This window comes from Battus philenor, unplaced genomic scaffold (assembly GCF_028537555.1).
Source record: "Battus philenor isolate CCGP_79_NKW_IND1 unplaced genomic scaffold, ilBatPhil1.0.hap1 SCAF_9, whole genome shotgun sequence".
Taxonomy (NCBI): domain Eukaryota; kingdom Metazoa; phylum Arthropoda; class Insecta; order Lepidoptera; family Papilionidae; genus Battus; species Battus philenor.
Window position 1 is genome coordinate 598,587 of NW_027181759.1, and position 72,089 is coordinate 670,675.

The following is a 72,089-nucleotide window of genomic DNA, read 5'->3' on the forward strand; positions in this document are numbered from 1 at the left end:
TGTAAACTTACACAAGATATCATAGACCTTCCGTTTCATAGTTTTAAATCTAAAATTAAAAGTATATTAATGAATTTTTTCAATAGATTAAAAAGTTTTAGTGATCGAAATATGTGGAACATGGTTTGTTGATATTATAAAGTAAAGATCCAAAATTGTCAAATTTCATTTAAAACAGCAACTATTGAGTTGCTAGCCATCTCTTTACAACAGATCAGCGTTTCTAGCCGGCGGTAACTAACTGCTTATAATGTTAAAATAATCGAAGATTCAAAAGCGCATGTAAATCCCTACTTGAATAAAGATATATTGAATTTTGAATTTCTTTTTTAAAGTTTACTTTTACATATAGTCTAATATACTCTGTATACTAAAAAAAAAACCTTAAATTTTATATCTAATATATAAAATTCTCGTGTCACGGTGTGCGTGGTTGAATTCCTCCGAAACGGCTCGACCGATTTTTGTGAATCTTAGCGAGATATCGGCCAGAGTGGAGAATCGGATAACATCTATTTTTCATTCCCCTAAATGTTAAGGGTGGTTCACCCCTAATTTTTTTTATTTTTTAAACAAAAATTTTAGCTATTTTTTATGATAAAGCGTACGAAAATACATAAAACTCTAAATGTTCATCCCTCTACGATCAACCCTAATTTTTAATTTGTTTTGTAATGTTTCCTAAAAATAACATACATGGCAAAACAACGTTTGCGGGATCAGCTAATATATATATATATATATATATATATATATATATATATATATATATATATATATATATATACAGTTTTCATTGGTATTTTATTGGTATATTAACGTAATTACTTCTCATTGATCCATTATGATTTATCTATGACACATATTGCATCTCAATTCGCCTGTTACATTGATACATATGCCTTTGAGATCAACAGCAGGCAGTTTGAATGATTGATAACGAACCTCTTTAGTTTCTCATATCAGTTTGTTTTGAATATAAAATGTATGTTTTAACTCTTGTATTATATTTTAATTGTCAATATAACTGACTATATCATCATCGTCAGAAGAACCAAGGACACGTGCAACCTATGATCGTTGGGGCCGAAAGGTTCTCGAGTGGTGACCACGTGCCGGGTTGGCACCTCACCAGGTGTGACGACGACGTAATTAACGTCGCATCTTGGTGATGTGTGGGGTAGGCCAATGCCATGCAGTGGGCTTCCATCAGCTGACATCATCATTATTGTAGCCATAGTATGTCTACATCTAGACATAGACCTAGGCATGGATTTTAAAAGCGGTTGTAATACACAAGTGTATATAGTCAAACTTAAATCGCAAGCTAAATAAGCAGATGCTCGAAGGACAATTCTGCACGTTGTACCGACACGAAGTAGGTTTCTTTTTCAACTCATTTTAAGGACCTTTCGTTTAACCCTTACTAAGAGTGGACCAGGTCTTTGTTTACATTATAATTTTTCGAATAATTTTAATTGATTTGCTTACTCATCTGTCGCCCTTCTCAATGTCTTTCCTTCTTTCTGTACATTGCCTTATTTGCTTCGCCTTCTCTCCACAGTTCTACAATTCTTTCGTTTATTATTTTTATCATTTAACAACTTATTTATTGTTAAATCTTGTTAATTTTCTTACTGTCTATATGGCACTTAATTTACATTTCTAATATCACAATCATTTTGTTTATTATTTTCATTATTTTTGTATTTTTTTCCATTTAATTATTGCTTTTTATTGTTCCTCCTATTACCTTATTGTAGAACTCCTGAAAGGCCTGGCGACACTCTTCTTTACTCACCCAACAGGCGATGTTCTCCTCTCCTATTATAGCTGTACACTATTGAAAGAATTAAAAATAACACAAGTTTAAGTAACAATTTCTCTAATGTTTGCTCGTAAATAAAGAGTTCCGCTGCACCCAGCCGATCGTTAGTCCGGCTCGGCCCGTCTACCGATAATTGTCTAATTAATAAAAAAAAACCATCAGTCATGTTAAAGGTTCATCTCACATGAAGGCATGTTTGCAACCCTCGTAGCTTTAAGTTGAAATATCTGGGCATCTTAATCTGATTCTAGTGTTTATCAGTTTGGATTCTTCTGACTTCTTTTCAGCCGATGGACGCCCACTGTAAGGCATAGACTTCACCCAAAGATCGCTATGATGGCTGGTTCAGCACTGCCTGCGTCCAGCAACTACCCTCAACCCCACGCAGCGCCTATAGTGTCTCGTGGTTGTCACTCGAGAACCGTTTTGGCCCCAACGGCCACTTACGTGCCCCGCCTAGTGTCACTTCAGACGTGCAGAAGAACCAAGATCACCGACGTGCTCTTCGAGCTACGATCTTGGTTCTTCTGCGGATGTCCTCATTTCCGATTCGATCTCGCATCGAAACTCTAAGCATGACCATCACCATTCCTCTCTAGTTGGAGCCCTCTTATTTACTCTACAACCTCTTACTTATCGTCGTAAGTGACTACGTCTCGGATCCATATGGTCTAATAAGTAAATAAGTAGAATTTAAGTAGAAGAATTTTAGAAATGTAAAAAGAAATGAGGAATGAATGAAAGGCGATACAGAGCGAAAGGGAAAGACAGTAGAATTGTGGAATGAAAAAAATGACCGAAAGATAGTGTGACGTGCGAAAGAAGAGAACGAAAATAAAAAAAAAAATTGTGAAAAATTAAACAAATTTGCACAAAAAGTTCCTGTCCCACGACAGATAGGGGGTACGAGAGGCTTCCAATAGCGGGAGCCATAAAAAATAAGTAAATAAGTATAAAGATAAGTATGAAGTATAAGTAAAAAGTAAATAAGTAATAACATGAACCAATGAATAAATAAATAATTACTGTGTAGGTCGTCCATTAAAACTACCACGCACTACATCAAAATATACATGTAGTCCAACAAAAAATGGATCCATTTGTGGCAACCCTGAACTTAAGTTTGAATGCCAAGAAAAAAATTTATGAATTTATTTATATTTTATCTATACTAAGAAAAAATATCATAGCATTAGAATATAAAAGGTTTTAATGTAAACACGTTGACAGCGCCGTGTATTCATGCGGTGGGCGTAATAAGGTATATGACCTTTGCGTCTGGATGTAGCTTAAAAAAAGACTGTTTAATGTATTTCACTTCAAATGATATTAGACAATTACAATAATATTTATGTTTATATAGCAAAACCTTTCAAACATACCAAAAGTTAATATGATTATTTAGTATTCCTTTTTAAATTTTAAAAGATAAGCTGCGATGTAAAAATCATTAGTCAAATAATAGCGTATTCGCTTCTCTTCTTCTTACTTATATTATAATCATATTTTCAGATGCAGGTTGCCCACAGCTGGATATGGGCCTTCTCCACGTTCATAGATTTCCAAGAAGACCAGCTGATATGTCAATCCTAGTCATGTATAATGTAGTTATATCATATGTCTTCCATCGCCATCGTCGTCGTTTCAACCCACAGACAAACACTACAAGACATAGGCCTTCCCAAAAGATATATATGGGGGATATACCACAATCGCCTCATTTCACAGGCGGGTTGGCGATCGCAGTGTGATATTATGGTATGCAGAGGAAGCTGCTGCCTCTCTGGAAACTTGTTTGTGAGCAGATAATCCTATATACAATAATTAATGTACTAAGTGTGAATTACATAAGATTGGTGTTTGGGATTCGATCTCGCGACTTATGATTGCAAATCTTAGTCCTAACCGCTGAGATACCATTGGGGTTCAATATTGATACTAGATACACGAAATTTTCTGTACCAAAACAAATGTTTCCTAACCTTAATCATTTTTAAACTTAGTACTTCTGTATGCTGAATAAAGGCCTAATTGATAATTTTTCAGAATTGATTAGAAGGACGCTTGACAACGATCTTAACAACTTGTCTGTTCAAGTTACGAGAGCAAGCCTCTCTTCTCTAGAACTTTGAAGCCACAGTCGCAATATATACTATCTATCTAGCCTGCCTAGTATCACATTAACTTACCATTCCGCCTGATTTGTCTGTTACATTAGTTTATCTATGAATCTACTAGTCATATAATATGTATAAGGAAACTTTTATTCCTTGGCTACGAAATCAAACTTACGTTTTAAAAGATTTTTGTATCGAAACATGTACATCTCTTAGTACAAACGAAACAACACTCAACAAACTACTAATATCTGTAAAATTTACAATAGATGTTTTACATGTACATTTTCACACGAATCGTTCGACTTTATTTAGAAAATTATTTAAATAGGCAACAATGTAGTTTTGCAATTATTTATTTTAAATATCTATGGGATTAAGACCCGGCAATTTTTTAGTAAGCAAATGATTTATTCAACATTCATCTTTCTTTTTTGTCAGATTAACCCAGAGTTGCAATGTTTATAAAATGTAAATAATTACCACAGAACAGTTTTATGCTCTATTTTTTATTTAATGATGATATTACCACACATGTAATAAAATAAATTACGTACAACTGTACAAAACCAAAAAAACACTCTGTTGTAAGAAATATACACATTTTTTTTAAAAGTAAGGACACCCTAATATTTTATATGTATGTTTAGTGACGATATCGAAGCAAGTGCGGCTATCGGCAGATATTCTTAGCACGTACTCGCGAAGTTTATTGCCTTTCAGATAGTTTGTCAAAGGAGGCAAAGTTGGAAATACTAGTTTAAAATCTCTCCAATAAGATGTACTCGTCATACGACTTGAATTTCTTATTTGGCAGTCTTTATTCGTTGAATTTAGAAACGGGGATATTTATACATACCTAATTCAAATGTTCTTGACGTCACAGCGCTTGTTTCATATTAACATTGCACGAAAGAGACGGCGCTCTACAATATTTCTCGCCTTTTGATTGGCCGATAATTTTATGTCGTTTTATTGGTTAATTATTCTTTTCATAGTTCTTTGAATTTATATAGATATGCTCTATATTTGCTCGGCGTTCCTCACCGCTGTCGTCTTGACGCTAGGCTACAGATTGCAATTGCAAGCGAGAGTCAATGTCAGCACTCGTCGCTTCTGGCCGCCGAGTAGTCGTAATCATTTCTTTTAATGGAATCAGGCGTTACCTCGCGGAAGTCCATCCTAAGTAAGAAAAGGACCAATATTTAGCCGCTTCCGCACATGCAGTGGTAGTCGTGCAACAAAGTGCACCGCCCGCTGATAAATGCGTATGCGGCAAACAATGCGAATCACACAACCGCCACCGCCAAATTACTCAACACGTGTTTCACCCCTCCACGAGACATCTTCAGGAGTTATGTTACACCGATTAGTGCCAAACACAGAGACAGGCTACTTTGTTGCACGACTACCACTGCATGTGCGGAAGTGGCTAAATATTGGTCCCTTTCTTACTTAGTCATAATCACTACACTCCAGTAAAACACTGTAAACCTGCACAGGTATAGTCCCTCTTCGAGCAAACGTCGTTGTAACTGAAGTACGATCATATAGCGGAAAATTTTGGCTCACGGACCTCCTGTTTCCGCGAGCTCAGTTTTGATGAAACTGCTCAAAGCCAAAATAGCTAGCAGCAAAAACTGCAAACGGAAACAATGCAATATACACACTCCTACTTTGGACTTCAAACTGCGACTATCTCATCATTGCATTGTATAAATAAGAATACATAGATAGGAATTATGTATAGAAATTAACCAATACCATATAAGCATAGATTAATTAAATACATGTCAATGGCTTAAAAAATAATTAGTGTAATATAAATAAAAATAATAAATATCATAGATATATTAGACAGTAAGTAAATGTAACTATAAGAAACTTGAATGTAACAGAGCCGACAAAGAGTGATTTTAGTCAGTAAAAATCTGACACAGCCTGGGCCCTCCATTTCCTGGTATTGCAGGATTTCTCATCCCCGTCTAGAGTAGAGTCTATGGTAGAGAAAAACTTGTAAATAAAACTTTAAAAAAAAAAAAACTATCTCCAAGTCCTACCAGCCGCAGAATACAAATTAGTTCAAAGATTATTATCGAAAAGTAATTTAAACCTGACAGAGAAATCCACAATAAAAACTTGCATTATTATAGTTAATTAAATATAACAGATAATTGGTTTACCTAGCTTTATTGTTTCGCTTATGTTTAAGCTAGAAGAGACTTATGTTTGAGCTTATCCGTATTTTGAAAATTTTTAATAAAGTTTGTAACACTTTGTGAAAATAATAAACACTGTATTACATTACACATCCTATTAACTTCAAGTTGATTCTAACAGCTATTAGTTTGATAAATAACTCAGAACTTAGAAGAATATCCGAAAGATACTGAGTGAAATATATTTCCATAACATAATAGGACCCGAAAATGATATTTATACTTATATATACATAGCTTTCTATGAAATTATTTACAGTGTACTAACTCTAAGCACACATATGAAAGCTTCCTGTATATAATCTGTTATATTGTAAAAGCACACACATTGCACATAGATTTTTTTAAAGTCGAGTCTGTACAAATATATAAATATAAACTATCAGCAGTACCCGGCGATAAAATTTGCACATCGATCTTTGGAAAGAGACAATCGTCTAATTTCGGCTCCGTAGACCACTATCTCTGTCCAACACTACCTATGGGAAACAGTATAGATAAGTAGGTACCTAATAAAATGCACATAAAATAACTAATCAATTAATAATGAGAAAAATAGACTAAGAAAAGTGTAGTAATGAATTAAGAAAGCACAACTCAAAGAAAATTGTGATAAAAAAATAGAATATATAAATAATAAAATAAAGAATAAAAAAAATGTACCAAGCCACCTAAAAGTAATTAGATGATGGAAGGAAGGCGATGAAAGCGAGAAGGAATTTAAGAACAAAATGAAAGATATTATGATGGAAATAAGGTAAGAATAAAAGAAATTGAGAAGTATCACAGTGAGTGAAGAATTAAGATGAAAAATCTGAAAAACTTATTTGTAAACAAAGATCCTGATCCCAACTAATTAGGGGTATGAGAGGCCTCCAATAGCGGGGGCTATAAAAAAACAACCTATGTGACGTTTTGTCAGTCGTTATATTTCGTACGAAAACCCTACACACCTATAACTAATCATCCTGTAGATTAAATCCACCTATTAAATTCAAAGCACATAATATCTATATTAATAAATTGGATTAGAATAATAGTTTGTATTTATTTAACCGCTGTGTCAATGTATGTATTGATATAGTGGTTTTAACATCAGCATTGGTTAGTTTTTATCTATAATAAAATAAGCTATGTATTTCATATTTAAAACAACAAATTAAATTATCCTTTAGAAATACGATACATTATTATTTTGTTCAGTTTGCGACAGGCGAATAACATTTGGCAATACAAAGTCTATTAGAACAGCTAATACAGTATATACGAGTATATAAAAAATGAGTAGAAAAGTTTTGATCGCATATACGTCTCAAATATCTACAATAAAAAAGCAAACACATTAAATAAATAGATAAATAGATAAAAAATGACAAAATAGAACCAAAATGATACATAAAATTGTGATAGAAAATAATTATAGGATATAAGTAATAAAAATGTAAATTGAAAATGTAAAAAGAAAAAGAATGATAGATGGACAGAGCAAAAGGGAAAGAAAGCAGAAATGTAGCTATAGATAATAGACCGAAAGAGAAAGTAAAGTATGAAAGAAGAGAGAGAAAATAAAAAATTATGTGAAAAAACTAAATTGCCAATAAAGTCCCTGTCCCACCAAAGATAGGGGTACGAGAGGCCCCCAATAGCGGGGGCGTTTTTAAAAGAAAAAAATATCTACAATGTAAAAATGTTTCACAATAAATATTTACGGCTTTAATAAAAAACATTTTATTCGCATTATCGAATGGTAGAGACGGTAAAATATTTTCGAGTTAAAACATCGCTAAGCCGCCAAAATTCTGCGCCGCTCGCGATAAAGTCCGCAGGCCGTTGTAACTGGTCGGGTAATCTAGTGAATTACCTGCCTTAGAGCAGGCTCATTTCATTTGACCGCTTTAAGAGCTTAAGCTCGTACGAATACCACTTTATTTGGGACCAGGCAAATGGTGACCTCCTCCCTATTGACCCCACGTTTCCTCCCAGTGTCATGGTACCAACTGATTACTTACTATTATAAAATAAAATACAAAATAATACATTAAAACAAGAACAAACTGATAGGGGTGTACCATCATAATTTATTGATACAAAAAATACTTCATTAAAAATATTAAAAAACCGATATGAAACAAATATAAATACAATTCTAAATCATTTCCTAATAATAATTTCTCAAACTACAAATTAAAGATACAGAAATAAGCAGAGGTGAGGTAATGTCCGAACACAAATCTGATTATACATAGAAGAATTATACGCATTTTCAGATGAAAGTGATTTACCAGCCGACCTCGAAAGGAAAATTATAATAAGAGTGACCAAGATGATGTATTTACATATGTGCAAAGAGTATTTACAATTTACACAAGTCTAGACCACATCACTGTCTTCCGAATTCAAATCAAAGTTCGAATTTCAAATTCCAACGCCTAAGAATGATTTTACATAAAAGTATAGTAGCGGAGGTGGCCAGCAATACAGATGTGAACATTACAAGCTTAATAAAAGCTTTTACCGCAAAAGCCTTTCGATTTTACAATCCGTTACGGCTAAATATAAGACATGCTAAGTCACTACCTATTTACAAGAAAATGATAAAGTAATATCTACTAGACCATTGATTTTGTCCATAAATTCAGTTTTTTTTTCTTTATTCTTTCTGGATCAAGTGCGATGCAAGTTAGATGTTTTTATTTATAAATATATATTATACTTTATTTATTATAAACATATCGGAAAAGTGTACGTATATCTACACATAAATGTGCTGCTGTGATCTAATATTAAATTGTAATAATTGTAGTTGTAATTTAAAACTCTCGGCCATAAGAAAGGCAAGTATTTTTTTTAGGTTGATAGGACTGTTTTTAATATTTGCCAGGCCTTAGTTTATCAAAAAATTTAACTATCTCGAAGTTACACGAGTTTTCCAGCTCAAAATAGCCCAATTTTTTATCACAAAATCATCAAAACTGAAAACCTTTCGCAACCACCGTATTCGATTTGACTGCGTACTACTCCTGGCTGTTCAGCAAATTAAAAAAGCTAGTTCAAGGACGCTGTTTTGACACAATTTAGGAGATTAAAACCGAATCAAAGAAAATCTTGAAGGCTATTTCGATGTTTTGAAGACTGTAAAAAGCGTTGTCAAAAGTTGGTTTCATCTGACGAGGATTACTTTGAAGACGCTGAAATTGATTTGAAATAATAAATAAAGAATTTACATTTTATGAACAAATTCACCTTATTTTTTATCACAGTATTATATGTAATACACTGTTCTTTCTATACTTTATACTTAACTTATATAGCTTACTATAAGAGAAGGCATTTCAAAGCTAACTCTATCATATTTATATAGCGTACCTTCAGATAGGGTAACTTACCGTACGAATACTTATATCTAGTTTATTCTGTTGTGGAATATAACTTTATATGCCTTTATAAACTAAACATAAATACATCACATTGCCGAATGCTTCCAAATTCGAATAATTCAGTCATTCGTGCGTGTTCCAATTTCAATTCAAACACGCAAGAATGATTTAAAACAAAAAGTATTGTATCCGTACTGGCCAGAAATAAAAAGCGTTTTCATTATGCTTTAATTATATATTAATTATATGTTTTCGAACGCGGTCTTCGGTAACAGTTCGAAATACAAGAATTTTAAAAAAAGTATACCATATTTACTTTCCCACGTGAAAAGTTATCCGCAAAACTGTAGCATTAATGTCTTTTAAACCGTAAATTTTAAGTTACTCTACGTGGGGAAACTTTATAACTTATACTAACTACGTCGATTTAACTTAACTCGTTTGTGGCGCTTATAGTGCTGTGCTCTCTGTGGAAATTAAATGCGAAATGAGAAAAAACAGGAAAATCGTATTTCGCGATGTGTTGATATTAAAAAATTTAACTTGAATATATTCATATATTCATTGCTATTCATTTCCCTAGAACGTTAGTTGACAAATGAAGGCTTTCAATTACTCTATAAAGTATAATACTTTTAGTTACCCATATATATACATGTATATATATGTACTTATATCTATACATGTGCGTATGTGCACATGCATTAACATATATGTATGTATATATGTAAATATATATATGTATATATATATATATATATATATATATATATATATAAATATATATAACGAGAGAGAGAGGGAGAGTAATGAGTAATGACTTCTAAGAATTGCGCTCGTAGGTCGCGGGTTCGGATAAATATCTTTGAGGGAGGCATATGCCTTGCAGTAGGCTTTTATGGGCTGAAACTACGACTCCAATGTGTACTATAGCGATAATATTTAGAAAGGAATCCAGTTATTTCAGTTTTGAATTATTACGGCCGCTTGTTAATGCTCGCAACTGTAATTAAAGGTAATTTTTGGTGAAAAAATATATAAATATCTAAAAAAAAATAGCTCTATGAGGGAAATATAAATAGTAGTATTCGATTAAAAGATCCGGACGGTAAGTTAAAAGTAAAACTATACATAATATTATTTCTAAATAGAGTATAAGAATAATAAAGTTGTGATAGAATAAAACCTACTAAACCTTTGTTAAAAAAAAAAACTGTATAATAGCACAGTAAGGAAGCTATGTAAGGGAAAATCGTGGTATTGATAGACGCCACTTCAATGAGCAGGCCCTCGCAAAGATGGAGATCTTTGGAAGGGCCTGGCCACCATGAGGATGAAGACAGGTCTTTTGAGGATTCAGGATTTCCCCCGACCTTGACAATTCCGTCGTTCCAACTAGTGGGGAGTTTACCGACGCCGCGACTACCAGGTGGTTGTCACCACTCGAGAACCTTTCGGTCCAAATGGCCATTGATGGGTCCCACCCACCGACACTTCGGGCGAGTAATTCTTTAAGCTGCAATTCTTCAGCGAAGTTATTTATTTCTGATCCCATCTTGCAGTTACATAAAAGGTGGGTATATATATATATATATATATATATATATGACTCAGCTACATAGGAAGCTAAGTACGATAGTCACTAAAATAGCTAATTTAAAAAAAGCTTAATAAAAGAGCTACAAACACATATACAACAGTAATATATAAAGCAGCTATCTTGAGTATTTTGTGTGCTGCAATATTGCTATATAAGGTAGTAATATAAATCAGCTACATGAGGTAGTAATATAAATCAGCTACATCGGATACAAAGTTTGATTGTAGCCTAATAGTAGCAAAGGGAGGTCATGCACGTTATTGGGATTTGCAAATAGTGACAATACTCTGATACCAATTAAAAGCAACTACATAACTACACAGAATGATTGGTTTTAGATGTAAAGGTTTAAAATGGGTGAATTTGTAGATAATTTTCTGTTAATAAATATATAGTAAGTCCTTTACAAAAATCACTACTTTCAGTGAAAATAAAAAACGTAATGATAAAATGGTAAGAAAATAATTTTCCAAAATTTGTACAGCTACATAATAATATAAATTATTGTTTGATATAGATTCTTGTAGATACTACGGCAAGGAATCATAGGGATGTTGCATTTGTATAGAAAAATTAATTAATTCAACATATTTCAACGTGATCACTTTATAAGGGATATTTGAAAATAGATGTAAAAGTTTTATATATTTTTGCAGACTAATAAACATTAACCCAGATTTAACAACAATAAATAAACAACCTATATAACAGCAATGTAGAATTAATGTCTACGCCGTAGTCTAGCGTAGAGCTTTAATTTTTCGTAGACATGTGCTACGAGAAAAAGCTTATTTAGAAATATTTACGGTCTGTCAAATATGATTTTCTTTAAAATCCGCATACAGCACGTTCCGTGCGACAATAGGCTATTGCAGCTGAAAAATCATTCCACAAAGTATGCTCTCGCGCGTTGCGACCTTTTCAGAAATCTTCATAAATATTTGACCATTTGCTTCGCTCTGTTTAACGTATACGGAATGTTAAATGAATATATCATGAATTCGTCGACTTTAACATTTTCACGAGTGAAATGTTTCGTTGGAATAATGTTTGCGCGCTTGATTAATAAACATTGCGGATTTTAATTTTTTTAAAGATTATTTAGTGTAAGGAAATTTCAGGCTTTTTTGTCTGTGGATAAAAGCTCGCTGCAAGGCAAAAGTTTCCTCCATATATCTATGGGAGAATATACCATTATCAGACAAATAAACATCCTGACACAAAAAATTAAAAAATGTAATTTTGTTATAAGTACTGCACATATCATGTATATGCATGTAAAAAAATGTGGTTATTTAATTATTAAAAACAGATTCAACAATTTCATTTATTTCTATACATATTATAGAAAACTCTGTAATGGTCAAATGAAGGCTTTTTGATTTTATTCTATTTATATATTTATTTTAGACACAACGCGTAAGAGTTATTTGTATTGCGAAGGATTAGTGCAAGATGCATATCTGTTATATAAACGAGAAGATCTGCAAGAACCAGAGTCACGACATAGCTCGAAGAAGTGCTTGTCTGAAATAGCAGTGGGCATGGAACCTACGGTTGGGGTTAATAAACTCTAGAGTGGCAACCTCGAGCCATTAGAAACGGCGTAAGAAGACCACGCCACTAGGTAGACTGATGATATAGGTCGCGGCAAATTATTGGATACGGACATCGCTAGACCTGTCATGCCTTGCTATGCCTTCTAGCGCCTGACAAGTTTATGAATCAAAATAAACATGGTCTAATATTGCGATTTGTTATCTTTTTACCACTAAGACAGTTTTGTGCTAGTAAAGTATATCAACAATTAATAATTTTCGCATATTAAAATCGTAAACATTTCAAAAGTAAGAAATTTAATTTGTCATGAAATTAAAAAATAAATTGCTCGTCTACAGTACACTCCTGCGGCTCTCGGCCGTCGAGTCGAGTGCAGATTTTCCGTCGAATGCAGGAGTAATATCCGCGACGCGATTTAATTATGTTCCAACGCCTTTCAAAATGGCTGCAATGATGTACCGTGGAAATCACGTACATTTAATTGTATGCAATCGTATATTTTTATTTATTAAGATTCGAATTGAACGTACTTCTACAGGCTTGTGTATAATTTGACCGCAGTAGTATAAGTATATGCCAGATACCATAAATAAAACTAGATAAAGTAATATAAAGCATAGACTTGTAGGAGTGGTCGTGGTACGGTAGCTTCTTGTTCTTCGGTAGCTTCTTGTGCTTCGGTAGTTCGTCGGTTGTATCTTGTTCGTCGATTGCTTCTTGTTCGTCGGTCGCTTCTTGATCTTCAGTTGCTTCTTCCTCTGTTGACCGCACCTCCGCTAGCCCTTATAATGAGCGCGGAGACTCTCAACAGCGCGATGCAGATTTTCGTTGCGTCTACTGTGGCGCCATCTGTCATGTATCTGTTTCACTGCCGCCGCCGCCATGCGATTGACGGTCACGTGGGTAAGAGCTTGGTGTTTGAGTGGCGCGCGATAAGCACGCCACAGACTGAACTGCATTCTTGATGTGTCAACCAGGTCATCTGTCCATCTTGTGATCGTGGTCTTCTCTCTTTTTCTAAAACCTCTACTTCTCCTTCCTCTTTTTCCACATTAAAGTCCTGGAGTGGAAAACAAAGACCGCTATATCTTCATTCTTCATCATCGTGGTTCCAGCTGTCATATGAACACTATGCGACCTGTTCACTATCTCTTTACGACTCAGGGAGAGTCTTCATGTTGCTGTACTTTTCTAAGGAACCCCCCTATTGGCCGCTCCGTTTTGTCCGTCATTCTCTTTATTCTGTTTGCTTACCATATCTTACTTTTCTTAAGTATTTTCTTATATCCGCTGTACCGGTTAAGATAGCAATAAATTAAAATTATAATAATTATTACACTAATTTCAAGGACAATAATAAAATATTCTCTTGCGGTCAACCAACGGGTCTTGGACTTCGTTATACAGGATGAATTAAACCTGTAAAATCTTTAAAGTTGTGGACGTATATCGCATTTGTGAGCAAGTCTTTAAAGCTTTTGCAAATATTAAAAAGTTATTTAACTTTATTAAAAGATTTGTTGTTATGAAGTTTCTTCCTGCGTCTTCTTTACAACCATAACACCTTGTATAGCATAGTCAACAATAAAATAGATTAGAAAAATTGTAATAAGTAGACGATCAAATAGAGTTCTTTGAAAAGTTCCAATGTTAAACAAAAGAATTTTATCTTTATCTTTTTCAACCTATTTCGTTCGAATCAACCTGTATAAAGTGAACTCTGAAATATAACACATTTTTTATATATTTAAATGTGATAGGCTAACAGCTTCTGGTACTAAGTCTGTAGGGGTACATAGTAAACGATAATTAATTTTAATATCTGGAAGGCATTTTCTTACTGTATTATTATTGTATTATTTCTGAAAACATTGATTTTTGGATAGGTAGTAACATAGAACTAAGATCACCGGCCTAGCTGGAAGAATTGCTCATCTGAAATGGCAGCGGGTGGTGATCGTGCAATCGTTTGTGGCTAGGACTGAAAGGTTCTCGTGCGGTGACCACAAGTCGGTAGACGCGGCCTGGGGAGGTTACCCATTATGGTGGTCAACGACATAGTTTAGGTTGTGGGAAGTCGCTTGATGCTGGCAGCCCAGGACTGGTCATAGTGGCGATCTTTTGGAGGAGGCCTTTGCCTCGCAGTGAGCGTCCATCGGCTGAAAAGAGAGAGAAAGAGAGAGAAAGAGAAAGAGTAATACAGATTATTTGATAATTACTTACTTACTCCGGTGGCTCAGTGACTCAAAGTGGGTATTGGCCTCTGAAGCGAGGGACTTCCACTTTCTCTATCTTGCGCCATCGTCTGCCATTAATTAATTTAAATTAGTTGCCATTTGATAATTAATGAGTATTTATTCCACTAAAACTTTTACACTTATATCCAATCATCCTGTATAATAAGATAAATGTTCAGTTACTAAAAGCCACGTAAAGTAAAATATAAACAAGTTGGCAATATCTAAAATTGCAAAACTAAATTTTGTACCACGTTGGCATTTTTGAAACAGCACAGCCAAAGTGCCTTATGTAGCACTTTTGAGTCTGTCCAACCACAATTACCATTAAATACACACGGATAAATCTGTTTGGTTCTGCCATACAATGGTAACGATTGATAAAAAAATGTTTAATGTACATTGAAGCTTGTGCTGCTAGTCCTTTTTAACTCGATCGAGCTAAACCGCAATGTATATTGAACTAGGAAATACCTTCATATTTTAAAGAAACTATTGTTCTGATCAAATAGCTATCCTGTAAGGACTTTACCTTGTCCTCTTGAAAGTCATGAGTATTGGAAAATTACCTTCACATATATTGTATTGGCTTTTCGATATAATTGAATTTTGTTAAAAATTTTAGTATTGAAAATTATTCTCCAAAGTAATTTAAGTATCTAAATATATATTTTATGCAGTTTTTTTTTTCTAAAAAAAAACCTTCAATGTATTGCTTTGATGCAATGAAACTAGAATGGTAGATGTTGGCTTGTATAATGTTACATAGTCCCAAAATCGAAGACTTCACACGTTCAGAGATACAACAAACAGATAGCTAGGCAAAAAGGAAAAAAAAATGTGTGTTGCATGTAAAAATGCATGTAAAAATTTATATGCATGTAGTAAAAAGCTGTGGTTTTAAAATTACAAACAGACATTCTGTAGCATGGGTCAAATAAATGATTTATTAAGTAAGAAAAGGACCAATATTTAGCCACTTCCGCACATGCCAATGGGTTTACCAAAAAAACACAAGGACAATGTTCCGGTTCTTTCGCTTGTTTCATACAATGGCTGCCCAGCATATCAGTTAGCAAAAAAGTTAAAAAGTATAATAAAATCCAAATCGGCATTTTCTCTAAAATATAGTTTACAAAACTTTACCAATAAACTCGTTTTTCCTATCTCTGTATGTAACTACGTCTTTTTACTAATGTCCCTTATCAAGAGAGCTTATCATTATTTTATCTGAGCTTATCATTTATCAGATCTATTAGAGAAAGCACTGCATCCCGAGGAGGTGAACGAAATAGTAAGTTTAACCAAAATTTGCAAAAAAAAAACGTATGCGGAAGTGGCTAATTATTGGTCCTTTTCTTACTTAGGATGGACTTCCGCAAAATAACGCCTGATTCCATTAAATAAACGATTTATTGTTTTAATATTATATATTTATTTATTTTAGGCACAAATGGTAGGATCTGCAGAAGAATCAGGCACAGCGACTTGCAGTATATATCTATTGGCTAAGGATGATGATGATATTTACAGTAAAAATATAGAAGAAAAAAGAAATAAATTATCCATAAAATTCTTTCATTCTTCCATATTCAATAAATTAAATCAAATGTGTATATAATCTCAGGACTTTCCTCAGGATTGTCATTCTTTGACCTATATCCTCTGTCGTCAAATGTATTTCTTAGTAAACTCAAAGCCTGGAACTACACTTGGAGATTCTTAATTAGTTTGTTTATCTGTCACATACAATTTGGCTGACAACTAGATAAGATAAGGCGTATTATAGGTCAGTTGCCGACGGTATATTTATCTCTGTGCACATAAAACAGAATTTGCGCCAATGTTTTGCTCCTATTGGATTTTTATTATCTTTTAGTTGCTGCGTAGTTTGACTTTATGGTTTTCTAACTAGACTGTTATTATGCCTGTAGTCGGGTTATAATTCCTTTAGAAATATATTGCGATATTAAACGATAGTAAGTCAATAGCATGCATGTAGCAAGTTATTTTTATTTATTTTTTCCAACGTTTCGAGTGCTATCTATCCAATGTTCACATCAATTTTGTTGTTATAGCCAAGTACTCTCTAGAAATGACAGAAAATATTATATAGGGTAGGCCAAAAATTTTTGCAAATAGCAACACTTGATTTCTCCAAAACCGTGAGAGTAAGGGGCCAACGGCGAGACGGAGCACATCTCGACGATGTAATTTTTAAAAAATAAATTTTAATAAATGATAATTACGGTAAATAAATCATAAACAAAATAACATTTGTACTTTTATTTCTACACATGTTTCAAGAGTGCAAAAATTTATGGCCCACCCTATATTTACACACACGCACACATGCACGTACACACGCAAACACACGCAAGAACACACGCGCTCACGCATGTGCACAGGCGTACGCGCACACATGCACGCACGCACATACACATATATAAATTTGTATAATAGTAGTTAGTTTTTATTTACTTATTACTTAAAGCTTCTATATACGTCATGTATTTGTTATTTTTGTTTTTTGACATTTAACCGAAATATAGAGCGAAAAGATTGTTACGCCGTTAAGAATAAAATAAAGATCTGTGTTCGAATGCGCCGCCATTATTGTTTTATAATCCCACAAACAAATACACACACACACCATTTATTATATACGTGTACAACTAATGTAGTTAAATATAAATAAATATATTCTCGCAGCGAAGCTACTGGAACGAAATTTCTATTCTACTAAAAGTTATAATTAAAAACGCTTGTAATCTCTAGTTTAAGCTTAACGTTAAGATCGAATAGGATTCGTCTGCAGTTCGTTCCAAAGCGAATGCAAACTTGCATGGATCGTGTGGAGTTAAGATTGGAATTGAAAGTTTGTCGCTGCAATATTGAAAATTTGATCAAAGATTAAATAAATACATTTAAAAAACTTTTAGTTTAACGGTTTTTTTGATACCCATATTGTGGTGGTTGTGGAAAAATATGTACCTAGTCTGCCATATTGGAACGGCGTCCATCTTGAATTTTAAATTTTGACATAATCATCGTGTTTTACTAGTGTAGCCCCTTCATTTGATACCATATTGAGGGGGTTAAGGAAAAATACGTAATTCGCCATTTTGTATCGGCGGCCATCTTAGACTTATAATGTTATTGATTTTATTATATTGTATTGTCATCTAAATTAAATGTGTGTACCAAATTTTAGATCAATCTGACAACGGGAAGGTGCTTAAATTTCAATTTCTAATTTTGATCCAAATAAATTCCGTACGGGTCGAACTAAATAAAACCGTTTAAAATACTAATACTTAACTAGGAGCACGATTGTGTGTGTTGTACAAATTTCACATATTACGGTTAACTTAATGATGAAGGCATTCTCTACCTGTTAACCGTCAGGAGATGCAGAGATAAAAAACCCAAAAAAAAAATCAAATCAAATTGAAGGGGAATTTTTTTTTCGTGTTCCTTATTTCAACTGCAATTTGTTGAGTGGTTATAGCTTTGGAAGGGGTCTCCCCGGCGGAAGACGCTCCTAGTTCACCATCGAGCGTCTAGTCTCTGACTCTCTGGATGTCATGGCGTTCAAGATGTTTCCTGTACTAGATGCAAGTCAATTCGGAAACCAAGTCTTTTGGGTGTTTGTCTAGCCAGAAAGGGAAAATAATCACATAAAAACACCTTACATAAATATAGTAAAGGCTACTACTTACTATAATTATATATTTAAATATCTACATATACTATTTATATAAATATAATAAATAATTAAATCGAAATATCGCGATGATTCCATCCGCTTGTAAAGCAACAGCCTCCAAACCTTCTATCTTCGAATGCGTCACGATTCCTGATCATCTTAATATCAAGGGAAAACGCGATTTTTTACTTCGTGACATGGACCTCTTCCATACATATTCAACTATTTCAGAGAGAGCGACTTAAACAACTAAGATATATGTGCCTATAATAGTTTAAAGATGAAAATGTTCGTTCAAAATTGAATTTATCGCCAATAACAAAGCAAAACGAATCTCAAAAATACAAGGCGACAATCGTAAGATAAATCGTTTGCTCGATTCAACCTGCTTTTCCAATTTTCACGGTTATCCGTCAAGTATGTTACAAAAAGCCTTCAGATAAAGGTTGTAGCTATATTGATAGACAACTTTATTAAGATATAAAATAACCATCAGATATACAGAAATGTTTTGTCCAGATCTTAACTAGAAACACATTCTTCAACCTGATCGCTCTCCCGGTAATAGCAGAATACTAGTTAGCAGAGAGAATAGAGAAGGAGAACATCACATCACTACTAAGTATAGCAGGAAAGAGAATAGAGAAGGAGAACATCGCTTCAATGTTGAGTATTGTAGGTAAGAAAATAAAGAAGGAGAACTTCGCTTCACTGTTGAGTATAGTAGGAAAGAGAATAAAGAAGGAGAACATCGCTTCACTAGTGAGTATAGTAGGAAAGAGAATAAAGAAGGGGAACATCGCTTCACTAGTGAGTCTACTAGGAAAGAGAATAAAGAAGGAGAACATCACCTCAATAGTGAGTATAGCAGGAAAGAAAATAAAGAAGGTGAACATCGCTTCACTAGTGAGTATAGTAGGAAGAGAACATTGCCCCAGTAGTGAGTTAAGAGGAATGTCGTAAGACCTTTTTGGAGTGTAAGAAAATTAAAAGACGTTAATACAGCTCGACTCTTATATTTTAATTTTTTTTCATAGCGTTCTCTTTTGCGGTATTTTATTACTGGGCAATGACACCGATATTAATTCTATATTTATTTCACAGAAAAGGTTTTTGCGGGCTATTTAGAGCTTAAAAGCTAGAGATTTCCGCAGAGACTTTTTTAAAGAAATTAGTATTTTAACGGTTGCTTTGATTTTTAATAAAATATTATCTAAATAAATAAAATAAAAATAGCGACAGACACCTGATAAATAACAGAAATAAAAATAAACTTGTAACGTTTGAATTACGTGTTCAAAAAGTTAACAAATCCTTCATGGGTGTACACATATATAATAAAGTTACACAAGATATCTTGGACCTTATGATTCTTAGTTTTATATCTAAAATTAAAAGTATGTTAATATATAAATTTTATGGCATATATGAGTTTTACAAACCATATTTCATACATTTTGATCCAAAAACGTGAAATATTGTTAAATTTCATTTAAAAGAGTAGCGGTTGAGTTTCTGACCAAATCTTCTTGACAGATCAGCATTCCGAACCCGTGATAGCCTACTGCTTGTATATTAACTAAGAAAAGGACCAATATTTAGCCACTTCCGCACATGCAGTGGTAGTTGATGCAGTCGTGGTGGGTATGCGGTAAACAATGCGAATCACACAACCGCCACCGCCAAATTACTCACGCATACGCATTTATCAGCGGGCTGGCGGGCGGTGAATTTTATTGCACGTCTACCACTGCATGTGCGGAAGTGGCTAAATATTGGTCCTTTTCTTACTTATGATGGACTTCCGCAAGGTAACGCCTGATTACATTAAATGCTTGTATATTAATATTATCGACGATTCAAAAGCGCGTTCTCAATTTGAATTAATATTAATAATTGAAGGTAGGAAACAGAGATGTATCAGATTATAATTAAGTTTAATTAAGTGCAAGACCCCAGAGCCAAGTGCAGCGATACTCAGAAACTTTGGATCATAGATTCAAATTAATTTTGGCAGATACATGCGGTGTTGCAGCATATTGGAGCCGCCACGTCACTTATGCTTCTCATGAATAACATTAATGTGTGGTATGTGAAGAAAAAATATATTATATCCGATTAATGTTTGTATGATATACAGATAATATTGTATGATTATAGCCTCCCTGATAAGCGGAAAAGACACTAAAAAAGACTTCCTCGCATATTGCAAAAAAATCATTATGATATAATAATCAAGGAATAAATGTGACAAAATGTTAAATACAAAATGAGATATAGAAAATCTGATAATAATGTAAACAAATAGAAATAAAGATATAAAATGTAATGTGTAACGAGGGAGGAATGAAAGGTCACAGAGCAAAAGGGAAAACAGCAGAATTGTGGCATGAAAGAATAGACTGAAAGAATATGTAAAGTATGAAAGGAGAGAATGTTAATAATAAATAATAATGTGAATAAATAAATTTGCCCATAAAGTCCTTATCCCACACAAGATAGGGGTACGAGAGGCCCCCAATAGCGGGGGCCATTATAAAATTGTATGATAAAGCGTTAAAAAAATTCAAATTACAATATATTAAAATTAATTATTTTTATACTATCTATGCTTGCAGACTTGGTACTATTACCAGATTGGCTATAAAATTTTACAATAACTAATCATATCAACACTTCTTTTCAGGTGTTGGACGCCCACTGCAAGGAACAGACCTCCCCCCATGATCATCACAGCGACTTTCCACAACCTTAACTATGTCGTCGATCTACCTAGCGAGGGGTAAACACCACCACGTCTGCTGGTTCGTGGTCGCCACTCGAGAACATTTCGCTCCCAACGGCCATTGGTTGCAAGCGGGATGTGCCACACCAGATGCCACTTCAATTGAGAACCTCTTTGAGCTACGAAACTCTGAGCAGATAGCTCTCCATAGCTCTCTGGGTGACATTGAACTTGTGGGAGTGGTCGTAGTACGGTAGCTTCTTGTTCTTCGGTAGCTTCTTGTGCTTCGGTAGTTCGTCGGTTGTATCTTGCTCGTCGATTGCTTCTTGTTCGTCAGTTGCTTCTTGATCTTCAGTTGCTTCTTCCCATGTTGACCGCACCTCCGCTAGCCCTTATAATGAGCGCGGAGACTCTCAACAGCGCGATGCAGATTTTCGTTGCGTCTACTGTGACGCCATCTGTCATGTATCTGTTTCACTGCCGCCGCCGCCATGCGATTGACGGTCACGTGGGTAAGAGCTTGGTGTTTGAGTGGCGCGCGATATGCACGCCACAAACCTTCTTATGAGACCCGTAATGTTCCGTCTCGAATCCGTAATGTTATGTCATCACTGGCAACACACATTGGTCAAAAACCTTCGTCCTCAAACATTGCGGTATTTTGGACGAGAAAAGTTTTCGGAGCCAACACGTACTGGATACTTATTTCTACCATAGCAGTTTAAATGACCCAACATTGTTTTTCCTGTTTATATGTACGAAATTTGCTTAGGAGGATGAAATTAAATAAAACGGTGTCTTGAACATTTATATTACAAACGTATATAAAAGTAATTTTTAATTGACATTTTCAATGCTAAAGTTAAGCCATTATATAGGTCGGTTTGGTATATTAAGTGTTAAACTAAATTATATTGCAGAACTGGGTTATGAAACAGCTCAGCTGTGATATCTTATATTTAAAAGTAAAACATCAATTATTCTAGGCATGTAGCATATATATAATTACAACATATGTTCCAGCTTACTTTAAACTTATATGTTTAAGTCAATTAATAAATATATGTTATAACTCTATTTAAATCAATGGCAAGTTTAGTATTAATCAAAGAAATATGAAAAAAATTAATGATATATTTACTCGAAATACAGTAATTGAGTTGGCAGATAAATATAACAAGTTGGAGGAGGACAACATATGTTACAGATTAAATAACTTATATGTTTGAGTCAATTAATTAATATATGTTATAACTCTATTTAAATCAATGGCAAGTTTAGTGTTAATCAAAAAAAAATATGAAAAAATAAATGATATATTTACTCGAAATACAGTAATTGAGTTGGCAGATAAATATAGCAAGTTGGAGGAGCCGGCCTCCTTCTCGCGACAAATTATCTTAAGGAATGGGGCGGCCGGGAGATTTATCTTCGCCGACGCCCGGTTTCTCGTAATTTCCTAGATGACAGCACCACAATGACCGTTTATGGGTTATTAATGAGTCGTATTTTTGGCACAATTGTATATGTAGGCATGACTGCCTCGTTTTATTCATTGTAGAATTAACACATATAGGAACCAAGTACAAAAGTCCGTATCTACAAAACCGTAATACGACCAATATTGATGTATGGCTGTGAAGCTTGGACGCTAACTTTAAAAGAAGAACAAAAACTGCTAGTGACGGAACGCAAAATTTTGCGGCATGCATCTTGGGACCAGCGAGAAATCAAGACGGATCTTGGAGGCTTCGAAAGAATGCCGAAATTGAGACTATAGTAGCACAGCCAAATATCATTGGCGAATATAAAGCTCAATGAATCCGCTGGCTTGGTCACTTGGAGCGAATGGGATCGGTTCGGAGCGTGAAGGTAGCTTACCTGGAAAAACCGAGGGGTCGAAGACCAGTGGGTAGACCCAGGTATCGCTGGATCGATCGCGTTGAGGCAGACTTGCGCGAATTGAATGTCAGCCAATGGCAGACGATGGCGCAAGATAGAGGAAAGTGGAAGTCTCTCGCTTCGGAGGCCAAGACCCACTTTGGGTCACTGAGCTAGCGGAGTAGTAGTAGTAGTAGTAACCAAGCCACATACTGTGACGAACTTTAACATAACAGGATAGCTCTTAAATCTTTATGTAGCACAAATCCTTTTATGTATATAATACTGTAGCTACCTGATAAATGGATCAGCGAGGTACAAGCTTGAAGGTTTGGACTCCACACAGACTATCCATGAGGCTGATTGATAACAATGCTTTGGTGTGCTAACTAAGATCCTTACTGAATATTATCCTTTTGGCTTTGATGCTACATGTCAGGATGATCAACATTGCATAAGGCTTCATGTTAAATTAAGTTTATAAAGTTACAGTTTATTAAAAATATAGCTTGAATACAATTCTAACAATTTCATAATAAATAAATCATCTTAAATTTTCATATAAGTTCTTATGACGTAAATAGACCAAATAATTATATCATTACTTACTTTCTTCTACTGGACAACAATACGTACGGATTCGCGATATCCGTACACGGTTGAAATTCCTTCCATCCGCAATAAGTGTTTTTCTAATACTTTTTTTTATGGCCCCGCTATTGGGGGCCTCTCGTGCCCCTAACTTTTTGGAAATAGGGACTTTATTGTTAAATTTTTTTTTTCAGTCTTTTCTTTATTTATCACTCCCTTTCACGCGTCATAATATCTTTCATTCTTTACTTTTGTCCTTCACAATATCTTTCGTTTTGCTCTTTCATACCTTCTTTCTTTCCTCGCCTTTCTTCCATCACCTGCTTACTCTAAGGTGGCTAGGTACATTTTATTTATTTTTATTCACTAATTTTATCTTACATTTAATTTATCTTTATTACACATTCCTTTTTCTATTTCTTATTATTAGTTAACAATTTATTTTGTGTAGAGTTTATTAAGTACCTTATTCTGTACAGTTTTATTTCTTTCAACCGTATCACTCGCCACCCCACGATTTTCTAATACTTTTATAGTTGTAGTACAATCTATCGGCGTTATTGTTTCCAAAAAATTATAACTTAGGAGTCTTCAAGACGAGATTGAATAGGCTTCTTCTAGGCAAGTATGTACATTCGTAGGTTTCGTCATCGCTTAAGATCGAGCGAGACAGATGTCAGATGCTTAGCCTATAAGCGAAAAAAAACAGTCGGTCTTTGGTGCCCCATGTTTCTGGAGTACAAACCACAGCAAGCGCAACGTAAGATGTTCACTAACAAGTCCGGAAGGCGCTGGCAATAGACCATGTATCGTAATTAAATTTATGTTCAAATTTAAATGGTTTTCCAGATCCGAGTTTTTTTTTTTTAATTGCCTATTAAATTGTATTGCAGCTTCAAATAAGAACTTGGTACCGATATAATACTATAAATCATTGTATATAATCAAATAAAAAATCCTAGTAATTTTATAACAAATATAAGTTGGTTCGGTATATAAAGAAACGAAATTTAATGTTTATTCTAAATATTTCCTTTACAATATCTAGTTATCTTTGTCTTTATTAAAAATCTTTAAAAAAAACGTACGTTTTGATATCTTTGAGGAAAATATATTTTACAGATTAAAAACATTTAATAAGTAAAAAAAGGACCAATATTTAGCCACTTCCGCACATGCAGTGGTAGTCGTGCAACAAATGCACCGCCCGCCAGCCCGCTGATAAATGCGTATGTAGCAAACAATGCGAATCACACAACCGCCACCGCCAAATTACTCAACACGCGTTTCACCCCTCCACGGGGCGTCTTCAGGAGTTATGTTACACCGATTAGTGCCAAACACAGTCAGTTGCACGACTACGACTGCATATGCGGAAGTGGCTAAATATTGGTCCTTTTCTTAGTTAGATTGGACTTCCGCAAGGTAACGCCTGATTCCATTAAACATTTAATAACACATCATATAGTTTCCACAGATTATAAAACCAAGTAAACAAAGATTTTCATTAAAAAATAACCGCTTTATACAATATGTATATCAAATTGCATATAAAATGACTTTATTCTCACAAATTCCCGTCATTGTGCCAACATTTTTCGACTGAAATTGCATTATGAATGGGCATATTCCGAGACCAGATTCCCCGCCAACCCGCCAGAGTTATTGTTCGCGAAGAACGCATGAAAGAAAAGATTCACGAGAGTCACTTCAAATAAAGACAAAATATTTTATTAGACGCTCCGAGTCTTTATTTAGCCTAGAAATTCTGTTCTTTATTTAAAATTTCATATTGCATGATTTATGCTCTGTCGCATTCGACGAGTACTTACAGGCACTTTTGAAACATATTTTTTTTTAAAAAAGCCGATCTGCTTTGTGTCGGAATGAAATTCTACAATTTTTTTTTAAATTTAATGTAAAAAAAATATTTTAACAATATCTATCTATACGTTATAATATCATGTACATAAATCGACAAACCAAATTTCACACACTTCGGTCAACTAAAAACCTTTATATGCTATAATAACAATTATTTAATAATATACTTTTAATTTAAGATTTAATAAGAAACGTAAGGTTTAAGATATCATGCGGAACTTTAATATATATACGTTCGCCAAGGTAGAAATATATATACATATATATATATATATATATATATATATATATATATATATATATATATAAATGGCTGTCGGTCAAGTCAAGTGTAATAAAGAACATTAAATATTGTTTCTTTGCGTAGAAAGGAACTCAATAGTATGTATGCATATATATACATATGTATATATAAATATATATAGCTTGAACCCCACTGCAAGAGATGACCTATATTGCAAAGATCTCTATGGGTTGATTTACTATAATCACCACGCTTGCAGATGGGTTGACGAACGCAATATAGTAATATGGTAAGCAGAAGACGCTGGTGGTTAACATCTGGAAACTTGTGAGCAGTGGCCATTCTATATAATTAATGTATAAAGTGTGAATTATATAGGATTAAGAAAAGGACCAATATTCAGCCACTTCCGCACATGCAGTGGTAGTCGTACAACAAAGTGCACCGCCCTCCAGCTCGCTGATAAATGCGTATGCGGCAAACAATGCGAATCACACAACCGCCACCGCCAAATCACTTAACACGTGTTTCACCCCTCCACGGGGCATCTTCAGGAGTTATGTTACACCGATTAGTGCCAAACACAGAGTGAAACACTCTTACTTAGGATGGACTTCCGTAAGGTAACGCCTGATTCCATTAAATATTTATATAGGATTGCATCCAGGAAATCGAACCCGTGATCTACGATCGCATGTGTTAATCCTTAACCACTGCTCGATTACTTATTATTTGATTTAATATCTTAATAACAAACAACGATTGCTGTTATTTTTTTCTAATTTTCAATAGTTTACTAACATATTCGTTCCACCTTCATTCTAATTCTTTGTGAAATATGACATCTTTAAATCATAACATTACCCTTTCTTTAGTTTTTATTAACATGTAAGTTTAAGTAAGGATAGATGTTTTCATATACCCAAACTGTATTTTTTTTCAAGCTTCTCTGCATTTCTTCCATTTATCCTCTCCGTAATAAATTTTTTTGTGGGATAAAAATAAAGGAAAAAAAATTCTGGATGAACAAGGCTTAGCGTTTTAGTCGTCAAATAATATTACATACGACCATAAATCGCGGGTTCAATTCAGAAACGGATAACGGTGTTATTTAACACTGATAATCCACACGAACTAACAATTATTATGTAATAATTCGTTCCCCCCCGCTTCGTTACAAATAATTTTCTGTTTTATAATGCTAGTAAAAATAAATGCCCATAAAAAACGACCCAAAGATCTGTGTAAAAGGATAAGGAAAAATCTGACTTATTCTTTTTACACACATCTGAAAAGGACGGAAATAAATAAAATGCAATACAATGTTTTTTTATAACTGACCGAAAATAATATAGCATATAGCCAATAGCTTTACCTTCCGACGAATCAGAATCTTTAGATAGTGATGTGATAAAATATTTCCTGTAAAAGCAATATCAGTCCGCGTAACATCACTAGAAGTCAGATTTAACTTTTAAAAGTAGTTTAAAGTCACTGCTGTTAGGTCTCTCCGCGGGGAATCACCGGTTTCCACGGCGCGGAAATTTGCAAATTGCCGTTGTGCAACTTAAATTGTTTTCATTTACATTTCAAAGAAACTGTGCGCGCAGTAAAATCAAAGACAAACAACACGTGTTCAACGCTACGTACAAGCTCACGAACACTGTTATAGTTTTCATGGTAAATGAAACATAAAAATTTGTGTCGACAATCAAAACTTACTTTTGTTTTTCCGATATACTCTTATACATAACTTAGTAATACAATAAATACATTTAAAAAACTTTTAAGTCAAACAGTTTTTTGATACCCATATTGTGGTGGTTGTGGAAAAATATGTACCTAGTCCGCCATATTGGAACGGCGTCCATCTTGAATTTTAAATTTTGACATAATCATCGTGTTTTACTAGTGTAGCCCTTTCATTTGATACCCATATTAAGGGGGTTAAGGAAAAATATGTAATCCGCCATTTTGTATCGGCGGCCATCTTAGATTTATAATGTTATTGATTTTATTACATTGTATTGTCATCAGAATTAAATGTGTGTACCAAATTTCAGATCAATCTGACAACGGGAAGGTGCTTAAATTTCAATTTCTCATTTTGACCCAAAATAATTCCATACGGGTCGAACTAAATAAAACCGTTTAAAAAACTGACTAATCCAAAAATTTTATTAATCATTTTATTTTAAAAATCAATAATAGAACTCTTTATGAAACTCTCCAAACACATTACAAAAATAGAACTCTTTACAAAACTATCCAAACACATTACTTTATTCTATCATTTATTTTTATAAATTAAGGTCATGATTCATGGTGAGTAAATCCCCTATTAGACCAACAACATAGTTCAGGTCACGGGAAGTCATTGGATACAGACAGCCCACCACCAGAACCATCTGGTGGTCCAAGCGGCCAATCACATACCAGAAAATAACGCGACAGTAGAAAAACATAGGCCACGCCACACATTACCACGAAACTGCCCTGATGGCGAAAGGGATCGAAAGACGCGACCCATTACAACCAGGGACGGCACCCAAAAAAGTAACGCACAAAGTGACTCGACACGCCCAAGCAAGAGGACCTATAGGAAAGAAGCCATCAGGAGGAAGGTGAACACCTAGAGAAGCAACGGGGAGCAGCAGCGGAGACAACGGCAATGCACCGAATACCACGTAATACACTAACCGAATTATAATAAGGGTAGAGAATATGTTTGTAAGCTCGTCGAGCCCTGTATTCCATGAAGTTGTAACAGCTTTGCACGGCTAACAATAGGATTCAACGTTCAAAATACATAAGATGCGGACAGCGCAGGACCTGACATGGTGTCGATTTTTGCAGGAAGCCCATGTCTTGACTGCCAGACATTCATCGGCTGGAAATAAAATGGTCATGGTTGAAATAAATAAATTGAAAAAATAGTTGAGATAAAATTTTTTGTATGACCTTTTACGACATTCATTACTGTCTCCATCAAGAACAAAGGTCCCGGTGGATATCAATTAACGTAATGGTACCATTTCAAACTGTTTTAACGCAACAAACTTATTCGTTCAAATTTTATTAGTCCTGCATATGAGTCATCCTTCAACAGCGATGTGCCAGAATAATCTGCCAGCAAATTCAAGCAAAGCAAAGCTGAAGCAAGCACTCCTTATAAAACTGTTTGCGAGGAGCAACTTCTCGTCAGCTTTTCTCAGTGAAACTGCCTTCTGAGCTGGTGATACCTCGTGGAAAAGACCTTCAAAGATGTAGAACTACTGATTCTGGCAATCATTTTACGGAATGGAACGACGCACAGATTTACAAAAAACTATTTTGAAAAACTCAAAATGATTTATCTTAGTAATATTTTGTATCGTATCATATATTTTTGACTGCACTATTTGACTCTGCATTTTGAAAACAAATCCTATTAAGTTTTGTAAGAACAAGTGAAGGTCGGGAGCTTAAGGTTGATTCCCAATAACCACACGTATGTAAGTTAATTACATTGCAGTATAATGAAGGACTCCGTTGCAAGGATGTTCGCAAGTACTCGATCTTTGCCATGACAACAAGGAAACTTTTAAAGAACTACTCCACTGTTTCCTTGTTTTCTATAACAACTGTTGTATAATAGAATCTTTGCTCAATGAACGACTCGATGTTTTTCCCGAACCTTATAATTCTTTTTTTTCAGGCTATTCTTCTAATAAAAACACTTACTGTGGAGATTTTATCTCTCTCTTTTGTTTGGTTTCAAAATTATGATTTACTGTTTCTCTTGATTGTACATTGATAATTTTTAACAACAATAAATCACTTTTAAATTGATATTTGGTTTAATTTTAAGATTTTTAAAACCTCTCGCCAAAAAGTCAATTGCGCACCGTCACCGACAGGCAACGTCACGGTCTTCAGCCTGTTTACTTTAAATATAGGATATCAAATTTCTTCCGAGCATTTTAAAAACACTGATGCTCCAAGTTACATGATCAAGTGAATTGCAATTTGAAATAAAAGGTAAGAGTAAGGATTAGGAAGTGGTCGCACGAAACGTCATTTCAAAAACTGGATATTGTCAGGGCGTCGTTAAAAACAAACAAAACACCGATAATTAAAAAAAATTGTAATAATTACTTGACTTCAACTTAGTTTTAAATTGTTTACGGTCTAAGTTAATGAATAGTTTAAGAGACTTAAGCGTTGTAATTAAAACAAAGCAATTTTGAAAACAGAGTTATGGACTATGTCTGTAGAATATAGACCCTTATAAGTAATATGAAATAAATACTAATACATTCATTTGTTATTGCTCAACGTGTATACTGCTTAACCCTTAATAGCCTAGGGTTTCAATTTTGATACCAATCTTTTAAACCAAATGTTCACATTACTATTAGTTTTTTTATAGGTTGGCTGTACGTATTTTACTGTTGTATAATATTCTTTCCAACAAAATTAAAAAAAAAATCAATTTTTCCCTTCATCTAGACCCTCAAGCAAACACAGTAATATTAAAAAAAAAATACTTTCGTAAATCAGGCTATTAAGGGTTAAATAGTGTCAATAATAAAAGGTATTAAAAATACCGCAATTTATGTTATACTGTTATTTAATAAACAAAAAAAATGTAACCACTGATGAATCAACTTTTAACTATTTTGTTTGTTTCGTCGGTCGACTAATGAATTGTCAAAACGGTTAATTGATTTCGTACCAATTATCACTCGTGTTCCATTTTTAAAACAAAAACTGTCAGTTTAAAAAAATATTGTTTTATTATAGAAACAAAGGAGGTTAGCAGCATTCTTCGAGTGCCGAGTAGTACCACAATATTTCAAAAATTTTAAAATAATTCCTTTTGTATTCATATACGATCGAAGTTGTCACAATACTTATTTAAATGATCTATACTCAGCAGTATATTTTATAAGTGCTGATACATGCTCATGATTTGTACGTTTGACTTTTTTTTTTTGGCCCCCGCTATTGGGGGCCTCTCGTACCTCTAACTTATTGGGATCAGGGACTTTATTATTCAATATTTTTTTCAGTATTTTCTTTATTAATTACTCTCTTTCACGCGTCACAATATCTTCCATTCTTTACTTTCGTCCTTCACAATATCTTTCGTTTTGCTCTTTTATACCATCTTTCTTTCCTCGCCTTTCTTCCATCATCTTCTCACTCTAAGGTGGCTAGGTACATTTATTTTATTTTTTATTTATTTATTTTGTTCTTACATTTTATTTTTATCATTATTAATACATAACAATTCTATTCATAATTTGTCATACATTTCTATTTATTTTGTTAAAATCGTTTACATGCTTTTTTATTTCATTTCTTGTTTCTGTTCCTACTCGGTTTTATTCTTATGCAATGCAATTGGCATTGTCGGCCACCCTGCGAGCAAAATACGTTTGACTTTAATCCTCGACTCAAAAAACAATTGGTTTACGAAAATTTTTGTTTGAAGCAAAATAATAACATTAAAAATGACGACTGACTATTGGTGAATGATGAATGATGAGTGGTGAATGATGATGACAAAAATATATAATTATCAAATAGTAGATGAAGAATCCTCTTCTCTGACTTACTATTGGCCTAATAATAAGGCTCAACGTCACTGAGATAGCAAATGAGAGGGTAATGCTTGGAGTTTCGCTGCAAGATCGAATTAGAAATGAGAAAATTCGCAGAGGAATCAAGATCACCGACGTAGCTCTAAGAATCGTTCAATTAAAGTCCATGCCTAGCAGAGGGCTGCATCAGCTGAAAAAATGATGACGGATCATAAATGATGAGTGGTAAATTATAAATGATGAGTTATGTTGCTGTATCATATAGATCAGAGTTCCCCAAACTTTTTTGTGTCGTAGACCCCTTACTTACCAGATATTGATTTCCTGTAAATTTATAACTGTAGTGAAGTTTAGTTTTAACACCTTAAAATAAAAACACATGTTAATTTATACATTTATTAATTGAATTTAAATTAAAACTACTCAAAATAAAATTTTGCATCTGTTATGTAAAATATACGTAACATATTTATAATTTTTTACTTCATAAGTACTTTTATAAATAATGTAAATGTTTTGATATTATAACATAGTATGATGTAAGTAAATAGGTACTATCAGTGTAGGTGTTGAGATCCACTATCGTGAACCCCTATTTTCATTTCATGGACCCCCAAATTTTTTTTCGCTGACGTAGACCCCTTGCAGGTTGTCATAGACCCCTAGGGGTCGATATAGACCACTTTGGGAATCACTGATATAGATGATGAAATACCATACACAAGTGCACAACTATTATAATAAGCCAAAAAATTATAAAATCCCGCTAAGCTAATATCAAATGTAGACATCTAGCACGTAGTTAGTACATGCGGTGTATCAGACAACGCAATCATATTATATTGTACGCGTATGCTGCTTACCCGGGATACTAAATCACGTCCATAACTCTCGACGGGACGTGTGCGATATATCGTAAGATACAAACCAGATGCACGTGGGACATTTCCACGTAGTTTATACTGCAAGAGGTATCCCTTGTATGTTATTACGGCGTATGTTACACGGTAATGTTCATCTACACATCACATCTACATGGTTATTACTTCTATATGTGTATGAGTTAGTAGTTCCTTGATCAAGGTAAATATATATATATATATACATATATATATATATATATGTATATATATATATATATATATATATATATATATATAAGAGAGGATTAGGAAGGTCAATTTTAGTTTTCAAATCAATTCAAGACGCAAAAATGTTAATATAGTAAACATAAGCAAGTGATATCGTTTTATTATTTTATATTTAACCTTCCTATACCCGCGCGTTGAAGAAACTAAATTTGATGTATTCAGTTAATAATATGAAGTCAGCATTTACGAAAAAGAAAAAAAAAATTGTACGAAGAATAAAAGTCGATAAATGATCTTAAAATAAATGTCGTAGATATCACACACATCAGATAACTGAATCCTCAAGACTCTAGAATAAATGCCATAGACCAACTATAATGTCCAACCACAAGGGGGACAAATTATCTGGTTGTGGTCGTCAGAAAAATGCTGCTGAAGAAATCTATGAAGTAGATCTATGTAAAGCAATAGACGATGGAGGTTCTAAAATTGAAATAATAATTCTGTAGTTAAAGCTAAAAACAAACATAAGTTATGTTTAAGATTTAAATATATATTTCCAGTTAACATAGCAGTGAAAATATGAAAGGATAAAGAATACAAAAGCCTTCTCCGAGTCATTCAAATGTTTCCATTGTTGTATTAAGTTACATTTTTTATATAAAAAAGCTCTAATGGTGTAAATCTTATATCTCTCTTTCCTTATTTGTAAACTTTATTTCTGTTTGCGTTATACCGGATTATGATATTAACATTTTCTCCGATTTGTGGAATGATAAGATCATGACGGAATATCATCTTTTTGGGTTTGGTGCTAAAATAGGTCACCAAGGACGATCGGAGCATTGCATAAGGCTTCATTTTTTTTTAATGACCCCCGCTATTGCTATATCTTGATGTGGGACAGGGTCTTTTTTGGGCATTTTTTTTCACTTAGTTTTTTTATTATTTCCGTTCTCTGCTTCCATTCTTCACATGATCTTTCATTCCATTCTTTTATACCACATTTCTTCTTTCTTACCCTTTTGCTCTGTTCGTCTATCATTCTTCCCTTTTTCTTTTTACATTTTTTGATTTATATTTTTATTTTACATTTTTTTTTACACATTATTACTTATTCTATAATTATTTCTATCACAGTTTTGTTTCTATTTACGTTTTTAATCTATTTATCTTTTTATATACTGTTTGTTTTATTTCTTTCTATCGCCCGTTTGGCGATCTCTTTAAGGCTTCATGTTAAATTTAGTTTACAAAGTTACACTTTATTAAAAATGTTACTAACTAGACAAAAAATACAAATTATATAATAAATAATTATTCTAATATTTTATTTAAAGTTCTTATGACATAAATAAACGAAATACTTTTCCTATCTCTTTTATTCCATCGTACAATAAGACAAGGGTTGAAATTCCTTCTCCCCGCACTAAGCGTTTTGAAAATACTTTCATAGTGCGAATAGCCAAGGAGTGGAACAACATACCTTTGTCATTGTTTCCAGACAATTATAACTTAAGAGTCTTCAAGACAAAAGTGAATAGGTTTCTTCTTTACAATTACATAGCATCGTAGACCTCGTCATTGCTTAACATGGACCTTCTCAAGAAAAAATCTACAGCAGAATCTTTTGATGAGTTGGCCCGGCACATTGTCCTAAATCTCAAGGCATTTAACGGTCTGTAGCGCTTGGGCAGCGACATAAATAAAATAATGTAGCAACTAATACATAATTGTGTATTCCAAATTGTATTGTTAATATGTATAAATTTTAGCTGTATTTACCCGTAAGTGAAAATTGGGTAAAAAAAAATTGTAAAAAAAAAATTATAAAACGCTGTCGTGCCTCGCAGCTGGGAGAAGAAAGATCCTTATCAAATAGCGGCAACCTTCTCCTAACTGTCTGCGTTTAGTTAAAGCGAAAGATAAATACTGTAAAAAAAACCCCAGCGATACAAATTAGAATTAATAATAAAAAAAAACATCGGTACATGTTAAATGATTTTCCTATAAACATATATTTCTAGTAAGACTTTTATTTGTTACATTATAAAATTAATACGTGATTATTGGCATCAGTTGTCTACGTTTTAGTTTTAAACCTAATCAAAGAGCCAGCAAAGAGATGGTGTAACATTCCATGCAATTATCTAAGCTACAACAACAAAGTTCGTGCAACCAAATTGAATACAGTGGCCGCAAATTTACACTCGGCACAAGTTATTTGGTACGCAAAGTTCTACACTAGCTACTTAAATTGTTATATGGGTCGCGAACTTAGTTAGCGAGTTAGCCTCACGTTCACACATAAAACAAGTGTGTGGTTGTATGAAATTGAATTAGCTAAAACGAGTGAAAATTATTACAGATACATAGTATATGAAGATAAACCATAAGATAAAGATTAAGATTTTCTTTTCCTATAACTTAAAATAAAACTACTTGTTATCTAATATATAAAATTCTCGTGTCACGGTGTTCGAACTTGAACTCCTCCGAAACGGCTTGACCGATTTTTACCAAATTTTACATGCGTATTCAGTATGTCTGAGAATCGGCTGCTATCTATTTTCCATACCCCTAAGTGATAAGGGTGGTCCACCCCTAAATTTTATTTTTTAGACAATGTTTTTGGTTTTTATTTTATTATGATACAGCATACAAAAATACATACAAACCTAAATTTTCACCCCTCTACGATCAACCCATATCTTACATTTGTTAATTAAAAACTTTAATTTTTTTGCAAAACAACTTTTGCGGGATCAGTATATATATATGATAGAAGAACAACTATTGAGTTTCTCGCCGGCTTTTCTCAACAGGACTGAGTCCGTATTAGCTACTAAATGCTGCCTTCATATATATATATATATATATATATATATATGTGGAATGGAACGTTATAGTGTACGTGAATAGGAACGTCAGATGGTGCGAGGGAGAGGCGTGTAAGAGGAAGGGAGACGGACGACGTTTGAACGACGAAGGAAGCGTGCGCAGTTTAGGTTAAGATTTCTTTTAGAATAAATGTTTGTGCTCCACGAAGGACTTTAAAGTCAATCCCTGCATTCCGATTACCACATACATACATATATATATATATTTATTTATTTATATATATATATATATATATATATATATATATATATATAGATAGGCAGCGTTGGGTTCGATTCTTGACATAAAATATCATATGATTTATACTTTGTGCAATTATAAAGGATTTCCAACTGCTCATAAATAAGTTTCTAGAGGATGGGCTGCAATGTCCTCAGTGTACCATCAATGCCAACACCTGACAAGCGTGGCGTTTATGGTATATCTCTCCATAGATATCTTTGAGGGAGGCCTATACCTTGCAATGGACATCTAGCTGAAAAATATAATAGTGAGATCAAAAAACTTAATATGTTATTAAAAGGTAAGTTATTTAATTGTTCTTCCAAATTAATTTCAATTCTTTCAAAGTAATCGTCGTTTAATAAAAAATATATCAATAAAACTAGTCATCGAGACTGTCAGAATAATAGCAGTCGGAATAGTCATTTTCTTGTATAGTCTTCAAGACTCTCGATTATATCTTCTTCTTCTTGAAGTGCCTCTCCAACTAGTAGAGGTTGGCTATCAGCTTCCTGCTCTCTTCCTTATTTTTAGTTCTGCGTAGTAGCTCAGCAGCGCTGGCGATTCCGGTCCACTCTCTAATGTTACGAAGCCACAACTTCTTTCTCCTACCAACCTTCCTTTTACCAGCGACCTTTCCCATCGTGATAAGTTGAAGGAGATTATATATGTTGGTCTCGATTATATGTTATCTCCTAAATCGTGTCAAAATGGCATCACTGCCACATTGACCTTTTATTGGTTGTATAGCCAGAAGTTGCACGGAACCAAAACCGATGAATACGGTGGTGGAAGAACGATATCTGTCGACTTTTTTTATTAAACCTTCTGACAAACAGACACTTGGTATGTTATAGGCAGTCCTACCAACCTAGAAAATAAATATCTTCCTAATGCCTGGAACTTTTAAATAATAATTCACCTTACTTTTTGATCACAGTGTCTATAAGCCTACAAAATATTTGTACTCTTCATACGTTACTTTTGGTAATGTATTTATAAAACCCTATGCCCTGAATTCAATATTGATACAAGAAGGTTTCAACGGTGTCTAGACATCTGACAGTTTCACTTACGTCTGACAGCTAAGGGTATGTTTTCTTAACAAGATTTGATAATTGAGTGGAAAATTGTATACGATGAAAAGGTTAGGCTTTAGTACAAGCTTTCCTTTCTCTTCATAAATTTTATATGGTGCGATAACATACATATAAAGCTTTGTATGTGCGTATTTTTGTAGGTGAAGGTTTAAAAGGATGAAAGTATTGCTTATTCTAAACATCCTTAAAAAATTTATCACTCTGAAATATGTTACAATATTTTTTTTTACAAATGCAATTCGATCTTAAATAGTAAATAATTTTAAAATACAGTATTCCGAACTTTGATAACGTTTTTACAAACTATATTATCATTGCGTTAATATTTATGAAGCTATTGGTTTTTATTTAATGGGATCAGGCGTTACCTTGCGGCTCGCGGGCGGTGTACTTTGTTGCACGACTACCACTGCATTTGCGGAAGTGGCTAAATATTGGTCCTTTTCGTACTATTAGTTTTTGTATAGAGTGTACGATCCATTAATTAATTAAAAAATAGTTATAGAAACAACCTATAAAACTTTATACACACAGAACACCACGTATATATATCATGACGTATTGTTTCTTATATCTAATAAAAGATGGCGTTGGCGACGCAAATAGATGTGAATCATCTGTTTTGCTGAATTATATTTTCGATACTTAGTATGCTTCTTTGTTCGAAAAAGGTAAATGCAATATAGCTCCATAATATTGAAGACGACTTAATGTATATTCAATTACATTTTTTAGAACAATAAAATTTCAACTTTAAAGTAATCTAATTTACAAAATATATCAAAATCTGTCAGAATTCTACATATACAAACTTTTTCGTAAACTTCGTTCTACAGAAGGACTTACCAAACAGGTAGTAACCAGTAAAATATTAACCTGTTTCTTACCTTTGACCTTCGCTGAGAAAAACGATCCGATTAGTGAAGCCCGACCCTGCATGAATAATTTACTCACCGTCTAATGTTGGAACATGTTTATTCATTCAGTACGTTACATGACCAACTTGTTTGCACAGTATACACGTCAAATTTCAGATTATGGTTTAAGGTTAGATGCGGCGTGGGTGGTTCCCCCACCAGGTGGTCCGAAGACTAAGTTAAAATCAATGATAATGATGATGAAATTTAAGAAGTTAGTTATACAAAAGAATATAACAATCCTGTTATATAAATCGATCTAGCACTGCCTGAATCAAGCTGGGCTATGACTATAATCGATAGGTGCAGAACGTTGTTAGCATTTGTGACTTTTACAACATCTTTAGGCTCAAGGATCCGAAATCCGAGAACAAATTAAAAAAATCTACGTTAGATACATTGCCTATCGTATTGTATTGACTAGTAAATACTTCCCGCAATCTCAAGTATTGCATCGGCCAGTGGGGTTCAATGCCCATTTATTAGCTTGTGGTCGTACTCAAGAATCTTCCAGTTCACTTAAGAGAAGCAATTCTTTGAGCTATATCAGTAACCTTGATTCTTCTGCAGCTATCTTCATGTCTGATTCGATTCTTAAATTTATTACACAATTACTTATAGATATCACATGCTAGTTTGTTGTAATATACGAACCTATAGATCAGTTTATAGCATCAAATGAATCACCGTGTGAGTCGGAGTTGCGACCCATTTTACTTATTGATTCGTTACATTTTCCACTTGCTATCAGATGTGTTCGCCAAGACAAAAATACCAAAAATTCCAAAAACAGAAAGTACGTCGTGATATCCTTAAAGGAAAGGTTCCCTGACAGGCTCCAAGTTAAAGAAAATAAGTTTTAAAAAGCTTCCTGATTTGAGACGAGCCCAAAGGAATTCAGATAGATTTTATTTCTGATCAATTCCACAAACCTTCTGACTATTGTACAGTAACTGCGATTCAATCTCAAGCTGCGTATATAAAAATCCTTTACCTTCTTCCTCTCCTCTCCCTTTCTTTTACTTATTTTTGTTCGATAAACTTTTAAAGTTACGGTGAGACCAAATGTATATAGGATATAAATGAATATTTCTATACAATAGTCTTTTCGAAAACAAAAAGGGTCACATTATATTTTTAACTGGGTCACTCAGTGACCCTCTATGTTAGTTCGCTGACCCTTGAACTAGATTATACCTGTGAAGAATGTAGATACGTAATTAGTTCATGAACAATAGTATTATCTGAGATTAAATTTTCTGGCCATTCTTGAAGAGGGTTACGCTCAGGAATTTAGACGAATGAAAGTGGCCGACTTAAACAAGCTGAAAGCCAAATGAAATGGCAGAGGGCAGACTTCAAGGTTCTGGTGGGAAGACCACAGAACGATGAGCTCAGATGACCTTGTGAAGGTCGTTGGGAGACGCTGAACGGATGAACGATGAACAAAAGAGACCTATCTCCAGCAGTGGACATCCTGTGCTTGAAATGATAGTAACTGAAGTAGATATGAAGTTGTTTGTAATAAAACTGAGTCCACATTGCATGAGTATATTGCAAAACCAGATCTGTTCAACCCTAAAATAATTTGGGTTCGCTTTGAAAATGCATTGTTTATTGTCGAACATCTCTGGACGCTCTCTGCTCCGAAACAAGGGACTTGAGACCATTGATAAATACAAGTGAACTGAATTTTGAATATACTGGGACACTGTCATAATACATAAGTTAACAATACATCGTATTTCAGTTATAAACCTCTCTTTGGGAAAGTTTAGTGATCTGCTATTGAATATTTTCCATGTATTGTCATGGCCACCGAAATGTTTTTTATCTGATGTCTCGTCAGCAATACGAAATGATAGTCGGTACGTTATCAAGTGTCGAAGTGAAGTAAAGTTCGCGGCATCAATATTGGGGCAGTTCGCGGAATTTTAGGCAAGTAAGAAAAGGACTAATATATAGCTACTTCCGCTATGTAGCAGTAGTCGTGCAACGAAGTGCACCGCCCGCCAACCCGCCGATAAATGCGCATGCGGCAAACAATGTGAATTACACAACTACAACCACCAATTCACTCAATAAGAAAAGGACTAATAAATAGCTACTTCCGCTATGTAGCAGTAGTCGTGCAATGAAGTGCACCGCCCGCCAACCCGCCGATAAATGCGCATGCGGCAAACAATGTGAATTACACAACTACAACCGCCAATTCACTCAATAAGAAAAGGACTAATATATAGCTACTTCCGCTATGTAGCAGTAGTCGTGCAATAAAGTGCACCGCCCGCCTACCCGCCGATAAATGCGCATGCGGCAAACAATGTGAATTACACAACTATAACCGCCAATTCACTCAATAAGAAAAGGACTAATATATAGCTACTTCCGCTATGTAGCAGTAGTCATGCAATAAAGTGCACCGCCCGCCTACCCGCCGATAAATGCGCATGCATGCGGAAAACAATGCTAATTACACAACTACCACCGCTAATTCACTCTTTAAACTACTGCTATATAGCGGAAGTAGCTATATATAGTAGCTATATAGCCTTTTCTTACTTAGGACTTCCGTAAAGTAACGCCTGATTCTATTTGATATTAAAGGCTAGTGTTTGCGGAGGTACGCGAAGTCTAGACTAACTATAAAGTTGTGCCCAATGGTGAATACATGTCCAATCTTATTCATATTTTTAGCCAACGGATAACCATTGCAAGAATAAAACTTCTTCAAAGATCGCCAAGATGATCGATCCTGTGCTGCCCAGATCGAATGACTTACTGTGATCTTATTTTTTCTGTGCATCTCCTTATTTCATATTAGATCTCGCAGCGAAACTATATAAAACCTCCATTGCTCTCTGGATGACCGTTCAGAAATCGAATATTTTCACATCTGACACAAAGTAAATATTAGTGAATTAGGAAAGGAAGAATTTTCACATCAGAATGAATAAATAAGTAAGAGGAAGTAACGGATGTTATGAATGAATAGCTGTAAATATTGCTAAAATTGTGATTAAGGAGTATTAAGAAGTAAAGTAAGTAATTAAGATAGCAAAAAAATGTAAAGTAAGTTTAAGAATAAAACATAAAGAATAGAATAAAATATATCAAAATTGTTATCTAGTATTTCTGAAAAAAGACTACGGAAGAGATGATGATGTATGACAATAGATGAAGTCTGAAAAGGAATGGAAGAATTGGTGATGTATAAAGGAGGGAAAAAACTTATGAAATTGAGATAAGATATAAAAGATAAGAGTAAAAATAAAAATATTGTGAAAAATTTAATTTGTCAAAATACCTGTGATCAACGACTTATTTAAAGTCACGGGAAGTAGCTGGTATAGGCTGGTATAGTTGGTATAGGTCATCGTGACGATCTTTGAGGCAGACTTATATCTTGCAGTGTCCATAGGCTAAAGAAGAAAAAACACGGTGTGTAAAATCTAATAAAGCGGGCCCCGGGTTGACAAGTCCTGAATTGAACACTTATTATCACATTTACTTGTGTTAGTTGTTTTTGTTTATTTTTCACTTCGCACCTGTTACAGTACGGGCTATGAATATGTAACATGTTACCCAAAGGATGCTTCGTGCCTAATCATTCGCAAACTGCTCATTAGACAACCTTTCCCCTTATCACTGAACTCTCATGTTTATTCAGCATAATCAAGTTGTGACGTTTCATTAATTTAGGCTTCATGGGTGAATGGTTGGGTTGAAGGTTCGTTTAATAACACTGTGTATATAATATTAAAGCACAAAAATTTACACAAATTTTACAGGATGGTTGGTTATAGGTGTAAAAGCTATGAAGGCTTGATAGATATATAACTCACTTTCTGTCAATTAATGTATGGTGGACCTAACCTAAAAATTATAGTTATTGGAATACATTCGAATATTATTCGAAATTCGAATTTCCATACTTTAAAAACAAATTCCGATAAAAAATTATGACATATTCTAAAGTGATCAATTAGTACAGGATGATTGAAAATAGGTATAGAGGCATTGAGGGGTGAAAGTATAATTGTATTATATTTGCTGTACATTAATTTACGATATATCTTATCTATGGTAATGACAATGTAAGCATCCTATGCCGCTATTATACCACAATGCGATCAATAGACCACCATAGATACCTCCTTTTACACTTATATCTAATCACTTTATGAAAATTGTACATTTTCTTTTACATTTCAATCAATGTTCGGTCTATTGACCCATGAAACCTAAATGAATGAAACGTAACATAAAAATGTTAGAAAAATCCAATCCCATAGAAACTAGAATATATATCGGATACATAGAATTTCCTTTTAATTCAATATTTCATAAAACGTACATGCTTCGCGTCGGGCTTCTGGAAACTCGATCGTATGGGAGCATTTTTGACTTCAAAGAAAATTCATTTCGTGGAAAATTTTTACAGTAAAAAGCGAAATAAATCCTTTGACTGTGAGAAACGTTTCCGTGTTTTTTTTTAATAAAACTGATTACTTGTTTCTTTTAACGGTTATTAAGATTAAAGATTACATTTTTTAAGAATAAGTAGTTTTATATCGAAGTAGATTAATGTCATCAATGTCATCATTATTTCAAACATAGGTTGCACACTAATATAAGACTGGTTCATAGATTTTCAATAGAACCAGTTGAAAGCGGGCTGCACTTACCTTCTTCCAATTTACGTTCTGTTATCTCTAATTTTATTTCAATAAAAAATTTAATTAATATCTCTCTGAAAATTGTTGTAAAAAAGTTAGTTTAATAACATTTCAAAGATATAATAGAATTTGAAAAAAAATTGCTCTAACTATTAAATTAAAAACAAATGTAAAAGTAAGCATATACCGTATTAGTTTTTTGTAGGAATTTCTAATATGAGTGCGGAATGCATGAGAAGAAGAGGAAAAAAGAAAGTGTCATGAATAAAAGAGGATGGAGCATTAGAAATTGTGAAGGGTGAGAGAAGTGAATATAAAAAACATAGTTACAATGAAAAAAAAAATTATAAATAAAGTCCCCAAATACGATAGGGGGAACGAGAGACCCCCAGTAACGGTTTTCTTTAACAAAAAAAGTGCATGCATGTTTGGAACTCTCTTAAGTTTAAATTAAAAAAACATTTACGATTGATCACAATTTGATTTAAGTTTCTATCAAATTTGACACAATCCGATAACAACAACTAGAAAATATTATCTAAATAATAACTCTGATAATAAGTTAACCTACTTAATCTTTTGACTTAACCATAAGCAATACCGTAACGAGTGGACTGTATAAAGTTTGATAGAAACACAACCAAACATTTTATACACAAAAAAAAATAGAAAACATTATCAGGTTGTAACACGACAAAAACATATCGTGTACCACCTTCGTACAGGCTATAGATGCCCACAGTAAGACATTGGCCTCGCTTAAAGATATCTACGGGAGGATATAGCATAATGAAAATGGTAACTCAAAAACCTGTATTTGTTCGGCATATTAACTATATCACTCAGTCGATAGCAGCTGACACGGTAAAGTATCTTTAACCCTTCTTTGCATGATGTTTACTATTTTTTTTAATAAATCAGGGTAATGTAATTAATGCTGTAGGTTAAAGGAAAAAACAACATAAAATAAACATTTACAAAAAAAAATTCCCATACATTACAAGTGAAGTTACTGCATAGCGATGTAAATTTCTATCACAACGTTTTGAGAAATTCATTTATAGTGTTTTGATATAAATTGTACATAAAATAACAAAAACATAAAAACAAACCTTTTTTCCACTCATTTTCATTTTTTACTGTATTGTATATCTCCGTTTATTTCCATAAAACAATTTAAAATCTCGCTCCTTTCTTCCAGTCACAACAAACAGCAGAATAACAAATTCTAGGTCTGGTAATTCACAGTGACCTTTGCTATTTTTCGACAACCGCGTTTTATTGTACGCAATAGTCGCTTAAAAAGTTGCGAGCAACAACAAATTTACGTTACAAGGGTTTTGAGTATCTTTTTTTGTTGACTAAATGTTATGATTGAAATTTCCATCACCATGCAAAGAAGGGTTAAATCGTCGTTTTAGTCGATAGAAGCCCACTGCAAGGCGTAAGCCTTCCCCAAAGATATCTATAGGATATTCAATAATTACCATTTTGTGCCAGTAGGGTTGGCGAAAATAGTGTGGTATTATGGTACGCAAAGAACGGTGCTGCATTTTCTAGAAACTTATTTATAAGCAATGGCAATCCTATATATATAATGCACAAAGTTTAAATTATATCTCGGGAATCGAAGCTGCGACCTACGATCGCAAGTATAAGTATATGTAAAAAATGTATATAAAAATATTTATTCATATTATAATACAGATAGGAACTTTTTTGCATATTTATACACACACATATATTTACCTATTTACTATTATTATATTTACCTATTGTAATGTACGAGTATAACAAATAAAGCAAACTTTGAAAGGTTATTAACAAAAGAAACTACAGTATAAGTAAACAAAATCAAACATTATATAGCTAGAAAGATATTTCAAAAAATTTCATTAAGTTAAATTTAAATTGAATATTAATTACTAAATGTTCCAGAAACCTTCAATATCACATAATAATTAGTTTCGTAACCAATTCACTGGAAACTTGTTAATCTAGAGATTTTGAACAGCGGTCGGATTATTTGATTAGAAACTATATATATAACAAAATAATATTTTAAGTCCTAAACAAGCTATTATTGCTTACTACGGATACGAAAGGAATTTCTAAAGGTCACACATAGCCCAGTGGTAGAGGAATGACACTTGCGATCCTAAGTCGCGGGTTCGATTCGTCACTGTGCATTAAAAACATAGGATTGCCAGTACTTACAAACAAGTTTCTAAAGGATAGGTAGCAGCGGCCACATTGCAATCGCCAACCTGCCTTCAAAGCGTGGCGGTTATGGTAAATCTTCACATAGATATCTTAAGGAAAGGCCTGTACATGATTAAAAAATAATATATAGAAGAAAATTATCTTACATGACTTTCCATTATCATTAAAAAAATCGTTAAAAATCTTTGGAGGAAGCAATTGCCTTGCATTGAGCGTCTATCAGCTGAAAAAAAAGAAAAACTTATTATATGTCGATAAGAATATTTGTAATATAAGTCTCATATACTAATTAATCATGTATTAAATACCTGTTTTTATGAAATCAACTGAAGTAATTTTCAAAAAAGGAAAATGGAATGTAGACAGCACGGACGCAGTCTGTGGAAAAAAAGAAAAACTTTTGAAGGCTCTCCCAGATAAAATTATGATGTAAAGATTTTTAGTAACAGAGATTATTTTAAATTTAAATATTTACGAAATATAATATCTTAAACGAAGTAAGTAAACGGTTTATATGAAGCGTATACACGTAAAATGATATATAAAAAAAATTAACATGTATTTATTAGATGAAATAAATAATAATTCAAGTAAATATAAAACTATATGCAGAACACACTTCTTCCTAAAATATATCAATACGCCAATCGAAATCAGTGAATAGGGAGCGTGCGAAGGTATTCCAGTCACGTGGCGTGTAGTTTCAATCAGAGGCAATATTGAATTGATTCCCCACGCCGGCGAAGTCACGGCCGAGATACGAATTATTATTATTACTAGGAGGTAAAAGTTTTTCCTCACATGCCTATTTAAAGATCGCTATAAAACCCTTCCTTCCTGAAATTACTTAAAATATCAAAAAACGGAATAAGAGCACTAAGAAGCTTCACTATTGACTCGAAGACTTCCGAGTTATATTTATAAAGAAAAGAAAATGATCTAGTAAATATAAGAAAATGTAAATTTAAATCCTGCAGAGAAGATGATGTAGAAAAGGAAAGTAACTGGAAAAAAGAGAAATAAATAGAAAATATTGTTACAAAGCACGAGTTACAGAACCCTCTAAACAACAAACACGGAACCCTACGATCAAGAAGCGATGTAAACACGCGTGACCTTGAAGTTATTTATAGATTTTTGTGTACGGTTCTTGTAAATTCTAATCGAGAACTATCGCGAACTTACTAGAACCTTCTCCGTGGTATAAATGGGTGTACTCCCCATGTCGTGAGATCAGTGTTGTGTTTCGAGTTATAATATTAAGATCTACGATCACTGATACAAAGTGACTATTTGGACAGTGATTTCTTGAGCGATTTGAAAGCTAAGTTTGGACTAAGCGAAAGTATACTTAGTGTTAAAGTAGAGTGACCATATGATTGGTGAATAAAGGACTCCTTGTAAACCAGTGGTGTTTCATTCCAAGTCAGAACCCACAGTACGTAACAATATTAAGAAGGATGAGAGAGGAGTATGATAACATTAATATTATATGAAAACTTATATATTGTATAAATAGTTCCTGCTTTTGGTATATGGTATATTACATACCTTGGCTGATTGCAATATTGAAATAGTATCAAAACACTAAGTGCGAGTTGAATAGATTTCAAACGTGTACGGATATCGTGAATCTGTGCGTATTGATGTCCGATGTAGAAAATAATTGACGTAATTCCGACACACACTTAAAATATAGTGTATAGAACATCGGAAAACTAGCAACTTTTCGCCAAAGCTCCAAGCTCTGAAGCTTAGCACTCAAAAAAGAATCGTTACTGGAGAGATTCTTTTTATTTACACACAACCTACTCACATGAATGCCTCTATGGTACTCTTTTAGCTTCATATTTAATATTCATTCAAGATGTAACATTTTATGTTGAATCTAATGATTCCTTATGAAATCATTTCTCAACCTATATTTTCGTAATGTAGGTTAATGTTTAAAATAGTATTTCCTTATTGTAATATAAATATTTAATTAGTTCTTTAGTTAGTTGTTTTATTTAACTTTAAGTTTGTTTTATATTTTTGTTTATATTGTACATATTATATGCAATTGAAATATTATTAGAAGATATAATAACAATTTTGGTTATTTCAATATTAACTATCTTTAATGTTATTTGTGGTGATCAAACGTGAAATATGTGAGAAACGAGCGTCTTATGAGATGATCCGTCAGTGAAATCAAGTGTAATTAAGAATATTAAATCCTATTTCTTTGCGAAGAAATAGGATTTAATATTCTTAATATATATATATACATATATATATATATATATATATATATATATATATATATATATATATATATATATATATATATATATATATATATATGTAAAAGTTTAGCCTGGAAAAACAGTAATAAAGTGTCAAAACTTATGACACCGGAAAAATGGATGGATGGTGACTCTGAGACCGCAGTTCCGTGCGCTGGTCCGATTAATACTGAACCAAAATTAATACCACCGAAACAATACACGCCAAAAACCGTCACAGATAGCATCAAATCGTGTGCCAAAAACCTTTCAAAAGGTTTACAATCCCCAGTATGTAGGAATACAACACAAGGGCAATTATTATTGTAGGTACATTGCGTCATCATCAGCGGCGCATAGAAAAGGAGAGTTCCATAGAAATAAAATTGTTCACTTACATCGGTATAAATAATGGGCGAAGCTCCAATGAATATACACTTCTACGTCGGACATCGTGATATTATTACTTCAAGACGTAGCAGCCCTAGATAGAATCCCACACTGTTAAATATAGCTAAGCTATTCAATTATCCCCATAACTACGACAACTCTACCAATAGATAAGAGATATATAAATAGGATTGAAAATAATATTGCTACATAAAAAGCCGCCATATGTGAAAGTCCCCGCGGACGTCGTCACAACGCTCAACCGTTTGCTCGTCTCGCCCACTCGTCTCGCTCACTCGCACGGCGTGCACTATACGCGCTCTTGCTTGCGCCTTGGCAGGTAGCCAAGGCGCAGCACGTGCGCCCGCGGCCGTTGCAGTTCTCGGGGAGTCGTATTTGAACCACGATTCGATGCGCAACCGCTCGTAGGCGCATTATTTATTTTCCGGGCACAAATTATGTTAATTATTCTATAAACGTTTTTCCACGTCACATTACTTAATAACATATAGTTAAAACTTTCTATTTATTATTCTAGCTCTTCTAGCTATTGAATCCTATAAGAGTTTGTCGCGAATTTATCTTAGATCAGATTTCGTTTGAAAACTTCTTATATTTGAGTTAATAATTGAAATTTAAGACATGCGCAATTTAATTCAATCTAGCTTCAATTAAATTTGGTCGATCTGACATTTTTATCGGTAAATTATCTTTAGTGGTTTATAATGTGAATGAATAAATTACACCGCTTCTTCTTCAGCTAATGGACGCCCACTGCAAGGCATAGATCCAAATCCTCAAAGGTCGCTACGATGACCGGTCCTGCGCTGTCTTCTTGATTCTCCACGACCTTAACTATGTCGTCAGTCCACTCAGTGGGGGTTTACCCACACCGCGTCTACAGGCACGTGGTCGCCACTTAAAAACCTTTCGGCCACAACAGCCTTCAATTGCACAAGTGATGTGCCCTGGCCACTGCCACTTTATACGAGAAACACTTCGAGCAATGTGGGTGACCTTGGTTCCTCTGCAAATATACTCATTTCTGATTCGATCTCGCAGTGAACTCGAACTCCGTGCAAAGCCCTCTCCATTGCTTTGAGTCCTCTTATGACGCCCGTCATAAGTGACCTCAAACAAAAAATCTGTCATTTTTGATATTCGAACGAAATGTGATCAAAAATTTTCTATAAATACGTTATTTACAATTAACTTTTGAAATTAACTACAGCAATGATTCCCAAAGTGGTCTATATCGACCCCTAAGGATCTATGATAACCTGCAAGGGATCTACGTCAGAGAAAAAAATGTGGGAGTCCATGAAATGAATATGGGGGTCCACGATAGTGGATCTCAACACATACACTGATAGTACCTATTTACTTACATCATACTATCTTATAATATCAAAACATTTACATTATTTATATATAATAATATAAAGAAACAGACTGGACATCATAAGCCGAGGAGATTTAAGATTAACCCTCACAAAATTGACGCCAAATGTTGATAATTTATTATTAAAGCATCAGGTTCATCTTTTTCACTAAAAATATTGACTTATTGCTTATGTTATTTTATTTTATGTTACTTATATTTTACATAACAAACAAAAAATTTTATTTTGAGTAGTTTTAATTTAAATTCAATTAATAAATGTATAAATTAACATGTGTTTTTACTTTAAGTTTTTAACACTAAACTTCACTACAGTTAGAAATTTACAAGAAATCAATGTCAGGTAAGTAGGGGGTCTACCCGACACGGAAAAACATGGCAAGGGGTCTACGACACAAAAAAGTTTGAGGAAATCTGAACTACAGAATATCATTTTTTTTTTAATTTTAAACAAACAAGAAACTAGATATGCGATCGTCATCGTTCCGGTATGCCCGACAATACACTTGAAAAATTCGCACGGTAAATATCTTCGTCGCTGTAAACCGTATGGGATTTCATACGTTTGTATATACGATCGAAAACACACCGTATGCCATTGATTTAAAGTGCAAAATTATTTGACTCTACACTTTACACGAATGCTTTGGACGTGAATTTAGGTTTAAGATGTAAATCCTTTTTACGAGGTTGACTCACAGAAGTTAGTGGAGATCGTAAACAAGTGATGTAATAGGCCAGTTTAGTAACATAGTTTTGTTTTTCGTAAATTTTAAATTTCGAAGTTGACAATTGACGAACGGTTTTTCACTTCGGGCATCATTGACAAGCTCACTATCTCCCAACGTTCCTTGAACAAAACTTTGCTCTACATTTCTCTACATTGGGTCTAAGCAACTGGGCTATGAATTTATCATTTTAAAATATGTAACTAATCATCCTGTATACTTTCACATAAGATTTTTTAATGGCCCTGTTTTTGGGGCGTCCCGTTCAACCCTGTAATGGACGGGTCATTTTCAACGTCTTTCATTCTTTCTTCTAATTTCCTACACAATATATTTCTTTTCTTACTATACTTTACGTTTGTATTTTGCCTCACTACCTTGTACTTCCGTCACAACACCCGTTTTTAGTGAGCGGCCGCCCGCTCTCTAACCGCGAACAGCGTGGGCGAACCGTAGATGAATCCGGATTCTTCCTCGGCTACCCTGTGGTCCAAGCTGCCGTCTCAAGCCGCATGCATACTTAACAAACACACCTTAACACGTTCACTGCGGGCCCAATTTTGAAGAACTTTCAGCTGGTGCGGCTGAGGTCGAATCAGCCTCAACCTGAACTTCCTAGTAGTGCGGTTGAGGCCTTTTCTGCCTCATGTTCATCAATATTTTTTTAACATTATTGAGTCAATGCTTCGCAGACATAAAGAAAGCTATATTTGTTTTTGTCATACCTCATACGGTTGAGTGTAAACAGCCGCCGCACTAGAGAGAAAACACGAGTTTTACGCGCCGCACTAGTGCAAAGTCTACCATGAGGCTGAATCGACCTCAAGCCGCAGTGAACGTGTTAACACAGCTTTACACGAGTAGAGCCCTTTGCTATACGCGAGCGTCATTGTGCAACTAGTACGCGCTCTACCAGATTTATTTTTAGTTTTTAAGTTTTAAGATCACGGACCCTTCCGCTCCGTGAACTCAGTTCAGAGGAAGCTGTAAAAGCCTCCGGGCTAACAGCACCTATATCAACAGAAAATAAGTAAGTGGATTTCCATCCAGAGTTCTACAATTTTAAATTCATTATTTTTATTATTTATTTAACAATTTATTTATTTTTAATTCTTTTTATTTTCTTCTTATCTATATCGCACTTAGTTAACCTTTCTATTATCAGTTATTTTATCACTCTTGTTAATGATTTTCAAAATTATTTTTCTCACTTGATAATAAAAGCGTAAGTATAGGAACTTATTTGTATACTTCCATCTGTAGCAATCTAAAGAAATGTAACATCTCGCATTTATGATAGGAAAAAGAACTCTAACGCCTATGTAATTGGGTCTATAAAGTTAATAACATAAACTCATAGACAGAAACTACATATTTCATACCCGGGACTATAATATAAACGTCGATACATGATTTAGCGCCGGCCCTGGTACTTATGTCCGGGTATAAATTGCAGCCGCTCCAATAGTTTTTACTATCATTTTATCCCGGTAGAAATACATAACCGCTTCATCATAAAACTGCCTATATTCAACTGTAGCCTTATATAAAATCGGTTACATTCTTAAAAAACACACATTTATCTGTTTATTATTTGATATATCTTATTGGCCAGTGGTTTAAATCAAAGCTTCGAATATCACACGATGTGATATACAGACTGGTTGATACAGTGCAAAAAATATTAAAGAGTGAACGCATAAATCAATATATGTTCTATTTATTATAATCACTTGTTTCAATGATGTAGCTAGTCATTGCTAGATACACAATCTATTATTACACTTGTTGGAGAGAGTGTGGACTGTATATACAGATTAAATAAATGAAAATGATGGTGATGATTTAATTATAATTTTACGATACTAAGCAGAAGTAAAATAATACGTAACAATAGACTGACAGAATGAAAATAAGCCAAACTACATAGCAACAAAAACTGTCAATATAAAAAGTATAAAAAAAACAAATATAAATATAAGGAGGTTCTAAATGACCCAGACAGTCGCCAACAACACTAATCATAGCAACACTTACTAGGGATCTATTACTACCAAAGCGGGTCAAATAACCCGACTTTATGTTCATAAATTCAGTGTATGATATATTGTTCTAAGGGAGAAAATAAAAATTAAATTTATTTTATAATTAGTATATTGGCCATTTTTATTACAAACACAAAAAAAAATAAGAATTTTTGATATACTCGTTACTATTTCCATTTTCAATGGAACAATTTAAAATGGTTCATTCGACCCGTTATAATAAAAGTAGATACTGTACCCGGCGATCAATATTACACATCGACCTTTGGAAAGAGACAATCGGCTAATTTCGGCTTCGTAGAGCGTTATCTCTGTCGCACGAAATACAACGACTGACTAAACGTCACATAGGTAGTGTGGGACAGAGATAGTGCTCTACGAAGCCGAAATTAGCCATTTGTCTCTTTCTAAAGGTCGATGTTAAATATTTATATCTGGGTACTGTACCAATTAAGTATAGTTGTGATTAATGTTAATAACAAAAATATAGCGAAATAATCGCAAATGTCAAAACGCGTTCGCTTATATACCGAAACCGATTTCGTTCGAGGTTCGGCAGTGCATAAGCGAAAGCGTTTTGACATCTGCGATTATTTCGCTATAGTATGTTTAACGTTAAACTAAATTTTGTTGCAGAACTCTACCTCAGCTGTTATATCTAATATTTAAAAGTAAAACCTTAATTAACCTAGCCACGTAGCATGTATATAATTACAACATAAGTGACAGATTACTTTAAATTACTTGTAAGTTTGACTCAATTACTTAAAAATATATATGTATAACACAAGAAGAAAAAAAATGATAAATAACGTAATGATAATAAATAAGAAAAGCATTTTCTTAATAGGATTACTGTTTTGATGCTCTGAAAAAGTTGATAATTTTTATTAAACGGTTTTATTTAGTTCGATCTGTACGGAATTTATTTGTTTATTTATTTGGGTGAAAATTAGAAATTGAAATTTAAGCACATTCCCGTTGTCAAATTGATCTGAAATTTGGTACACACATTTAATTTAGATCACAATACAATATAATAAAATCAATAACTATATAAATTTAAGATGGCCGCCGATACAAAATGGCGGATTACATATTTTTCCCTAACCCCCTCAATATAGGCATCAAATGAAAGGTCTACACTAGTAAAACACGATGATTATGTCAAAATTTAAAATTCAAGATGGACGCTGTTCCAATATGGCGGACTAGGTACATATTTTTCCACAACCACCACAATATAGGTATCAAATAAAACCGTTTAAAAAACCGTTTAACTTAAAAGTTTTTTTTACCGATTTTTATTTCCATTGAAATGCAACAAGCCAACCACTTCTGGTATTCCAAAGTCTGATCTAACAAAATTACTGTTTGAACACAATAATGAATTTTATAGTATTGATCGCCTGTGTAAGTCGTGAAAAACGCGAAAACGAGCAAATAAGTTTTTAAAATAGTAATAAAAACAACAGTAATACATATATACAAATCTCATTGTATGTTAAATTTTAGCATTACAATTCACTTAATTTAATTTGCAATAATCTACCATCAAAATACATTTTGCACGATTTATTCAATTTAAAACTTTATTCAATATTCGACGTATACGTGGGTCTTCAGGCGACGTAGGTCCCTGCGGAGCTAGAGAATAAAGCCACACTACTGAATTCAGTGCTGAAATAAATTATACGTACGGATTAAATATCATGCGAATAAATTTTAATAGTTCATCACTGTGTCAGTAGATAGAAGGCTTTTGTAATGAAAAAAAACATCTTTGGGGGAGGCTTCTCCCAAAGATGCTTTCAATGACCGGTCTATCGCTGCCATCAAGCAACTTCCCATGACCTTGATTAAGTCTTCGATCCATCTAGCCAGTATGCACCAATGCAGCATCTGTCGGCTAAACTGTAACGACCACGACTTCAGTGACGAGGACATTTTTCCCGGACGCCATTTCAGCCTACCGCGTGCTCCGCAGTATCGAGGTGGACGCGGTCTCGGCCCAGCTCTTCACGGGGCACGGGGGATTCTCTGAGTACCTCCACAGTTTCAAGCTCAGGGAGGACCCCTCGTGTTTCTATGAACCGGGCGTGGACCAGACCGTGATCCACCTTGTGACCCAGTGTCAAGCATTCGGAGGACTCCGTTTCGACTTCGAGTGCCGGTCTGGCGTAAAAATCAGGGAGGAATCAATAGCCTCCCTGATTAGATAGAGAAGAAACAACAAAGAAAGACTTCCTCTCACTCTGCAGAGTAATAATTAGCAAGGTAATAGATAAAAATAAAAGCTCGTAAAATTGTAAACAAATATGATTAACTAAGATAACGCAAAATAAAGTGATAAAATTAAAAAATGTGATATAGAATCATAATAGAATATAAGAAAATGTAAAAAGTAATGAGGAAAGGCTATACAGAGCGAAAGGGAAAGACAGTGGAATTGTGGAAATAATAAAACGAATGAAAGATAATATGACGTATGAAAGAAGAGAAAGAAAATATAATATAATGTCTGTGAAAAAATTAAATAAATATTGACTAGTTCCTGTCCCAAACCAGATAGGAGGTACGAGAGGCTCCCAATAGCGGGACCATAAAAAAAAAACTGTAACGGCCACTAGATAGACGTACGATATTCACGTCGGTGACCTTTATTATTCGGATCTCCTCATTTCTCCCTCTTAGCACAGGCCTCATCGTTTCTAAATGACCTTGAATCTGATGAAAACATTATTTAACCTACTGTAGAGTAAGAAATTATAGTATCGATTCTTCGATTGTAATTATCTACCGCGGACTTGCTTGACCAGAAATGTAGCACAATAAACTTTATTATCTAGAATGACGTGGATTTTATCCGTCCAGCGCATGGGGCTTCACTCTCTTGGTCTTCTAATTACGATCTTATCTGTAAGGATAAGCTTGTCGAGGTTCCATCTGTCTTTATGGGCAATGTGACCAAATACTCCAAAACTCTTTATGAGTTTTTGTGTATCCAGAACGTCCAGGGTATGCGTACCATTCTTCTCCATGTCATTATATCTCTGCGTCTATATCTGGACACCGCAGAGGAAGATAGAGAAAACTAAGACCTTCACATGCTTGAGAAATTTGTTTTGTGGTCAATAAGTTATCACATCTTGATATTGAATTTCTCTAACTACTATATTAATAAAGTTCTATAATCAAATAAAAACATAAATTTGTTGCGTACTTTTCTAAGATTGGAAACCTCATCGATTTTATCATTCCTACAGTAGGATGTAATAGGATGTATGTGTAATAATATTTGTTATGCCTACAACACACACATCTTTTTTGAAACACTACTGTGGTTATTTTTGCGACAAATGTCCTTATATTTAGTTACAAACATACATATTTATTTACTCAGGTGCAACAGTAGTGCACATAAATTAAAATGTACATTAAAATTTACCGTACAGATAATGGTTCTGTTACGTATTTCTTTAAAAGTGACACACCATTAAAAATTTACTAAATACATTATAACACGTGGTGCAAAAGTAATGTCATAATGTAAATGTACCTTAATTTTTACAAATGGCACCAAATGTCACTATATCTTGACATTAATTGTGTATATAAATATAGAATTAGTTATCAATGAGCGATAATGTAATACCTCAAGAGCGTGGAATTATTGTTTCTACTTATTTAACAAATTCTCAGGCTGTTCTTTTAGCGCAGCATGAATTTCGATTTCGCTTTCCCCGTCTTTGTGGTTCATACGCGCGAACAATTAAACTAAGCGAAAGGCCTCGAGTAAACTGAGTCCAAAAGAAATGTCGCCTAGAAAACTAACATTGAAAAAGATATCGCTAATTTGTGAACAACATTTTAGAAAGATCGGACCATATCAAATAATAATAAATTGAAGAGAAATGTGTTTCCACGTAAGAGGAAACATCTCACTTACAACTTTAGATAACATAAGAGATATTATCTTTAAAGTGTTTCTTGCGGCGTAAAATCTTTTTCAAAGCTGTGTGCTTAAAAATACACAACTAAAATTAAGAATCTGTTATGTATGCAATGAATTAAAAAAAAGATACAGGGTGATTGATAGTAAAATCTGTAAAGAGATGAATATATATCTCATTTGCTGTCAATTGAATAACATAATGATAATATTGCAAGAAAAAATATTTTTACTACTTATTATAATCATTTTTTTTCTGTCTCTGCGGACTTTTGAGACTTATTAGATGAAATAAAATAATGTAACATATTTGAGTTTACTTACTTTATACAGGGCAATTGTAAATACGTGCAAATAAGCTATAAACTCTGCCTCAAAAGCTTTTATATCTATAGTCACTCACAATATAAAATATTTCTTGTTCCATTAAGTATGATAAACGATGTCATAAAATCTGATGTAACTAAAGGTATAAGCAGTCTGCAAAATACAATAAAACAATAAAAGATTCGCGGATCGCTTCGCCTCAATATTGTATCGAGTTGGATGCAGTTTACGGAAAATAAGGAAATTTTAAAAGATTCCTTCAATGCTTCTTATTCCGTAACTACAATCGATAATAGCTTTTATTTCAAACAAAATACTGCCGTATTTGCAACAACATATTTAAATTCATGTTAAAAATTTAAAAATAGAATATTCTTTATTACAAGCCAGTATAAATAATCAATAATTAGTAATTTCCTGTATAATGTGCGTTCTACGACTACTGTGTTACCGGTGATGATTTTTTGCAAAAAAAATGTGATCTCTCACTAAGCCTCATTAGCAAGTATTTGCCACGCAGTCATACAAAGGACATCAAACAGAACTATGCAAGGTATTTCAAAATCTACAGATTTGAAAGTGATCATAGTCCAGTGGATTGGTAAGATGAAATGGCAATAGGCTGTCCACATAGCGTGCTCTTTGGGCCACTTTTACCTTCAGGTTCTGAATTGAAGTCCAAGGATCGGAGTAGGACATCACTGATATTGATGAGAGATATGAACTGATGAGGACTGATAACTTTGTTAAGGTTATTGAAGAACGCTTTCAACCGATCTTATTGAAAATAGGGGAGGCCTATACCCAGCAGTGAACGTCTTACGGCTAAAATAATGATAATAATAATTAGTTAGGTAGAAAGTTAAAAAATTTCATTCTTCTTTTTTTCCTTTTTCCAGCCGATATACTCGCACTGCAAGGAATAGGTCTATTTTAAAGATTGACACGATGGCCAGACTAGCGTCACCCGCAATCTTAAATATATTCTGAGACAAATTGTCAAAATTAAAACGTCATTATTTTAATTATTTACATTTAAAATACTCTAATAGAAACAGATGAGAACTTAAAACAATAAATTCGAACAATTGGTTATTTTAAATATTGCAATCGCTAATGCATTCTATTCAATGCAAGCATTGAAGTCGCATCCAACGAAGAATTGCAATAGGTTGCATACTATATGATTACAATGCCTTTAATTCTGCCAATTAGTAAGTAATATTTGTTACACAAATTCCGGTCTATGTCCATTATAAGGCATAGGCCTCTCTCAAATATAGAAAGCGGGTTCGCAATTTTATTGTGGTACGGTGAGGGCGCTGCTGTCGATCATCTAGACACTTGTTTGTGAGCAGTGGCAATCATTTATCATTAGTGCACAAAGTGTGAATTATATAAGATTGTATCTAAGAATCGAACTCGCAACCTACAATCGCAAGTCCCTGCCTTCTACCGCAGAGCTACCGCGTATTTTAGCAACAGTACAAGGAAAGGTGCTAATACTGCAGAATGAGCACGACTTTTATACCTACAATGACATCTATACCAATGATCATTTTCTCTTCGCTATTTTAAGCAAACTAAATATATAATTCCAGTGAGAAAACAGTAGTTTTCCGTCAAAAAATACTCTACGAATTTCGTGTGCAATGCGTAGAGGTCTACGAACGTCTACAAAAAAAACGTAGAGCTCTACGAACGTCTACGAAAAAACGTAGAGCGCTACGAATACGTTTTCTTAATCCTATGCTCTGTTTCTTGTTGTCCAGCTTTATAAGCTTCTCCGAAGAATTTCGCACATATATAAGCACTCCATTAGAGACTTCACCTGATCCGTCAATCAAAGCTAGGCATTAAGTTGTCTTTCTTTCGCTTTACATAGACAAAGTATTTTATAATTTGATATTGGTAATAGATGTTAAAGTTTTATATATGCTTTGCTTACAAATATTGCTCTTAAAAGCTTTTATACGTATAACTAATCATCTTGTATAATATCGTAGGGACTGAACCGTAACCATTTTAATATTTTTTTGTAATTTGTGCCAATTTACCATTAACCAATCATGCAGCGTTATTGCTCCCTCTTAATAGCTGAAGGTCATTCTTGACGTTCATACGTTTGACCGTCACGGAACGCTAAAAACAAGACGACGGCACCCCCCAGTGGAGCGAGCAATGAAACTTAAAAATCGCTTAATGTCGGTTGCAAAACGCCGTCTCTACATCGAACAACCTTAAAATACATTAACTTACATATTTATCGATGCGTGTACACGTTGTGAACTATCTGGATCATGTGCAAACGGTGTATTCACTATTATCAAGGGTTTACCTCTTGTGGTGTTGGATCCCCGAGCTGGGCCGTGCAGTTGGCGTCCCATCACTGGATTGTTCTCCCATTCGAGTTACTTCGAACGAGCGGTTTAAATGGGTCCTATAGCGCTGCAATCAATTCTATATTATATCGTAGCCTGTTCCATATGTGTTGAGATCGAACGCTCCAATAGAACACACAAGATGTTTATATATCACCCGTAAAAACTCAACCGAAGGTTTAGTGGTGCAAGGCAAAGTGGAAGGCAATCTCGTTGACGCTCTGTAATAAGACAGACAGATGTCCTCAAAACTGTCACTAAAAACTTAATAAATGAATGCTCTCAAACCGTTAAACACCAAGCTACATGGTGAGGAATAGCAAGAACAGTTGGTGCACCAGAACCGACAAACTGAGGTGAGAAAAATTGTATCTCATGTCTGTAAAATTAAATAAAATACTCATAATAAGGCTCTTCGTAGCCAAATAAGCAGCGGTGTGTGATTTTTGTATACGGTTCTCGAATATTCTAACCGAGTACTATCTCGAACTTACTAGAACATTCTCCGTAGTATAAACAGGTGTACTCTCCGTGTCGACAGTTCAGTGTTGTTTTTCGAGTTCTAAGATTAAAATAAAACGATCAATAATACAAAGTGTCTATTTTTTAAGTTGTTTGAACAGTGATTTCTTGAGCGATTTGGAAGCGTAGTTTGGACTAAGCGAAAGTATACTTTGTGTTAAAGTAGTGTGACCATCTAATTTGCGAATAAAGGACTCCTTGTGAACTAGTGGTGTTTCATTTCGAGTCAGAACCCACAGTACGTAACAGTATTTTACGTCGTACATCATATAAAGATCGGGACAGTTTGGTTGCTAAGTACACCAGTAACGACCATACAAGCACTTCACTGGCGCATAAAGTTAAATATTTGCGTTTGTTACGCCCCGCGGCCTCGTTCATTGGTTCAATTTATGACGCTGTAACGATGCTTGGCGCTCGGAGGTTTATCATTTGCTAATTTGCACTCGCAATATGCAACTTCGTAATTATGTTCAATAATAAAATCGACGACGCTTTTTTAAACATATATTTCTTCTTTTTAGCCAATGGATGCTCTCTGCAAGGTGTAAGCCTCCCCCAAATATCGACACGTTGACCGATCCTGCGATCTTAACTATGCCATCAGTCCATCTAATGCATGGTTGCACAGACTTGTTAAGACTAGGGGCCACTCGGGCAAATCATGAACTGATGGAGGGCCGGCCGCCAGAAGTATAGATAATTATTTTTTTTTTGGTTTTATTCTGGAATAGAATCCAATATTTTTCGAATGTAAGAGAGTATTATTTTTGCTGTCAGCGGGCCACCAGTATTTGACCAGCGGGCCGCGGTCTGTGCATCCATGATCCAATGGGTGGAGGACCCACGCCTCATCTCCCAGCTGGTAGCCGAACAACCTTTGTATTCCACGAGCTATGTGCATAATGACGAAGGAGATAATTTTTTTAATTTAAATATTTTATAATTTTGGTCCGCAACATCTGCATAATAAGTCGATCGAATTCCTTTTGAATTAGGCAGTGAATAAATAATCAGTCTGCCCTCCGTTCCCGCCCGCCTAATGAAATTAGGATTGTAATTAAAATTTCCGAACAACAACGAGCTGTCTGCCCCTTGTTACGAATACTAAGTAGATAATACGAGAACGGAACCTTATTTCGATTTTCATCTTTGCCATATAATTCTAATCTTATTTCTTTATATATAAAATGAATCTAAAAATAATATTGCAGAGTATAAAAGTTCTGTGTGTTAAGTTTATACGATTATGGTATGTGAAATGAAAGTTTTAGTGGAGAGTTTAAATTATATTTAGTTAATACGCGGTAGGCGTGTGGGAACAACTAACGACACAGGTCGTCCTTCGCTCACACATCACTGAGTTTTTGACACCATAAGATATATATGTGTTCCTGTATGCTATCGGAGCGTTTGTTCTCAACACATATGGGGGCAACTAATGGAATAATATAGAATTGGTTGCAGCGCTATAGGATCCACTAAAACAGCGAAAATCTTACCTCCAGCTATTACGCTAGTCCAAAGTAACTCGAATAGGAGAACAATCTAGTGATGGGATGCCAACTGCACAGCACAGCTCAGGGATCTGACACCGCAAGAGGAAAACCCTTGATAATAGTGACACCGTTTACACTAGGTCTAGGTAGTTCAACTGGTATATATGCGTCGATAAATATGTAAGGTAATGTATTTTAGGGTTTTTTTGATAAAGAGCTGGCGTTTTGCAACTGACGACAAGCGATTTTCAAATTGCACTAGCTCGCACCACTAGAGGGCGCCATCTTCTTGATTTTGGCAATCTGTGAAGGACAAACGTACGAACGTCAAGAATGACGTAGAGAGTAGCGACGGCGTTTTGCTGTTGCAAAACCCCAGCTCTTCATCATAGACATCAAGCGATATTCAAGTTTTTTTGCTCGCTGCACTGGCGAGCGCTATCTTCTTGATTTTGGCGATACGTGATTGGTCGAACATCGAAAATGACCTTCAGCTATTGGCTAAAATTTCTTAAATTTAAGTGGGATCAATAACGCTGCTTGATTGGTTAATAAGAAATTGGCGCCAATTATAAAAAATAATGAAATGGTTGAAGAACAACTTGAATATTCATATTTGTAGAGTCGGCGGTAAAATTTTATAGAGAGTAAATAAAAAATTGTTGAAAAATAAAGAAACACTTTTCTTTTTTCTATTATGCTTGTATGTAATGTATGTAATCACAATGTTTACATCTCCTTAATAATGTCAAAACGGGGTATCCCCATAGACTTTTTAAGTATGCTGTATAGCCAAAAGTCGCTCGGAGCCAAATCGAGCGAATACGGCAGTTGCGGAATGACATGAATCAAGTTTTTGGCAAAAAAAAGTTGCGAAAAACCGATCAGAACATCGAAAAATAGAGACTTTGATATGTTTGGGATACAAATCATCTTTTAAAAATTGTTCTGTCTCAGCCAAATGATATTCCAACATAATCAGAAAAGTTTCTTATTGTCAATTGTTGATTTTGAAGTACTAAACCTTTGATGACGGCCCCCGTTGGTTTTAATTAACAATTTCACTTTACTATTTCATCACATTAGTATGTCTACCTGTGGACAGTATACGGAAAAAATGATAATTATTTTAATTAATCTAAATTTCATAATCTGAATTAATTTATTTTAGTAAAATTTCCTTTGTATATTTTTAAAACAATATATTAGCAAGGTTGCTATAAAAACATTTCAGAATTTATTTCGCGTCGGATGTTTGATCATGGAACCTTCACTGCCAGACTCAAATAAAAAGGCGTGAACTTTTCGGCTTTTCTATTTTTAGATTTTAAGGTCCGATGCTTTCATTGGTACTTAATTGCTTTGATATTTGCAATAATATTCTATTAAGTTGAATAAACTCATTTTAAATACAAGACATCAAAATGGCGCTTTTATTTTTGTTATATTTTAAGAAGTTTATTAAACATAAAAAAAAATTATTGGCCTCCGTTTTTGAGGACCTCTTGTTCACGCCTACACGTAGAATACGGTCTTGTTTTAATTTTTTTTAATATTTATTATATACTTTATTTTCTTCTTCCATTCTTCTCGTTTCCTTCTATTCATCATCTTTCTTTCATCGTAGTATCTAAAATGACGTGAACATGAAGCTTGTAAAATATCCTTGTTACGAACGCCTGGCATTATGCGGAGCTTTATACCTCGAGAGATTCGCCGAAATGCCTTACAACCAGCGCGCAGGCCTGAGTAGTTGAAAGTAGAGACTTTTGTATCGTATCCACTCGCACTGTCAGATAGGGTAGCTCGTAACATAAAGTAATTAGTTTGTATTAATCGGTTTTTTTTCATGTGTTCAAATCAGAGATCCCCAAACTTTTTTGTGTCGTAAACCCCATGCCATGTTTTTCCGTGTTGGGTAGACCCTCTACTTACCTCATATTGATTTCCTGTAAATTTCTAACTCTAGTGAAGTTTAGTGTTAAAAACTTAAAGTAAAAACACATGTTAATTTATACATTTATTAATTGAATTTTAATTAAAACTACCCAAAACAAAATTTTGTATCTGTTATGTAAAATATACGTAACATTAAATAAACACGAGACTGCGACTCTCAGGTTTTTACATGTTCAAAATGTATTGCGACCACAAAGCAAATACTACAACTTACACAATTTTATAAACATATATAATAAATTTTTTACTTCATAGGTACTTTTGTAAATAATGTAAATGTTTTGATATTATAAGATAGTATCATGTAAGTAAATAGGTACTATCAGTGTATGTGTTGAGATCCACTATCGTGGACCCCCATTTTCATTTCATGGACCCCCAATTTTTTTTTGCTGACGTAGACTCCTTGCAGGTTGTCATAGACCCCTATGGGTCGATATAGACCACTTTGGGAATCACTGGTTTAATGTATGGATGTCCTGCGCTGTCCGCTTTCAGTCATTTCCTATGGATAGTAATATAAATAAACTTATTCCTTACTAAAAGACGGATCTCCCCAAAGGAATCAAGCTAGAAATGATCTTACCAATTCTACTTTAGTGACCATTCCAGAAATGAATTGACACTCGCTCTTGGCACCTCTGCATACTTCAACAGGTTAAGTAAAGATTTCGATTGAATTACTTTTATATTCCACTCAACAGATGGCGTATTATTCAAATATACAATCATGGGTTACAGGTGTAAAACCTTTTTGCTTATTTGTCAGCGAAAATATTTAATGGTTTCACATACCAATTACTCTGCATGATGAATACTCTGAAATATGTTACATTAATTTATTTTCATAAAAAAATGAGAAGAATGCTTTTTACTATATTATTAGTACATCATTTGTTATTGCAACTCATTTATTTTTAAATATAGTGTATGTAAACAATAATTCACAGGCAAATCAACTATGCAATCTACCACCCTATATATTCTAAGACGTTTTAAAACAAAGCAATGGTTTATATTATTATATATGAAATTTTTTGGGTGTTTAAGGTGATAAAAATTGCACAATTATGGCAAAATTGTTATTTTTCGAATAGCACGTTGCAAATCGAGATTATTCCTACAGTTAAAAGAATTTAACCACTAAACTATATCTAGGCCCATTTGTAAGTTATAAAAAATATCACATCGTTAAAAATAATACTTAAGGCATTATTGAATGAGCGACCACACATTTCCTGCCTTGTTCCGTCAACGTCAGATACACGAAACGTTCTAGTCAAGGAAATTACATCTGAAGTTTTTCCAAGATTGGCTCTTTGAGTCCAAATTTGACTCATTTCCTCTCGACTTTTAATTATCCTAAAATTAATATGATGTAACATTGGAAGTGTAAGTGTGATATTTATGACCTAAACATTCTTCGCTTGACCATGGATGTAGCAAATCACTTAAAATTTTAATAATACATATTTAAAAGCAAACGTAAAAAATTTTTTATTTCAATTTATGATATTCTCAAATATTTAAGAAGTAAAAATAAAAGATAATTAATTATGGACTTATTCATGTGTCCACTATTGGACAAGCATATTTTCTGATAGAGTACTGTAATGCTACCGAAAGCGCTATTCCGTTCCGTCAACCCTTCACAGCAGAGCAACTGAGTATCTAGCCGGCTCTATTCAACAGATTTACACAGATTGCTTATAACTTATAATGTTTAAATAATCGACGACTCAAAATCAAATGTATACTTAGTAAGAAAAGAACCAATATTTAGCCACTTCCGCACATGCAGTGGTAGTCGTGCAACAAAGTGCACCGCCTGCCAGCCCGCTGATAAATGCGCATGCGGCAAACAATGCGTTTTTTTTATCACACAACCGCCACTACCAAATCACTCAACACGTGTTTCACCCCTCCACGGGGCATCTTCAGGAGTTATGTTACACCGATTAGTGCCAAACACAGAGACTGTGTAACTACGGGCCGCATATGCATTTATCAGCGGGCTGGCGGGCGGTGCACTTTGTTGCACGACTACCACTGCATGTGCGGGAGTGGCTAAATATTGGTCCTTTTCTTACTTAGGATGGACTTCCGCAAGGTAACGCCTGATTCCATTAAATAAAAAAAATGTATACTTGATTGAAAATAATTTGAATTGAATTGAATATCTTAAATACCTTTTACATTGCAGCAAAATACCCACTGCTGGTCATATGAAGTAGTAGATCCGATTAGTGATGCTAGGGAGACGAATTGAATGTGAAAAAGATGGAGATTGTGAAAGATGAAAGGATGGTGTGAATTTTTTAAGAATAGTTATAGTAAAAACAGCAGGGGGAGGGGGCTAAACGTTCCCAAAAAGAGAAACCATTATAAATAAATAGATCCAGTTGAAAGCTGCCATACATATTTACATTTTTATGTAAAGATTTATTTCGTAAGTTCGTGAAAAAGCGCACGCTAAAGACATCAGAAACAAGACATTAGCGAGATATATACGGAAAGTGGCAGCCAAGTTCGTTCTTTATGCGAATAAAAATGCGATTAGGATAAGGAAACCATACCATAACTAACACGTGACGTCATTATAAACCAATTGTTTATATTTAAATAATGTATGAATAACTTACTTGCCAACAAAAAAACTACAAAACTCCTTAGGCCTATTTTCAATCACCATGTTAGTATAAATGATATTCTTTTGGATGATAGAGCAATAGCTTCTTGCAATATAAAATCTGCAGAAACGGATAGTAAAACAAAACAAAAAAGTTTTTTACAGCTATATTAACATAGTTCTACTTATTACTTATAGGATGTACGATATATTATCTCTATATATCTTAACAACTTAAAGCAATCATCTTGTAAGGATAAAAGATAAATAAAAAATTCATTTACATTTAACTTTAGAACTAAAAACAGGACTCTTATTGGTAGATTGCTTCGATAGCTGCGTTTGGCACTAATCGGTGTAACATAACTCTTGAAGATGCCCCGTGGAGGGGTGAAACTCGTGTTGGGTGATTTAACGGTGGTAGTTGTGTAATTCGTATTGTTTGCCGCATACGCATTTATCAGCGGGCTGGCGGGCTACGACTATTACTGCATGTGCGGAAGTGGCTAAATATTGGTCCTTTTTTTACATAGGATGGACTTCCGCAAAATAACGCCTGATTCCATTAAATATCTTATTGATAGTCAGGTTTTTTATTTTTGACTCTACTCTTCACAAGTTGATGTAGTTGTGGAGAAGAACAAGGAAGAAATTCCATAATATATTGATAATACATAAATTTAAAAACGTGAAGACATGTATAACATATAAGTAATGAATGACATTTAGGAATTTAGTTACATACATCATTAGCGTTCGCAATAATTGACATAATTTTGTGGAACATAATAAAACTAAGGCTGCGTCTAGATTAATTACTTTAAAGCACACAATATATATATATATATATATATATATATATATATATATATATATATATATATATATTTATGTGTGCACTATATATTTAATACACAAACACAAACATCACAAACACTAACATAAACACACACACCAAAATGCAATTTTGTCTCGCTCTGAAGTTGCAGCGACCACCAAACATCATGCGCTGTTCATATACGCCTACTGCAAGGCATTGGCCTTCATCTAAAATATTGTTACAAAGCACGAGCTACAGAACCCTCTAAACAATAAACACTAAACCCTAGTATCAAGAAGTGACTTAAACACGCGAGACCTTAAAGTTATTTATAGGTTTTTGTGTACGGTTCCCGGAAATTCTAACCGAGTACTATCGCGAACTTACTAGAACATTCTCCGTAGCATAAATAGGTGTACTCCCCATGTCGACAGTTCCTTGTTGTTTTACGAGTTATAAGATCAAGATCCACGATCAGTGATACAAAGTGTCTATTTTGTAAGTTGTTTGAACAGTGATTTCTTGAGCGATTTGGAAGCGTAGTTTGGAATAAGCGAAAATATACTTTGTGTTAAAGTATGGTGACCATCTGATTTGTGAATAAAAGACTCCTTGTGAACCAGTGGTGTTTCATTTCACCACAACCCACAGTTCGTAACAATATCTATTGGGAGATATACCATAATAGCAACACTTGGGTGGCGGTTTGGCGAACATAGTATGTTATTATGGTACGCAGAGAATGCTATTGCATCCTTTGGTAACTTGTTTGTCAGCATAATAAATGCACAAAGTGTGAATTATATAAGATTGTAGCTATAGAATCGAACTCGCGACTTTCGTCGCAAGTCTTTTTTCTATTCCAGAGCTACCACTATAGAAATCTTTTGTTCGATTTTTTTACAATTTGTTGGTTCTATTTTTACCGATATTGTTTAGCAGTCAATATTTATCTTGTAAAAGAAATTGTTTATTTTCACGTTTAAAACTTCAAAAGTCAAGTCGATCATAGTAGCGCCGAGTGACAAAGGCTTGCTAAATTATTCATGTCCCCGCCACCCTTCATTTCTCCAGTTAGGCGTTTCGCATTCATATCACGTTGTGTCACGTGTATCGGTTTATAGGCGCGTGAAGCATCGAGTGGTGTTTTCACTTTTCACGCTGCTATTTTATGCGAAAAGTAAAACGATTTTTTCTGTTATATATAACAACATTCTCTTACTTGAGTAGTGCAATGTGTTTAATGGAATCAGGCGATACCTCGCAGAAGTCCATCCTTAGTAAGAAAAGGACCAACTGCATGTGCGGAAGTGGCTAAATATTGGTCCTTTTCTTACTTAGTGCAATGTGCACGGTACCTGGAGGTCATATAACTACCATCATTTCCACGCTTCTGTTGAGTTTCTGGCCGACTCTTCTCAACAGATCAGCGTTTAAAGCCAGTGGTAGCTTAATGCCTATGTTAAAATAATCCACAATTTCAAAGTGCATGTAAATGCTTACTTAATAAAGACATTTTGATTTTGAATCTATTACATCAGGGGAACCGAAAAGTAATGTAGCTTTCTTAAGTTAAATTCACACGACTACATTTTTAACAAGTTTTTATTTCTAATCAACAATAAATTCACCTTCGTAATCAACAACCTTTTGTCATCTAGTACACAAATTTTCAATGCAGGAGCGGTAAAAATGAAGCGGTTTTTATGAACAACAAAAACAACATTACTTTCCGTTTCCCCTAATACTTAACAATAATAACACGGCTAAAACCTCACATGAACTAATATTATATTAAAAGTAAAGGCTTTTATTTCATAGTTGACTGAGGTGAAAATCTCACAAGAATGTATCCGATTGAAGAATTTATTTATGTAATCTAAGATGCATGCAGACTCATTAAGCATCTGTCTACTATGTCAAGAAAATTAAGTTTATAATATAAATTTATGTTTGTACTAGCTGTACCCCGCGACTTCATGCGCGTGGAATTAAACAAAACAAGATATTAATTTCACAATTTACATGCTCATGCTTTAAGTCATTCACAACTGAAAATGTCATCATTCGTTCGCTGTTTTCGTTTCAATTCAAATCAGCATGAACTGTCACGTCAATATATGAAATTCATTGGAATGACAGTGGCGCCATCTGTCGAAAGTAAGTCATAGTAAGTTAGAAACCTTTGTGAGCCCATGCACAATAACTTTGCTAAAGTTATCATATAATCAAAAGCATAATTTACGATTCTATAAAGGACATACAGATAGTAATTCTACAGAATAAACAACTTTTTTATGATAAAAAAATCCATACAAGCAGAAAGGATAGTGAAATAAATAAAGCCAATAATAAAACACGATCGTAGATAACAGATTGGTGACTGACGAAAAACGCATGAAATAACTTCAATTCTCATTAGAGTTTTTATATTTAAAAATTATAAAAAAACATTTAAAGCATAAAACAAAAATTAATTTATTATCTAATATATAAAATTCTCGTGTCACGGTGTTCGAACTTGAACTCCTCCTAAACGGCTTGACTGACTTTTACCAAATTTTATATGCGTATTCAGTAGGTCTGAGAATCGGCTACTATCTATTTTCCATACTCCTAAGTGATAAGGGTTGTTCACCCCTAAATTATTTTTTTTATTTTTTAGACAATTTTTTTGGTTTTTATTTTATTATGATACAGCATACAAAATACATACAACCCTAAATTTTCACCCCTCTACGATCAACCCTTATTTTTATTTGTTAAATAAAAACTTTAATTTTTTTTGCAAAACAACGTTTGCGAGATCAGCTAGTTATTATATAAATATGGGTTAAGCGACCAAGCGGCGTAGCTCTGCCCGGAATTGGTTTCAGTTAATCAAGCTCAGTAGCAGACCGCACTCGCCAATAACTGCCTTGCCAATGGCCTGCCAAGTTATTTATGTGCCATGCCGACTAAAGCCAGTGCACACGTCACGTGTTTTACTTACGCATTGACCGGTATTATGTGTACATATCCTAAATGTCTCTAAAAAAAGTTCCACGTGTCAATGAAGGTAATCAATATACATGTATACAGGGTGATTGATTATTTATGAAAAAGCTTTGAAGTGGTGAATACGTCAATGTCAAAGTTGAACATAATAAAACTTGTGTTCTGCTGTCAAAGGCAGCATATTCGTATACACTTTAACAGCTTTAAAAGGATTGATTTGTAATATTCCTGCAGCTTCGTAAACTTTAGCAATAGTTGATAGACCGAAGATGTTATGCAAGATGTACTTGTTAAGAATCGATCTTAAGATTTATCTTAAGAACAATCCTTAACAATTTATAACAAAAAAATATCCGAGTGAGTTTTTTTCATCATATTTTTTGCGTTCTCGTCATTTTTTCTTCTTAATGTCATTTATTATTTCATCTTTTATTACTTAACAAATTCTTTCATTCATCACCTCACTTTCGTCGCCTTCCCATCAGAATACTACAGGAATACATTTTGTTCTGTTTTCCTTTAACATTATTTCTTTATCGTTACATTTACATCCCTTTATAATATAAATTTTACATTTCTATTTTCACACTACATTTATCACAGAATAAATTATTTATTTTGACTAGTATAATACACTTGTTTTTTGATCAACTTGTTCCTTTTAATGGTCTCTCCTATGACCCTTCAGCAATACCCTAGAAAGGCCCCGCGACTGTCCTCGTTGTCCATAAGTGATGCGATGTTCCTTTCTTCGATCCCTTGCTGCAACTGGTAATCCATTATTTGCGCTCTAAATATAAGTTCTGAGCCACAATTACGATGTAAAAAGTAATTTTGTAAAACAAGATCTTTATTTCAAGATCCCTCCGGGAGAAATTATCTCCGTCTGGACTGAAAACATTCGTTTGCTGACCTCAGAAGCCTTTTTGGTAGACTGGCTCCGTGTTTGCATTTACATTCGTTAAGAGTAGACGTAACTTTACAAGCGGCATCAATTGAATTGTTTCAGTAAAGTTAAAGTTCTTCGTCGCGTTCCATGAATAAGGTTTACGAATTACATTTTAGAATGCAAATTTGATTGACTAAACTTTTATTAACTTATTAATAAGTTATACGGAATATTTTCTATTAAAACTTTGGATGAAGGGTCCAAACATTTTTTTTAATATTTATATATATTTAAAATTTGCATATCTATATATATATATACTTATTTATTCAACCTTTTAACAATGGCGGAGCAATAGCTCGGTGGTAAAAATTGACACTTGCGATTGTAGGATACGGGTTGGATTCCCGGGATACAACTATATATAATTCAAACAGTGCATACAACATATAAGGTTGCCACTACTTACTAATAAGTTTTCAGAGGTTGAGCAGCAGCGTCCTCTGCGTACCATAATACCACACTGCGATCGCCAACACGCTTGCCAAGAGTGGCGATTATAGTATCCCCCATAGATGCCTTTAGAGGAAGCCTTGCAATAGGTGTCTATGGGCTGAAATGAGAACCGCTAGCTATTTATCGCTTGCTTCACTAACTCAATGAACGCTATTTCATATCAAAATTATAAATAATAAAATTCTTAGCTGGTCTTAACATAGTAAATGAAATATTTGAATTAAGTTTCAAGTATCTAATCCTTATGGTTTTATAAATACTGTGATGAGTCGATACCTCGTAGAAAACTCTCGTAACACGTACTTTTGAAACTCACTGACATAAACAAACTGCGAAAACTCATCAAGACATCTTTCCAACTCACAAAACTACTAAGCGAGCACGGGTACTGCAAGCAGTACCTGCACCGTTTTAAAATAATCGATAATGAGACTTGCCCATGTGACGATTCCACAGTACAGACTTTTGATCACTTACTCAGACACTGCTCCCGATTCGCATCTAAAAGACGTAACCACGTGACCTTATGAGAAACCTTATGAGAAAACCGTTATATACCTCCGTTCAGCTTACCGGACCTTCTCAAGAAAAATCTACAGCAGAATCTTTTGACGAGTTGGCCCGACACATTGTCCTGAATCTCAAGGCATTTAACGGTCTGTAGTGCTTGGGCAGCGACTTCAAATAAAATAATGTAGAAACTAATATATAATTGAGTATTGTAAATTTCGAATTCGAGTGCCGGTCTGACGTTAAAATCAGGAGGAGATAATAGCCTCCCTGATAGGCAGAAAGGAAACTAGGGAAGAATTCCTCTCATGCTGCAAGAAAATAATTAAAAAAGTAACTCAAATGTGATATAAAGTGTGATAAAAATGTAAATGAAAGAAAAAAGATAAAATGTACCAAGTAATGAAGGAGGAATGAAAAAATTTTGGAAAAATTATTTTAATTTTATCCATCTGTGGACCAAAAAGGAATTAGATTTTATTTTCATCTGAATTTTACGCATTTTCCTCTTAATAAGAACCTTATATTTGTACTTTAATGAAAATATAACAAAAAAAACTAGTCAAATTTGTCGATCAGTTTTAACAATGCATTTCGCCATTAAAATTTATTAAAATAAAATACGGCTGCACGTCGCCAAATAGCAGCTGTGTATATAATAGTATTGTTACAAAACTCGAGTTACAGAACCCTCTAAACAATAAACATGGAACCCTAACATTAAGAAGTACCGTAAACATGCATGATCTTGAGGGTTTTTATAAATTTTTGTGTACGGTTCTCGGAAATTCTAACCAAGTACTATCTCGAACTTACTAGAACCTTCTCCGTAGTATAAATAGGTGTACTCCCAATGACGACAGTTCAGTGTCGTTTTTCACGTTATATGATTTAAGATCTACGATACACACTCACAGTGATACAAAGTGACTATTTAGTAAGTTGTTTGGACAGTGATTTCTTATGCGATTTGGAAGCGTAGTTTGGACTAAGCGAAAGTATACTCTGTGTTAAAGTAGGGTGACCATCTGATTTGTAAATAAAAGACTCTTTGTGAACCAGTGGTGTTTCATTTCGAGTCAGAACCCACAGTACGTAACAGTATTTTACGTCGTACATCATATAAAGATCGGGACAATTTGGGTCCTAAGTACACCAGTAACGATCATACAAGCACTTCACTGGCGCATAAAGTTAAATATTTGCGTTTGTTACTCACCGCAGCCGCGTTCATTGGTTCAATTTACGACGCCAGAACGATGCGTGGATGTCATAAATTTATCATTTGCTAATTTGCATTCGCAATATGCAATTTCGTAATAATGTTTAACGATTTTAAAACGATAACTTTTATAAACGTACATTCATTGCGTAATATGTTACAAAATAATTACACATTAGTTTACATTTGTTTATTTAAAGGTTTAGTTTCTTTAGTGATCCAAATGGGAATAGGAGACCCGACAGAAGTCTAAGTTGTCGTCTTCATTGCCGGTTTAACACATAGATACTCTTTGCAAGACAAATGCCTCCATCAAAGATATCATGTACAACATGTTACAA